Below are 72,089 nucleotides of genomic sequence, written 5' to 3'. Positions count from 1 at the left end.
AGGTGGGCCATGACCTGGCCATCAGGGTTGTGGTACACCTCAAGTCAGAGGCATAGCCTCATGCATCTGGGGGAGGCGGGCTGCGACTTGCCCCCTAGGGCCGCGGCGCGCCCTCTAGTCAGCATGCCTTTCCAGGGCCTTTTGGGCATGCGGGCTGCGGCGCCCTAGAACTGGTGGTATCCACCACACTAGCTAGAAAACCTATACAACCTCCCTATAATAGGTCCCTAGCCCTCAATGCTGATATCATGGGTATGCGGGGTCCATGCACAACACCCACGAAAACAAAGGGATCCTTACCCTCAGGCTCAAAGGTCACCATCTTCTTCCTGAAATCTATAGTAGCACCATATCTGACCAGCCAATCCATCCCCAAAATCATATCAAAATCATCCATGATCAACTCAATCAAATCTACTGATAGTTCCCTACTATCTACCATCACTGGCAGTGCTCTAATCCATCTCCTAGAAACTACCAGTTTCCCTGTTGGCAATATAGTCCCAAACCCCGCTATATAATACTCACTAGATCTACACAATCTATCAATCACCTTACTAGAAACAAACATATGTGTAGCACCAGAGTCAATTAATACAATATATGAAGAGCCAGTGCTAGAAAGTTGACCTGTCACTACCGAAGAACTAGCCTCGACTTCTGCCTGCGTCAAGGTGAACACTTGAGCTGAAGTCAAGCTGTCCACCTTTCCTGGTTCCTCTTTCTTCACTGTTGGGAATTCCTTCTTAAGGTGTCCCACCACCCTGCACAGATAACAAGCCTATGCCCGACATTCGCCCGGATGACACTTTCCACATCTCATGCATTCTGGGTAACTTCTCCATGTCTCACTGCCTCCCTGGCAGCCACCTTGAGCACCCTGACCCCTCCTATCAGGATCAGCAGTGGTCGAAGTGTCAGGGGTCTTCCTCTTTAGATCACTAGGGCCTCTGCCCCTACCAGATCCTGTGGATGGAGGCACTGCCCTGCGAACATCCTGTCTCGCAGCGTTCTCCCTCTGGATCTTATTCTCTGCCTCTTCAGTGGTAAGACCCTTCTCAACAACCTGGGCATAAGTTGTCTACCTAGTTACTGATGTAATCCTCACATCCCGGGCTATCATATCATTAAACCCTTGAACGAACCTGTCTTGTCTGGCTGCATCTATAGGTACTAAGTCTGATGCAAACTTCGTTAGCCTATCAAACTTCAGGGCATACTCTATAACTATCATGCTACCCTGTACCAATCCCATGAATTCGTTCAACTTTGCTGCCCTTATGGAAACGTTGTAATACTTCTGGTTGAACAGATCTCTGAACCCATCCCAACTCAAAGTAGAAACATCCCGAGTCTGCGATACCACCTCCCACCAAATACGAGCATCCTCCATAAGCATATAGGTGGCACATGCCACCCTGTCATTACCTTCCACCCTCATAAAATCCAAGATGGAGGTGATCATACTCATCCACTATTCAGCCTTTAGTGGATCTAGTCCCCCCTCAAAGGTTGGAGGATGCTGTCTCCTGTACCACTCATAAAGTGGCTCCCACCTATCCCCAACCTCAGATGGTTGTACAGCTGGTGCCACAGTAGGTGGCATAATAGGTGCAGCACTCCGTGATGGAGTCTGTTGTCTCAAAAGGCAAATATGTTCTTCTTGACTCTGTAACCAGGCATGCATATCAGCAAGTATTTGCTGCCAGTTCTCAAGGACTGGCGGAGGGTTCTGGCCCTGATTATCATCTCTATCCTCGACCCCTGTGTTAGCTAGTCATATTGAACGCCTTGGACAAATAACTATCCAAGTTTATCTATAATCAACGACTCGACAATCAGGCAATGATGACAGGTTAACAGTCTTTCCATGATCCATCATTGAAACTCGACCAACAATAAGCAATCAAGATGAAAACTAGCATTTAAACATTCATTCACATGCAACAGTAATGCAAATAAGCATGCCTCATCATAATCACACAGTAGTCAAAGGCCAAGCCCTATCAGTATCTCATGCTCCCTATTAATCATACAGATTAAAACATTTACATTTCATTTAAGCATGCAATCACATGTATACAATTACGAAACCCTTAGTCGAGCTTGTCTTTAGCGGCGATAGTACATACCCAGCCAGTCTTCAGGAAGCCTTAAATCTAGACCTCTCTGATACCAAGTTGTAATGCCCTAGATAACAAAGACTGTTACACTGTGTATTTAAAGTAGTGCAAGACTTGTTAATCAAGTCGTTTGAATAATAATGTGATTCTAAGGTCAACAATCAGGTTAGGGTTAAAAGATTTTGATCATAAACGGTTAATTTTCATTACAATAGTTGTTTAACACATGGGATCCCCAAAAGATAGGGTATAAGTGGTAATTTACAATCCCCAAAAGTTAATGCAACTAAAAGCCAATCTCATGGCAAAATACAAGTTTTAGGGCTTTGTCCCTGTACTTTCCCACGGTCGTGGCGGACGAGCAGTTGACTATGTACACCTCACCCCTAGAACTCTCCAACTCATGGTTGATCTAGCTTCTCTTTGACTTTACCTGCACCACGTAGCACCCGTGAGCCAAGGCCCTGCAAGAAAACCATAAATAGCTAGCACGTATAACAATAGTAATATTCAATCCATCTTAACACAACCAATTCAATTATATAATAGAATACAAGAATTAAACTAACCAATGGTACGCGTATAATCTCAAATTCATATCTTAACAAGTTTCATAAGTGTTCAGGGTTGCCACGCTTAGGTCGAGGCCCTTGTTTATCTAACTGACCCCAGCTCACTTTTGCTGACATACGTTCAATACGCTTATCATCATCCCCGACACTCTTAGGTCGTTCATACTCATATGCATAACAGTCATACAATCACATAGTACACATATTCAATTATTGGGAAACTCAGCCCCGTTCATAACCACAAGGGTGCATTTTTCTTACCTCGAATCCCGAGCAGAGAATTAAGAACGGTCCCAAGCACGATCCTCATTCCTGAGCCTTAGCGATAATCCTAGTCATAGTGTCAATGGGTAACCATCAAATTCCTAATCCACATAAATATTTAGGAAACAAAAGCTAGCCGTCGGGTCCTCCAATTCTACTAAACCGGGTAGTAGAATTCATCCCAAGTGCCTAGGTACGAATCCCCGAGCCGAAAAATTATCCTAGGCCAAAGTCCCCTAGGTTGGCCACGACCTGGTTTTGAGGGTCACGATGCACCTCAAGTTAGTGGCATAGCGTCATGCATATGGGGGAGGCAGGCCGTGACTTGCCCCCCTAGGGTCACGACGCGCCCTCTAGTCAGCGTGCCCTCCCAGGGCCTTCTGGGCATGTGGGCCACGGCGCCCAAGAACTGGGTCGCAATGCGCCCCAGCATACCCAGAATTCCCTAGGTTTCCAGCATGCTTCCTCAACCTCCAGCCCAAAAATCCAACTAATTATGCTCCAAACTTCGAATCAAATTTCAGGAGTGAGTCCAGGACTCCTAACCATATATTTTAAGCATATTATATCATAGAAAACTCTACTGAAACTTCCAATCCAACCATCAACAATTCACTACCTAAGAACCTAAACCAATTGATCATAAAACCTGAATTCTTTACAGAAACAAAAAAAAAATCCTTATCTCAATGGTAGCTAAACCCTCAGCTTCAATCCTTGAGCTTAAATTCCCTGGTTCTATCCTTTAATTCATCAAGAATTCTTCAAGCATAAGAAAGGGGTAGAGAAATTGTGTAAGAGGAAAGGGAGAGAGTGTTTGGGACTTCTAGTGTATTCTGATACATTCCCATGTCTTGTCTATGTATATCCTTAACCCATAAAAGACCTTTTTCCCCTTTAAGTTTATTCAGCTGCTAATTGTTTATAAGGGTAAAATGGTCATTTTCACCCGATTCTCGCTAATTCCTCAAGTGCTCCTACTATTAACCAATTAATCTCCTCATGTCCAATTAATTACCAAATAATTATTCATTATTCAATATATCCCAAAATATTCTCTAAATTCCCAAAATACCCATAGGCTCCCCTGAGCCGGATTTTAAACCCCGCTGTGACTATTTTGCTAATCTTGCCGCTAGGACCGTCTCGAGCCATATAATGTAAATATATCCACATAATAATGTGGTCTCAACCATGTATCACACATAATCACATTTATGCCCTCAACGGACCAAAATTACAAATATGCCATTATGAACAGTAAAGGGCCCACATGGATATTTAATACTCATAAACATGCATATAATATACTCACATAATTATATTAATCATGCATGCCACATAGTCACACATTTAACCAACTAAACACATATATAAACCAATTATGCCCTCTTGGCACACTAATCAAGGCGCCAAACCCTATTAGCAATTTTGGTTTGTTACATCGACATGGCTAGGCATTGTTTTAGGTCCCTACTAATTAGGTCATTTTGTCGTTAGGCAAGCTAGATCATGGCCCAACAAAAGAAAATCGTTGCAGGCTATTCTACTCAGAGCAAAAATAAGGGCAAGCAAATCGCTTCCGAAACTACTATTCCCCACTATGGCCCAGTGGTGGATATGGAGATCGTAGTAGATCGTGATGCCTTTTTTGAGGCTAAACACATCGTGTCTTGAATAACAACCCAAGGCAAGGTGAATAAGATTTTTCTGAGCCATGAAATTGAGATGAGACCCGACGACCTCCTTGCAAGACCTCCGCTGGAAGGAGAGCGGAGCTGCGTCCCATTTTAGGATGACTTTGGGGCATGGAGTGATCAGCACCTGAAAGCAGGTGCTTTCCTCCCTCTGGACCAGTACTTTGTAGAATTTTTAAACTATGTCGAACAAGCTCCATTCCAGCTCCCTCCAAACTCGTATCGACTTTTGGTGGGGATGAAGTATTTATTTTTGAAGCATGAGTGGGAGGTCCCCACCCTGGCTGATATTATGTTTGTTTCCCCTGAGCAAGTTGTATAACGGAAGATACTTGTCAGTCAATTTTGAAACAAGCATTTTACGGCCGCCACTATCCCAGTTAAGCTTTGTACTTCTTTACGCAACCTAGGTGAAGGAATTTCTAATAATGACTTGATCTTCTCTGGGTTCGCCTCTATCCCCCATGTGTTGACTATGAAGCCCAAGATTTTTCCCAGGGAAACCCCGAATGTGCACTTATGGGGACTTAACTTCATGTCATATTTTCTTAGCTCGCCAAAACATTCTTCCAGGTCAAATACATGGTTGCTGGCAGTCTTTGATTTAACGAGCATATCATCGAAGCACACTTCCATGTTTTTCCCGATCTGGTTAGTGAACATTTTGTTAACCATTGCACAAGAATTCTTCAGTCCGAATGGCATAACCTTGTAGTAATATACGTTATGCTCAGTCATGTAGTTAGTGTAATCTTGGTTTGCAGGGTTCATCGTGTTCAGGTTATATCCAGAGTATGCATCCATGAAAGATACGATCTTGTGATCGACTGTTGCGTCTACCAACTGATCGATTTGAGGTAGTGGAAAACAATCCTTAGGACATGCCTTTTGAGGTCGGAGAAGTCAATGCAAGTTCTCCACTTTCCATTGGGCTTTGGGATCAAAACAGGGTTAGAAATCCAGGTCGGATATTTTGCTTCCCATATGAATCCAAACTTAAGTAAGTGAGCTACTTCTTCTAAAGCTTCTGATCGTTCCTTCCCCAAAAGTCTTCGTTTATGTACCTTTGCAAGCACATTCGTGTCCAGATTCAGAGTATGCATCATAACATTTGGATTGATTCCCACCATATCTCCATGTGACCAAGCGAAGATGCCCAAGTTATTTATCAAAGACTCGACTAACTCCTTCTTCCTTTTAGTTACAGGATTATTTCCAACCTTTACAACCCTTGAAGGTACTTCTGGGTCGATACTGATTTCCTCGAGCTCCTCCAATGCTTGGAGCTCAAAATTGTCTTCACCTAATCTCAGATCAATGTCATCTTATTGGGCGACCTTGTTATCTCTTTCTTGAGGTTCTTCCATCCCATGGGCAATTTTGATTAACTGAGGCTCCTTATTCCTATCATTGATGACCATCGCTTGCTGTCCAGGTTGTGACTTTCCCTTCTTAGCAATGCTATAGCATTCTCTGGCAGTGAGCTAATCCCCTCTTACAGTACTTATACTTGAGGTCGAGGGGAACTTCATTGCTAAATGTCAAATTGAGGTGATAGCCTCAAAAGTCATCAGCGCGGGTCATCCTAAAATTGCGTTGTACGATACTGAACAATCTATTAGGATTAACTCAAGCATTTTAGCAACAACTCGCATATCATCTTCTAGTGTAACTATGAGCCCAATCGTCCCTATAGCTGTTGTTCCTTCTCTCGAGAATTTGTATAGGGTCATCTAGGTTGCCTTAACATCGGTTATAGATAGCCCCATATTTTCTAGGGTGGACCAGAATAGCACATTTATAGAGCTTCTATTATCAATTATTATTCTCTGTACTCTTTGATTGATGAGCTGAATGATTATCACCAGCGGATCATTATGCGGGAACCTTTGCTCCGAAATGAACTCAGTGCCATTGTGGGTTTTTGGCTCTTTTATGTACCTTTTCTGGGTCCCATTACTCGTGGCTACCAGATGAGGTCATCCAGAAATAGTGGCTTTGTCCCTTCCTTCTATTGGAGGGGGGATGATTTGATTCCCCTGATCCGGTTGAGCCTAGGGATGATTGACCAGATTTTCCTAAGCTGGTTGAATATTTGCCTGGCTGACTGATTGTGAACTACTCTGTTTCGGGCATATTGGGCTAACAGTCCAGCACGGATGAAAGTCTCGATCTCATCTTTTAGCTGACATAAATCATCAGTGTTGTGGCCAATATCATTGTGATATTGGCAAAATTTGGCTGGGTCTCTCTTCTACATCTGGTGCCTCAGGGACTCCAGTTTCTTCCATAGAAGGCGATTAGAATATTCCTAGAAGATATGCTATCGTGTATCTATCAGGTCGGTATAGGCAGTGTAGATGGACTTATACTTTTCACCAGGTTTATTCATTTTAGTGCCATTCTAGTCGCCCTCACTAGTCCTCTTCTGCTTATTACTCTCTGCCTGGTTATTCTGGGTAGCAAGTTGAGTCGTAGCTGCAACATCCGTTACTACTCTAGCGGGCTAGGCAGGGGTCTGGTTTGTTCTTGCGACAACAAATTGTGTCGACTCTAGATTTATCCATTCCTAAGCTTAAGCCAGGAATTCATCTATACTCTTAACTCTTTTCTGCTGGAGTTCTTTCCATAAATCACCTCCGACTGTGATCCCTATCCTCATAGCCATGAGCTTGGAACTGTCATCAGCTACCCTAGCTCATGCTACTGCATTGGTAAACCAGTTCAGATATGCCTTCAGGGATTCATCAGGCTGTTGTTTGATGTTGGCCAACGAATCAACTTCAACTCAAACTTCCTTTGCAGCTTAGAACTGCCTCTTAAATTCGAAAGATAGTTTCTTCCATGAGATGATTGAATGTTTCTTGTACTCATTGAACCACAACCTAGCTGGCCCAGTTAGTGTTGCTGGGAACATGATACATCTTAGGTCGAATTTGACATGGTGGGTCATCATTAACGTATTGAAGGTTCCGAGGTGATTGGACGGGTTAAACTTTCCATCATATGTGGGCATGGTAAGCATCCTAAAGCCAATGGGAGACAAAGATTCCATAATGTTAGAAGCAAAAGGCTCGAGCTTCTCATCAGATTCACAATCGCCGACTCCTTTTCCAGATAGGAGTTTCTTCATCTGTTCTTCCATTAAGGCTAGTCGCTCGAGGGTTGGTGTAACGTCTCAAATTACCTAATAAGACTTAGGGCCTTGATTAGGGGGTCAGGATGGAAAATTATGGAAGTTATGTGATATATGTGTATCAATATGCGACTATGTGAGTTATATTATAATATGACTTGATATGCATGTGTTTGGTGTATTAAATATGCACATGGACCCATTTCTGATTAATAGGGAGATTGTTGTAATTTGGTCCGTCATGGGTATATTTGGCATATGTGTGATATATGTGTGGGACCACATTATTATGTGGATATATTTGGGTTACTCAATACGAGACGATCCCAGGAAGCAAGCTAGTGCGAAAGTCACAACGAGACCCATATTTGATTCGCTGTGAGTCAAGGGGCATTTTGGGTATTTAGTACATTACCAGGATATTGGGTAACAGGAATGAATATTTGATTATATATTGGGAGTTAGTGAGATTAGGAGGGAATTTTGAGAATTATTACTATTTTACCCCGGGGGCATTTTTGGGACCCCGATCATTGGGATTTGCTTGAGGTTACTTAAGTTCGAAGTAACTTGTCAGAAACATAAAAGAACGTTCAGTACGTTCTCTCTCTCTCCCGTTCTCTTTTTGATGCTCGTTCACATTTTCGAAGGAAACTCGAGTTTTAGGACTCGGATTCAAGCAAGGATCGAGTCATAACGATTCTAGGGAAGAATAGAAGCTTATTAGCTAGAGGATTTAGCGAGAAATGACATAATCAGAGGTAATTTAAGCATTGAATTTCCCAGTTTGCGTTTCCTAAAGTTTCTTAATTTTTGAATTTGGATTTTGTGTTTTGAGGAGTTTTTGAGTTTTTTGAAGCTTGGGTTTTGATGGTTTTGGGCCATGGAGATGTTTGGGAACTTTGGTTTTGGGATTTGAAGATGTTAGGATAGGTTTATGGAAGATTTAAAAAGAGAAAATGGAGGTTTTATGGCTGGCTTCGAGGTCGAACTGCGGCCTTATTCTTGGGCATCGCAGCTCAAGCTAGACGAAGAAGATGAAGGCGGCTGCTGGACTATTTGAGCCGCGATGCCTGCTAGGAGCGCTGCGGCGCTAATTCAGGCAGAGAAGGGCTTCGAGCCCCTGACTTGAGCAGGGTTGCGGCTCTAGTGTGTGGGGCCGCGTCTCAAAAGGGGAAAAATAGCCAAAGTGGGTTTTTAGTCATGGGAACTTAAACCTAAGGGCCCAAGATCAATCATACTACCCAGTTTGGTAGGATTCGACATCCTAAAGGCTAGGAATCGGTCCAAAGCCTTTATTTACTTGTTTTTGACGGGATTCTATATTATGGTTGTGACTAGGTTATCGCTAGGGGCTCTGAATTAAGATCGTGCTCGAGGGTTGTTTATTGGTAACCTGTGCTTGGACCAAAGGTAAGAAAACTACACCCATTATGTGATGCATGTGATACATGTGATTATGGCATGGCCTTAATCTTGAATATGGAATTGATCGGAGCTTGAGTCTCTGTAAATGTGCATGATTATGATTATGCTTGTGATTATTGATTAAGCATGCTGAATACTTTGCATCTGGATATTTGACATATGATATATGCCTGTTTGCATTATCTTATTGAGAAAGCATTGACTTATAGTCAAGGTCGGTGATAGCGCACTGAGCACTGGTCGTTATGGTTATACTTAACCAGGAGCGCATCATACGCTTGACCGACTTTATGGTCGGGGAAAACTCAGCGCCAGGCACGCTGGATCGGCTCCAAAGCTGGTTATATAGAGAATAGGGAAATGGGGCCCAGGGTGACTTATTAGTCCCATATCCTAGCAATGACTTATTAGTCAAGAACGAAAATAGTGTTGAGCGCTGGTCATAATGCACTGATTTATTAGTCAGGGACGACAATAGCACTAAGTGCTGGTCGTATTGGTTAGGCTAACTAGAAGCGCCAATTACGCTTATATAGAGGATATGGCTAAGAGACCTGAGGTGACTTAATAGTCACATATCCTAGCATTGGCTTATTAGTGAAGAATAGCCTTAACACGTTGAGTGCTAGTCAGCGCCAAGTATGCTTATACAGAGGATATGGCTAAGGGACCTGAGGTGACTTAATAGTCACATATCCTAGCATTGACTTATCAGTCAAGGACGACATTAGCATGGTGGGTGTTGGTCGTAAGGCACTGACTTATTAGTCAAGGATGACATTAACACACTGAATGCTGGTCATAAGGCATTGACTTATTAAGTCAAGGAGGGCGATAGCGCGCTAAGCGCTGGTCCATATTATCCAACCTAACAAAGAGTGCATCATATGCTTGACCGATCTAATGGTCAGAGACAACTTAGCGCCGAGTCTGCTAGATTAGCTCCAAAGCTGGTTATACAGAGGACATGGCAAAGGGGCCCAGGGTGACTCATTAGTCACATGTCCTAGGGAGTTGAGCCAAAATGATTCCATAATCATTTATTTGTACTTGTATTCATGCATGACTAGGGTTATTACTTCTAGGCATGCTTATTATGATTTGGTAACATGTTATTAACTGCTTATGAGCATGTTTAACTTTTCTTGCTGAGCCTCGGCTCACAAGTGCTATGTGGTGCATGTAAAGGTAAAAGAAAGTTGGACCATCCTTGAGTTGGAGAGCTAAGGTGACAATGTGTACATATGCAGCTTCTCGACCACCACGGCTGAGGGTTTAAAGAGGAACTAGGGTTAAAACCTATTTTGTCGCTTAGGCCAATAGGTTGTAACTCTTTTATTGTAATTAAACTTTTAAATGTATTTTGGGATCCCATGTATACAGTAAACGTTTTAATGAAACATTTGTGTCTTTGACCAAAATTTTTAACCCTAAACCGGGAATCATGTTTAGCTACACAATTATGGCCAAATGACTCGTTTAGCGAGTTTAGCACTATTTGAAATACACAGTGTAATAGTCCTTGGGTAGTAGGGTGTTACAGTTGGATCCTTGGCATCTAGGTTATTCGGGAGCTAATTATCAGCCCCCATCATGTTGTACGCATTAGACAGGTTATTTTCCCTCCAAGCTTGAGCTTGGTTAAGTGGGAAATTCCCATTGTTGCGTACGATAGACGAATCTCCCTTGGCCTAAGTGTAACTCAAATCGTCGTGGAGAGCTAGACGCCTTCTTTGTGATTTTAGATGATCACACATGTCAAAATATGGGTCGCAGTGAAGGCTTTGTGCAGAGCTTAAATGATTCCTCAGGTTGCTCTCATGCCTGCCTCCGCGTCGATTCTCTGTCCAGTAGCTTCCATTCGCGAAGCCTACAACTCATGGTTGGGAAGGTCCTGAATTATTAGCATGAGATTGTGGGATATAAATGTCCTCTGGGGGGTACGATTTCTCCTACTATCTCGTCAGGCTCGAGCATTCCTGTGTGGGCGAGGTGGCGTCAGATGCCGAATTGGTGAAGCTATCCTTGTTCCATCAGGGTGCACTAGATTAGCCAACCCTTGGTCTACTCCAACTTCCCAGGTTGGAGGCAGTGCCGGTTCATTTCTCTGTGTCAGAGGCACTGGCCGTGGCATAGATGGATTTGCTGGGATGTCTCATCTCCTCGAATCGGTCCCAGCTCGCCCTATTTGGTCAAGCTGGTTCCTTGGAGTGTGAGTTGGATGATTGTCCCTGTGAGGGTTGGTAGGTTGAGTATTTTGTGGGATCTGTTCAGATGGTACAGAACTCAGGGTCGCAGCCCAAATAGATCAAATGGCATGAGGTCGATGATTCCTGTGAGGATTAGCATGTTGAGTATTTTGTTGAATCCGCTCAAAAGGTATGGAGCTCAGAGTTGCAATTTCGACAAAGCGACAAGGATTGGGTCGATTATTCTTGTGGGACCTATGGGACGAACTTTGCCTCCTTTCAATGTTAACATCGATTGCAGGAGGGGGTAACCGAGCTAAGATCTCCTCAATCTACTTGTTAGCCTTGGCAAGATGGTTCCTTAACTGGGCATTTTCCATCTCGATGGCTGTCAGGTATCCCAGATGGGGATTTGGTGAGCGTGAGGCTAAGCTCCCACCATCATCTTGGTCCACATGCTGTTTTCCAAGACGACGTTGTGCAGATGAGCCTTCTCTAGTGGGGATGGCCGCACGGTGAGTCTCTCGATCATCATGTTGCTTTGTCTCATTGTCATGCATAGATTGGGTGACCACCTTGGTGACTGTTAGGTGAAACTTGTGTGGGAAATTATGCTTAATTTTCTCAAAATTAAAGCACCAATCTCTTGATGTAGTTTTTCGCCAACAATGGATTAAGGAATCCAAAAATAGAGATATTAGGATTTTGCTAAACCGTAATTGGACAAGTAAAAATTATCAAGAACCTTCACACAGTTTTTACGTGGTTTTGTGGTTAAAATCCCCATAGTCCATGAGTCACTCTTGTTAATCTATTTGTTTCTCACTGTGAAATTTTATGTGACAATTTCACCAAAGTTTCATTGTACAAAAATATCGATCCCCCTTTCTGTCCATTATCCCTTGTATTTATAGGGAATTCTTCTTGGAAAATTTTGGGTAACCGTGCATAAATATGGTAACATACATTTTTTGGTAACATCCAATTTACATAAATACATTAATGCCTATTGATTCTATGCCCACAATATCGGGTAATAAATACACAATAATATCTGAGCATTAATGAGTGTATAAAGAATCTCTGAGTCTTTTGGGATCCTTCACTATGTGTCATGATCAGGCTTCCGTGAGCTGAACACTTCCTTTGAGATAGGTGTCAAAGAACTAACCTAAACTGACACAGGTCACATTCAAAGTTTCACGAAGGTGATCTAGCTCTCGAGCATCTCGAACTAAGTTGTTGGCGCAAGAAACAATCTGCAGACTATCTGGTTGTCATAAGCTATCAAGTTTGACACGAACTTTTCATTCTAGAGCTAGCTAGATGCTTTATCTATATGTTTTCTTCATATGCTTGTCTACCAGGTGTACCCCGTGCTGAGTAATTCAACTCGTATTTTTGGGGTACTATAGTGTATGTACTCTGTGAGGGGACCGAATGAACGATGAAGATCCAAGAACACCGTAGCAGATTATTATTTTATGATATCTATGTTGGGGCATATTTTATTAAGTTGAATGCTTTTATCTTTATTTTGGAAACTCAGATACGAATTATTTATAAAGTTTGATTTTCATTAGCATTTTGAAACTTTATTGAAAAGATATGCCCTAGATAAAATTAGGGTGTTACAAAAGGTGAATTCAAATGAAGAAGAATTAGCGGCAACACTAAGCGAGATTAATGCCATACATGGAAATGTAAAAGGATGGTGGTATGATACCTGTGCCACAATCCATGTTACTAAAGATAGATATCTATTCAAGACCTTTGAGACTTCAAAGGAACAACATGAAATCCAAATGGACAATGAGAAAAGGTCCAAGGTTGAAGGCAAGGGAACTATTGAACAATGGACAATGAGAAAATGTCAATGGTTGAAGGAAAGGGAACTAGTGAACTCTTCTTCACTTCCGGCGAGAAGGTTCTACTTACTAATGTTTTGTATGTACCAGCTATAAGTAAAAACCTTTTGGGTGTAAATTCGCTTGGCAAACCTTGAATCAAGGTTGTGATAGATTCCAGAAGGCTTACTTTGTCAAAGGGAAATGTTTTTGTGGGGAATGGATATACTTGTGATGACATGTTTAAACTTTGTACCTCTATTGACGATTCGAATAATAACAATGAGGCTTCTAGTTCTTTTTTTTTATATGCTTAACTCAAATTATATTATTTTATGGCATGGTAGACTTGCATATATAGGTTTCAGCACAATTAAAAGAAAAATTAAATGTTGATTGATTAATTGTGATAATTTTGAGCATGATAAGTGTGAGCTATGTGTAAAATCTAAAATGGTTAAGAAATATTTTCCTAATGTTCATAAAAATTCTAACTTGTTAGGTTTGATACATACATATTTATGTGAACTAAGTGGTATGTTGACTAGAAGAGAAAATATATTTTACTACTTTCATAATAGATTGCTCTAGGTTTACATATGTTTATTTTCTTAAGAACAAAGATGAAGTATTAAATGTATTTAAAACATATATAGTAGAAGTTGATAATCAATTAGAATGGAAAATAAAAGTACTTAGTGTTAGGATTTATGCCCTAAAAGTATGTACATACATTTGATTGATTTTAATAAAAGTACAATTTTATTATATTTGAATGTTATAATTATTATTTGAATAATTTATATGAATATCAAGAAAATTTCATATTCATTTATGAGGATATGATCTTGTATTAGTACGAGAGAATTAAGATTATACAATGAATAAAATAGTTAGTAACATATTAAAGTAATAAATCTTTAATGAATGATTACTAGTACAGTTTCCTAAGCATACGGAATGCAAGTAGTCAAGATTCAAATTACTGATGTTGATAGAAATCTTACTAAAGGTGTTTTATATAATAGAAATTACATGTGGATACCAAAATTCTGCTTAAAGGAGACCCCCGCCTCGTGGCCCTTGGAGTATATGCTTGGGGTGGTAATAGCCCTCACGACCCACCGTCTCACCCCCACGTGACGTTGCAGGGTCTCGCGGACACCATCTCGCCCACACAGCAGCGTCTCACATGCAAGGTCTTGCGGACACCATCTCACCCACACAGCAGCGTCTCACACGTAGTATCTCGCGGACACCATCTCACCCACACAACACTGTCTCGCATGCCACTTGGCCATGCGACGCTGCCTCGCGAGGCCATCATACCTTGGCCACTCGGGAGGCGCCTCACACACCTACCTTACCCATTTGCCTAGACACAAGGGCCTCGCCTAGTGAGGCCCATCTCGCCTGACCACCGTAATGTCGCTCACGCATAGGGCCAAACGCCATTTACCAAAGCGTCCCTAGCCAGAGGCATGCCTCACCATAGGCCCATAAGCCTCACTATGCGAGACGCCGTGCCTTGTGCTCAAGGGTCTATGCGAGACCCCACATCTTGCTGGGATGAAGACCTACGAAAGGCACCTTGCCTCATCATATATGACCCATGTCTCGCCTAAGAAGCCCTACTTATCCCCCAAGAGTAGGTGCCACCAGCGAGGCACGTCTTTACTGCGACTTCTCAAAAAATGTAAAGTCTAGAGCTTCCCGAGTATACATATGAGGAGAACTAGTAAGGGCCCAACCATCATTTGGTATCAGGATAGAATTGGGGAAGGTGAATAAGTAACCTACTCATGATGGCTTGCAAGCTTTCCCACACTTAGCAAAATACAAGGGGGATTGGAGAAAATATGTGTCTTTGAAATGTAAGAAGGACCATCAGGTACGAGGCATACATATGCGTACGAGATGTACAACACTGAGGAAGACAAAGGCGTGACTCTGACATCCGTATTTGACAAGTAGTGGAAGTAGGAGGAGTGGTGGCATGACCTGCATGTCTCTAACCACAAACAAGCGTCGACAGCGCGATCCTCTACTCCACCACGACCTGTGCCACTACCATGACAGTGTACCCAAGTACCTTCTTGTCCCCTGGGACCCCCTTGTATCGCAGGCCATTAGAGCCAAGCTATAAATAGACCTCCACCCCTCAAACTAAGGGGTTGGAAAATTCTTGTAATGCCAGGCTATTCAAAGAGCAATATACATATTTTCTTTCATTATTCTCCTGCCGTTGTTCTCAGAGTTTCCATAAGTTTTCATAAGTCTATAATTTCCTATTTAAGTCTTTGAATTTTTTGACCTTAATTCGTTTACGAGTTCTCACCATCAACAGTTTGGCGCCATCTGTGGGAAGAACAGGTATCAAGCCACTATTCTTTCTATTGGGAAACTTCTATATAGGATCTTTATTTATTTTCATGTAGATCTCATATTAAACAAATTAATATGAAATAACCTAGAACATGTTTCTAAAATTGAATTCAAAGAGAAACAACATTATGAATACTTACAGTATACGCAGCGGAATGAATGAGTCCTTCCTTCAGTTTCTCTAACCCTTGTATCCTTTCTGTCGCAGAGTATTATCAAGAAATAGAACCATTCTTCTATAATCTTCACAGTCTTCCAAAGTATCCTTAGAATCACCTAGACTAGAGTGGGAAATTCTCAACACATGAGATAGATACAGAGAGAAGAAGAGAAAATAACTAAGAAGAGGCTTAGAAAAGGACTTGTGTTCAGAGAGAATCTAAAACCTATCAGAAAAATTGACTTGTGAACTTGTTAGAACTTGTTAATTGACTTCTCTCTAAGCACTCCTTTTATAGACTCAAATTGGCCATTTAATTTAATTAAAAAATCAATAAAATAATAGCCAATTTGAAGCCCTAGGTCGAAATTATCATGGGCTTTAGGCCCGTGAAATTTCTTATTTGATTATAAGCCCATTGGACTTAAAATCAAGGTCTGTATTATTTTCTATTGATTTAATTAATTAAATAATTATTTAAATCCTTTATCAAATTAATTATTCATAATCTGAACATTGATTTAAACTTATTTATTAATTTAGATACCAATTTATCTTAATTAATAAATCTGCCCTAATTTCACTTTTCTTCTCAAAATTACATAACTCTGTGAAACTATCCAAAATTGATATGGTCAACTTTGATAATTCTAATTGATAATTAAATCAATTAATTGAGACTATCTAGATGATTTTATCCAAGGTACAATGGGGACCATGGGCCTATCACCCCATATAAGGGCACCTCGGACCCCAAATACCACTTGGACGCCTTCAACAATTTGATGAAGTTGAGAGAGATCAATAGCAGAGCAAGGTGTAACTATTTCGCTGTCACGCTGAAAGGGCCTACATACAAGTGGTTCAAGAGGCTGAGGTAGAGGACCATTCGGTCATGGTAAAAAAAATTTGACGAGCTTCTCCAGCAACATCATGTTGTGCGTGATTACACCTTGCCAGGCACCAGCCTCGCTAATGTGAAATAAGGAGAAGAAGAGAGTCTGAAGAGCTATATCCATAGGTTCAATATGGGGGTAGCCAAAGTAGGAAGCCTAACCCATGGGGAGTTAAAAATGGTCGTTACAGCCGGGGTCCACCCGGGTAGTAAGCTATGGGAAAACATGCTAAAGAGGGAGGTCACTGACTTAGACGATTTCTATGAACGGGCACAAAAGTACATTCGTGTTGAAGACGGCCATGAGAACCTAAAGGCATCACTTGTCAAGTCCTCAGCCCCTGAAGGATCGAATGACGCAAAAAATAAAATAGTGTACGAAGGGCTAAGAGATGACCACCAGAGGAAGCACAAACACGGAGGTAATCCTAGGAAAACATCCCACACCTTCTACATTGATGTAACACCTACTAGGGAGCATATCTTCGTAGCGAATGAAAATCAGGCCCCCTTCAGAAGACCCCCACCAATGAAGAGAGATCAGTCAAAGAGAGATCTCAGAAAATACTATCAGTAACATAAAGACATTGGTCACACCACGACGGAATGTACTCATTTAAAGGTGGAAATTGAAGAACTCATATGCAGGGGCACTTGAGTAGATACGTCCGAAGAGAAAATGAAAGACCAGATGATAGACCACCCTCTCCACGAGCATGAGAAGTAGCCCCAGAAGTGTAAGGAGAGGTGAGGAAGATCTTTGGAGGACCAGGATTCAGAGGAGAATCGAGAAAGGGGTGAGATAAATACGCCAAGGAAGCCAGACGAAGTCCACCTCTTGCATGCTAAGCTTAGAACAACGACCCCCGAAAAACTTTAAAGGGGAAAACGACTCAATAACCTTCACCGAAGAAGATGTGTGGGGTATGCATTTTTCGCATAATGACCCGTTGGTATTAAGTGTACAGCTGGCTAACATGAAGGTCCATCGGGTTGTGGTAGACAATGGGAGCTCCGTAGACATCCTATATCGCCAAGCCTTAGAGAAGATGGGACTAGGCATCAAGCACCTAAATCCCTGCAACACCTCCCTGTATGGGTTTACATGAGACTCGATACAACCCCTGGGCACAATCGAGTTAGCCCTCACCATGGGAGAACCGCCCAAATGGACCACTGTAATGACGAACTTTGTCGTAGTAAGTTGTTCCTTAGCCTTCAATACGGTATTAGGGAGACCGTCCTTGAGAGAATTGAAGGTGATAACCTCGGTATACCACTTGGCCATAAAATCCCCAACTCTTGGGGGGGTAGCAAGCATGAAAGGGGAACCAAAAGAAGCAAGGGAATGTTATAACACATCCCTCCGCACAGTCATGAGACTGCTAGAACCTATGGTGATGGTAGTGCATGGGAGCACAAACCCACGTGAGTTCAACTCCAAAATTATTGAGGAGATCAGAATCGATGGTTGTGCATACGCGCCTGAGAGGGAACATCGGGTAAAGCTCCACTTTTAGTATGATAATCAAAAGGGCTACCATAGTTAGCCCCCCAACACAGTTGTGAGTCCTCCCCTTAAAAGCAGCTATGAATTAGAGGGGTAACCTAGATTCGCTGATATGTAGTAAGAACAATGTTGCCATAGATACCTATGTACTCTACTCATTTTTAATGAATATGTTTCTTATTGGCATGTGACACTCCTCATTTACGTGAGCACGTATCTAACTCTCATGTACCTATCACCGATTGGAATTATCAAAGTGCATGAGAAAATGATCAAAGTTCCTGATGAGATAAATTTCGATAACCACTTGGGGGCAGAGTATGCAGCCAAAAAGGGTCCTAAAAGTGGCCCTTATAAAAAAAAAAAGAGAAATAAAGAAGAAAACCTTGCAAAGCATCTCTTGAGTTCTCAAGGGTTAGCTACCCTTATGAACATCAAGAGAGTCAAAAGGTCCTATAGGAAAAACCTCCTAATAAAGGTTGATACCTCCACGAGAGGAAAGACCTAAGGGAGAGCATCCACCAATAAGCATAGAGTGGCCACTAAGCTGTCTAGCCAAAAAGGGTCCAAAAGAGACCCTTGTAAAAATAGTACTATGCAAAATGACGAGAAGGACGCTTTTCGCAAGAAATAACAATCGCACACAAAAATGTATAAAAGGATGGCTAGAACCCAAAGGGTCAACATATCCTTACAAATACAATCAAGGTGCACCAAAGAGACAATCACTACCGGTCGAAATAAAGTATCGACGAGTTATTAGAAAAAAGAGAGACCTGTCAAACCCCTTAAGTGGGCTCAAAAGGACCTCAAGCATAAAGAAAAAAAAGAGACCTATCGAACCCCTTTGAGTGGGCTCAAAAGGACCTTAAGCATAAAGAAACGAAAACAAATGATCATACACACACACATATATATATATATATATAAAAGAAGAAAGTTGCGATAATGTTGCAGGATAAAGTCGGCATCAACCACAGCAGGCTTAGAAAAGTTCCTAAAGAAAAAAAAACCAGGAGAAACCTCTCCGGTATAATAAGGTTCGAATAAGTATACAAAAAAATTGAAGTGAAATATAAAAATTGTAGAAATGAAATCTCAAGGCCTCGCGCCATGAGCATTCCACTCGGCCACCTTGGCAACGGCATGGTCACAAAAGGAGGAGAAGTCGAAGCTAGGATTTTGCCTCCACATTCCATAAAGGGTGCGCTCTACGGACTTATACTCAACCTCTGCCAAATTAGCCTCCAGGAGAGTGACCCTCTCCTGTAACACCTAACCCTTAGCTTCCGCTCTCTTCTTCTTTTTTGACGACAAAGAGGCTTTCACCAGGGCCTTCTCCAACTTGAGGTTGACATCGGCAAGCTGTCCCTCAAGCTCCTGAACTTTGACTACTAGACGATCCCTTTCGGCATTAGATGAAGATAGGCCTTATGATGAGTCTACGAAGCATTGAGCCACCAGAGAAGCCTGCAAAGAAGCAAGAGGTGAGCAAACAAGTATCACAAAACACAAAAAAAACCAATGTAATACGCATGAACTCACCCAAGTTTTGGAGTGCAGAAGGGTCTGCCCAAGCTCCGCCATGGTAAAATTCTCGAGACCTCTCCACTCAGTCTCAGGAATACCCTCGACAACTCGGGCATACCTTTGCACGTAAGGGGCTGATGTGCAACCCACCCAGGACGTTCCCTCCAAATCAGGAGTGCCCGAGGGAGGAGGAGTCGTAGGAACATCAGACAATGGGTACCCCGAATGGCCATGACTAGCAAGAGCATAAGGAAGATTATCAAATTCATCGGAGAAAGGAAGAACGTAGAGCCCTTACATGGTTTGTGGACCGTGGGAATGAGAAGTCGTGTCGTGATCCGTAGGAGCAAAAGAGGGACACCCCCTGGAGGATGGAGATAGCCGAGCTAGACGTTTAGACTCGGGGGAAACATCCTCAGGCACCCATTCAATTGTTATACTATTTTATAATATAATGTAATATTATATTATATTATATTATAATGTTTTAGATTAAATAAATGTGACAAAGAGTGTCACATATTATAACATATAATAGAGGTACAATATTTAGATATATGAGAAACTATTTTACCTAACATTCAAAAGCTTATTCCTTTGTTTGTTTCAATGGAAGGTGAGACTATCAAGATCATGAATCAAGACCTAGTGAGGTTGGATAGGTTTGATGGATCAAATTGAACTAGGTGGTAAGACAAGGTAAGTGTAATTGTATACACTATTTTATATAATAGTAATGAAATTTATTTCATGTATTAGCATGTTTTCAAATGTTGATATATGAATAATTGTGTAAATGTTAACATGTTAGATATGAGATACATTGTAACATAGTTGGCACATCTACTTATGAAAGTTAATGTGTAATCCTTAGAAGTGAACTTTTGAGAAGCTCTACATAATCTAGTGATTGTTAATCTTATGTGTATACTATATGTGAGATAGTAAGACATACATTTGACATGAAAATGATTTTTTGAGAATTTATAAAGCATGATAATTAGGTAGTTTTTGACATGCCTATATATTGATTTTGTGAATCAATAGATATGTGAATTATTGTATGATATTTGTGATATAAGTACAATATAATAATGAGATTCAAAATGCATGCTAATATGATGGATATATGTTGACAAATTATGTGAAATTTCTTTGAGACATAATTATGTTAATATATAAAATTATTTTGATATATACATGAGAATTATCATGATTATTATGGTGTTCCATATAATATGATTATTAAGGTGATAATAATATAAATATGTTTTATCCCATATTATTGCAATGTGATGAGTTACCATTTATTAGGTAAATAAAGAGAATTATTTGAGAAATTAAATTTCTCATCTAAGTGTTGACCATCTCAACTTATGAGATAAGAAAAGATGAACCTAAGGGGGTTACATCTTTTGATAAGTGTCTTGCTATTGCAAGAAAATGGATTAAGGGGATCCAAAATTATGGGATGACACATTGACCTATAGGCTTCGCGTCTAAAAGTGCGGTCAAAAGAGAAAACATTTGAGAATTATTAGTGACAACAATTTTGAAATATTCAATGTCTCAATGAGGTGACATTACAAAATTGGAGAAGAATTTTTTAATATTTATACCAATAGTGAATAAGGTTGAAGAGAATTTTATTCATTCTTGTTAAAGATGGTGATATGTTTTAAATTAATCTCAATGAGGAGATAATGTTAAACCAAAGCATTAGAAATAAAAGTGTTTAAATAAATCATTGAGGGTTTATTTTCTTTGATTTAAGTGTTTAAAAATTGACATCTTCAAATTGATTTTGATGAGAAAATCAATGGATGTCAAAATGATATTTTCAAAAGAATCTCAAAGAGACTCTTAGAAAAACGCACAAAAGTTGTTTAAGTGATTTTGAGATTATTTAGACAACTAAAAGTGAAATTAGTGATCATTTTCTTGAGAAATTTTCACATGGTATTTATATCTCCATATGTGTTATGGAAAGGAAGAAAACCCAACATAGGGTACTTCAAAGTGTGGGGGTGTCTTGCATATTGCAAGAAAAACGAACCTAATAGAACAAAGTTAGGTTCAAGAGCCATAAAGTGTGCTTTTGTTGGTTATGCCAATAATAGTAAAACTTATAGGCTATTAGACTTAGAGTATAATATTGTGATTGAATCTAGAGAAGTTGAATTCATTGAGAACATGTTATGTGACAACAATTCTCAAGCTTCAACATCTGTAAAGGATAATTTGTTACATGAGAACAATTCTCAAGCTTCTACATCAAAAGTTGATTCTCAAGAGGAGAATTCTCAAAAGAATGTAAAGCAACCATTTGAACTTAGAAGAAGTCAATGGCTTAAAAATCATAAAATTCTAGCAGTGGATGAGATAGATTCTCAAGAATTTCATTCTACATGGTAGAAGGAAATAGAGAGGAAGTCATTAGGAAAATTCCTATTGTACTTCTTGTTGAAGATGATCTTAAGACTTATAGAGAAGCTATGCAATCAAGAGATAGTGCATTTTGGAAAGAACCCATCAATGATGAGATGGATTCCATTCTTTCTAACAACACTTGGGAATTGGTAGACCTCCCACCAGGGTCTAAGCCAATTGGGTGTAAGAGGGTATTTAGGAGAAAGAACCACACTGATTGCACTATTCAAACCTTTAAAGCTAGATTAGTAGCTAAAGGGTTTAGGCAAAAAGAGGGTATCGATTATTTCGATACCTATGCGCCTATTGCAAGAACAACTTCTATAAGAATTTTGTTCTCTTTAGCTTCTATACACAACTTGTATGTTCATCAAATGGATGTCCAAACTACATTCCTTAATGGTGACCTCTGTTTAACCAAAATCGGCTGCTGATGACGTGGCAAGGATTTCTCACACGTGGTTGATGCGTGGCAGAGTCAAAATAAGGAGGTGATATTCGATGATCGACCAGCTACACATTGCTTCACCATACTTCACGATTAGATACGACCAATCTGGTCGTATGATTCAGTTTATTTCCTTTAAAGATTGTAATCTTATAATAATTCCGTTGATTATTTCCTCTTTATTAACTTGATACATGGATATTAAGGAAAGTTAAGGCCCATTGGCCCATGTAGCCCCCCTTGAGCCTATAAATATGCATGAAATAGCTCAAGGAAGGGACTTTTTGGCTATTTTTTTTTTTATCTTTTTCCTTAATACTGAGAGAAAGAGCATACAATGCAATTATCCTCAAAATAGTTGTATTTCCCCTAAGGCTTGTGAAACTCAAGAACCCTAGTTCTTTGATCACGACATTGGGATTCAATATTAATAATAGCACTAAGTGGATGTAGGTCATTACCATCCATTGGAGCCGAACCACTATAAATCTTTTGTGTCTATTCTTTACCATTAGATTACATTTTTTATTATTATCACATCTCTTGTCGTATTCTTGACTCCGTGTCATTGGCCAAATCAAGGGTCAATATTCTGGTGCTTTCATTGAGAGTTGAACTCAAGAAGCTATAAGAGAATCTAATGGCGAAGACATCTAAGAAAGTTGGATCGGTCGCTGGCGCTGCATCATCTTAACCTCCTCCTCCAAATGTGGTGGAGAATGAACCACATTTAGAGTTTGAAGAGGAGGAGTTGGATATGGAAACATTGAGGGCAACACTGGGGGTGTTGCAGGATGAGTTGGCCAATCTGAGGGCCAATCAGGAGAACGTAGCGGAGACAATGGCACTGCAGCAGAGAGAAATTGAACGTCAACGCTAGGAGCTGAGTGAGCAGCAGGCGGACATGGACTGTCAGCAAAGGGATGCCATGGCTACTCTCGAAGCAGCCATTCAATTGGCTCGAGGACATGCTATGCCGGCCTCTCAGCTGGATCAGCCACCGAGCGTGCCACCACAGCGGGCTCCCAATCCCAGTCCTCCACTCCAGCCAGCAAGCCCTCATAGGCCGGAGCAGCCACCTGTGGCTCAAGACGATGTCCCAATTCGGGATCCTGAGCAGCAGCCTCCATCTCAAGCTGGTCGAGGCAATCCCCTGCGCCAGAGGCATAATAGGGCTAGGCAGCCGCCCCACAGCCCTAGACGCCTAGGGGACGAAGATTCAAATCCATCGAGTAGGGGACAGCATCCTTCTGCCAACAGAAGGAACGACGAGTCAGGCTCTGCAGTCAAGGCCCCCCCACGACATAATAATGCACGGGGACCGAACGACCACCGCAGGCCTCCCCCTAACGCTCGGGAAATTCCAGCCCTAGGTGGAAATAGTGTGAACAGCCGGTCACGCCGTAGTCGGCCCCAATTTAGAGACGGCTACGATTATAATGAAGCTGATTCTGGCAGAGGGAATGCTGGTCGGAGGAATGAGGAATGAGGTGGAGGCAGAAGCCCCCCACCTAGAGAAAATAGGCCAGCTAGCCATAATGTTGGGGGGCAACCCAGGCAGCATAACGTCTTTGATCGGCTAGGGGTTAGCAAGTAGATACGCAGGGATGATGATTTAAGGGACATACTCAATGACCATCGTGAGAGGCACGATGAGTACGCTCCCCCGGCACCGGTCGCCTCAGCGATCCCAGAAGCGGTTCAGGCTCAGATTGATGCTTTGAACCAGGCAGTACAACAGCTGGTCGGGGGTCGAATGTCTCACATAGAATACAATTGGAGGGGGGCACTCCATTTGTGCAAAGGATTGCTGTGGCTGAAACCCCCAATAAATTCAAGATGCCAACAATGCCAAACTTTGATGGTTATAGAGACCCAATATCTCACGTCAACAAATTTGAGATCCAAATGGATATACAGAAAGTGTCAGAAGATGCCCACTGCAAGATCTTCCCCGCGACACTATCTGACACCACCCAGGAGTGGTTATTTAAGTTCCCTCCTGCTAGTATAGTATACTGGGAGATGTTCGTGTAGGAATTTTATGGACAATTCTATGTGGGTCGCGTACACCCCACAGAGGCCAAGCAGCTAGTTGAGATACGCCAGATGGAGGGAGAGCCCTTGAAGGAGTATGTCCAGTGCTTTATGTGAGTAGCGGCTGGAGCCAAGATAGTGGGTGACGAAGGCAAGATGATGGCCCTAACTGCTGGGGCTAGGCGCCACTCCCCCTTCTGGAGTAGCCTAAGAAAGAATGGGGTAAGAAGTACCCAGGAGTTTTTGGATCGAGCTGATTGATATATCAAGCTCAAGGACGCGATTTCCAATGAGAGGAAATCACCAACGAAGGACAAGGGGCCAAAGGAAGAACCCGCCAAGGCCGCCAACGGGTCAGAGAAGCCCAATGGCAACAACAAGGGCAACGGGAACGGAAATGGCAGGAATGGTGGAAAGCGGATGAGCAATGAGCCCTCAGCTTCTGAGAATAAATGCCCCAAAGGCAATCGATATGAGCCAAGATTCACCAACTACACGGCCCTTGTCGAAAGTCGAGCGGAAGTCTACCAGGCGACCAGCTCTAACGTGCCTTATAAGCGACCCGCGCCTATAAGGAAGGATATCTCTAAGAGAGATACGACGAAATTCTATCGTTTTCACAACGACTACGGGCACAACACTAATGAATGCAACCAGTTGAAAGATGAAATTTAGTTCCTGATTAGGCAGGGACATCTAAGGAGATATGTACGAGCCGCAGGAGGGTCTTAGCGAGAGGCTCAAGGTGGCAACGACCAGGCTCCTGCACGCCAGCGCTCACCACCTTTATAGCCAACTCCTGTGGCAGGCACTTTAATCACCATCTGTGGCGGCCCACACCTTGCAGGAGACAGTGGGAAGGCAAGGGAACGATACGCTCGAACCTTATGCCACGACCAGGACATCGAGATGATGAGTGTGGAGGATCGAGCACCAAAGAAGGCTTAAACAGAGGAGGAATTAATAACCTTCTCTAAAGACGATGCCCAGCATGTACGATTCCCACACTCTGATCCGCTGGTCATGGACGTGCAAATTGCCAACATGATGGTGAAGAGGGTGTTGGTTGACACAGGAAGCTCGATCAACATCCTATACAAGTCTTCGCTGGAGAATATGAAGTTGTCCATCAAGGACCTGGAGCCATGCAACCAAACCATCTATGGTTTTTTCGACGAAGGGCTCGCCCCAACTGGGTCGATTAGGCTTCCAGTTACAGCAGGTACTGCACCTGCTAACAGGACATTACTCACTACTTTCATAGTAGTTGATTGTCCTTCGACATATAATGCTGTAATTGGGAGGCCAATTTTGGTCGACCTGCAAGCCGCCACTTCAATATGGCACCTTGCAATGAAATTCCCAATAGACGCAGGGGTAGGATGCGTGTTGGGAAATCAGCGGGAAGTGAGGGAGTGCTACATTGCCTCGATAACTAAGGCGAAGAAAGGTGTATCAAAGGAAGTTTCCGGACAAGAGTTGCAAATGGCAGTTGATGTACAAACCCAATCAGGTGATAATGTCACCAAATAGGGCGTTGCACAAAGTGAGGATAGAGACTTAGATCCTCGCTTTGGGGATTATGATGAAGAGATAGGACCCATCGAGGACCTTGAAGAGGTCCAACTCGATGAAGAAAATCCAACCAGGGTTGTGAAAGTCGGTAATAGCTTAGAGACAACAAAAAAACAAGCATTGGTGGAATTTTTGAAGGAAAACCAGGAGGACTTTGCCTAGTCGCATAAATACATGGTTGGAATAGACCCTGCAGTCATTAGCCATGTCCTTAATATAGGCAAAAGTTTTCCACCGGTACAACAAAAAAGGAGGCTGCTCGACAAAGATAGATCAAAGGCCTTGAAAGAAGAAGTCGAGAAGCTTAAGGAGAATGGATTCATCAGGGTAGCATTTTATCCATCATGGGTCTCTAATCTCTTGCTAGTTCCCAAGCCGAATGGAAAATGGTGAACATGCGTGGATTTCACAGACCTTAATAAAACCTGCCCTAAGGATTGTTTCCCACTCCCTAGGATCGACCAACTAGTCGATGCCACTACAAGGCACGAGATTCTCTCATTCATGGATGCATACTCCGGGTATAATCAGATTAGTATGCATCCTCCTGATGAGGATCACACTAGCTTTCACACTGACATAGGGCTTTACTGTTACAAAGTAATGCCCTTTGGTTTGAAAAACGCTGGTGTGACTTACCAGCGACTAGTCAACCACATGTTTAGGGAGCTGATCGGCAAAAACATGGAGGTTTATGTTGACGACATGCTGGTTAAGTCAAAGAAGGCATAAGGGCATATAGGGGACTTGCAAGAATGCTTCAACGTCTTGAACAAATATCAGATGAAGCTGAATCCCCTCAAATGCTCCTTCGGAGTAGGATTAGGGAAGTTCTTGGGATTCATAGTGAACTCACGAGGAATCAAGGCCAATCCCAAGAAGATCAAGGCCCTGGTCGATATGAAATCGCCAACAAAGATCAAAGATGTTCAAAGTTTAACCGGGAGGATTGCTGCTCTCAATAGATTCATTTCCAAATCAACGGACAAGTGTGTCCCATTTTTTAATCTACTCAGAGGCAACGAGAAATTTGAATGGATGGAAGAGTGTGAGCAGGCATTTCAAGCCTTGAAGACTCACATGGCGCAACCACCAATTCTATCGAAGCCGTTCGATAAGGAAACTTTGTTCATCTACTTGGCGATCACAGAATATGCTGCTAGCGCTGTCTTAGTAAGAGAAGGAGAAGGCGTGCAGAAGGTTGTTTATTATGTAAGCAAGAGGCTAATTGGAGCGGAGCTACGATAACCGCCTATTGAAACATTAGCCTATTGCCTAATTTAAGCCTCCAGGAAGCTGCGACCCTACTTTCAAGCTCACCCAATCACGATTCTGACTGACCAACCTCTATGGCAAGTTCTTCAAAAGCTAGAAGCCGCAAGAAGATTATTGAAATGGGAGGTCGAACATGGGCAGTTCAATATCGCTTACTTGCCATGAGCAGCAATAAAAGGGCAAGCCCTAGCTGACTTCATCGCAGAGTTCACTAGGCTTTCAGATAACGAGCAGTCAGAAACACCTGAAGAGCCTGAGCCTCAAAACCGAGCTCCCTGATGGAAGTTATTTACAGACGACTCCTCTAATAAACATCATGCAGGAGCAGGTGTGATTCTGATAACGCTTGAGGGGCATCGATTTCACTGCACAATCAGGTTTGACTTCACTGCTTCTAACAACGAGGCTGAGTATGAAGCATTGCTCGCTGGGTTACGATTGGCCAGGGACATGAACATAAAGGCACTTGACATCTACTGTGACTCTCAGCTGGTAGTAAATCAAATAATGGGAGAATACCATGCCTGAGGTTTAAAGATGGTTGCTTACTTAAACAAAACAAAGGATCTATTAGTGCAGTTTGAAAAGTACACCCTTCAGCAAGGACCTCGCGACCAGAATTCAAACGTTGATGCTTTGGCCAAATTAGCAAGTGCAAAGGATGCTGATACTCTGAACATAGTGCCAGTTGAACGGCTGTCTGTGCCAAGCATCAAAATAGAGGAGACTACTTTGGTGATCCAGGTGGCAGATACATGGATGGCACCATACATAGAATATCTGACACAAGGCGTGTTACCAACAGACAGAAACAAAGCCAGGACCCTTCAGCGGCATGTCGCTAGGTATATCCTGGTTGATGGAATCTTTTACCCAAGGGGATACTCGATGCCACTCCTCAGATCTATTTCAAAAGAGAAGGCCAAAGAATTGATGAAAGAGGTACACAAAGGCTTTTGTGGGGACCAGGCTGGGGGGCAAAGCTTATCAAAAAAGATCCTGAAGCAAGGGTACTTCTGGCCAACAATGAATGAAGACTCAGTGGAATTTGTGCGGAGGTGCGACAAGTGCTAGAGGTTCTCCAAAATCCCATGACCAGCCCCTAATGAGCTGAAACAGATGCGAAGTCTGTGGCCGTTCGCAATATGGGGCATAGACTTGATTGGATCTCTACCCACAGAAAAGGGTGGCGTCAAGTATGTTGTGGTTGTGGTCAATTACTTCACTAAATGGGTTGAAGTTAAGCCACTCGCAACCATAACGACCAAGAAAGTGTTGGATTTTGTGGTCAAAAACATCATATGTCGCTATGGATTGCCAAGGAAAATCGTCTTAGACAACGGCACGCAGTTTGATAGTGATCTGTTCACGAATTTTTGCAAACGACATGGAATTATCAGGAGCTTTTCTTCAGTCACTCATCCCCAAGAAAATGGAGAATTCGAAGCAGACAATAAAATGCTAAAGGATACTCTGAAGAAAATACTTGAAGAAGCTAAGGGGGCATGGCCAGAACAATTGCCTGAAGTCCTTTGGTCGTACAGAACTTCCCACCGAGCAGCAACAGGCCATACCCCATTTTCCTTGGCTTATGGGTATGAGGCTATGTTGCTAGTTGAGTTAGATCCACCATCGCATCGCAGAATAACGTACAATCAAGGCTCTAATAACCAACTATTAATGGAATACCTGGACTTAATCGATGAGAAACGTGAGCAAGCCCAACTCCGAGTAGCTGCTTCCCAGCAAAAAGTCACCCGGTATTTCAATTCTAAAGTGTGTGAAAGGAAATTCAATGATGGAGATCTAGTACTTCGAAGAGTTTTCCTAGACACCCACGACCAGGCTGCTGGAGTACTCAGACCTAATTGGGAAGGACCGTACCAAATTGAAGAAGTCCTCCATCCAGGCACCTATAAACTTGCTCGCTTAAATGGAGATCTCATTCCTCGCTATTCGAATGGAGAACACCTGTGCAAGTACTATCAATAAACAATTCTTCTTAAAGAATTGGCTTGTATTAATTTTACTTTTTACAAGTTGTGAAAAAGGGATGGTCATTTTATGTGACTAATCGCTTATAAGTGTAAGATCTTATTGATCACTCATACAGACACGTTTTGTCCAATTATTACGAGAAATATAAGGGACTGTTGATGGAGCCAAAACGGGTATGTTTTAAAAATTTATACTCACAAGCGCACGAATCGTATATGGAATATAGTGTTCGTGTAAGCATGAGATCGAACCCAAAGGAGTTGTCTAAAATAAAAAAGAAAACTATTTTAAATCAAAAGTAATAAATTCTAACCTAGCTCCAAAGATTGATGAGTTTTTAATGTTATGAACATAAAATAAAAGATTGAAAAATAAAACTATTTAAGAGAATAAAAATAAACCAATAATGATTTGAAAATAAGTGTTAAAAGAATATATTATTAAGATACTAGAATCTACAAAATGTAAGTTTAATAATATTTATTAGTATATTGATTCCCAAGTTTTAGTAATAGTAGAAATTAATCAAACCATCACTTATTCAAATTAGATATTCTATTTTAGCACAAGTTTTTATAAAAATATAGGATCTATCTTCACTTTTTAAAATTATAATTTCAAAGCATTTAGTGTAAATCAATCTAATGAAATAACAAATAAATCAATGAACATTATTTATAAGGCAAAACATAATATTTTTGTTCTAAGCATTGGATGTGTACAATTTAATGACACATCTTACACAAAGAATATGATGTTTTTGCACTAGTGAAGAACAAAGTGTAAATATGTGCTAACAATAAAAAATACATGATATTTAAGATGAAAGAAGATATTTGAAGAAGAAAAATCCATAAACTTTGTTGCACAAAATGGGAAATCAACATACAAAATAAATACTATCTAGTTACATATTGTTTCATCATCACCTTAATAATCTTCAAAAGATTAGAAACTCATAACTAAAATAGCAAATACAAACTAAAAATTACAAACATAAATAGGAAAATTTGGAGGAGAAATCCCCAAATTTTTCCTCTAAAAACTCATAGGAAAAATGACCAAAAAGAAGAAAAAGATGAAGAGAATTGAGAGGTTTTGAAAGTGTAGAACTTGTGGTATGGTAACCTCCCTCCAAAACGAGCCTCCTTAAATGGTCTTCAAAACTCCCTATTTATAGCCAAATTGAGTATATTAAAATAATCAATTTAAATTAATTAAATTGATTAAATTAATTAACTTAATAAGATGGTAAATAGGGGTAAATTATAGGGTGTAATGATGATGTTTTGGGGTAAAATGTGTAAAAAAGTTTGGGTAAAAAAATAGTATTTTTGGACAAAGAGGACAAGGAAACAATGTGCTTTAGTTGGGCTCAAAATGGGGAAAATAAGCTATTTGGCAGGTCATGGGGCTGCTTTGGCAGCAGCTGGGCAAGGTAGTGATTGGCCATGGGCCTTTGGATGGGGCGTGGTGTACGGCTGGGCAGGGGTGTTTGGCTGAACAATTGAAGAAACCGTGGGCTGGCGGCGTGATTGCTTCGGGAGGCTGCTACTTGTTGAGGTGATTCAATTGGGCCACGGGAGAAGCAAGCTGCTGGCAGGAAGGAAAGGGCATCAGGCGAGTTGGGCCTCGGCTGGAAGATGCTTGGGAAGGCCCAGTCGGGCTGGGAAACAAGGTTGGCGTTGGGCTTCGGCGCTGGGCCTGGGAAGGGGCAGCTGGGCCATGAGCTGCTGTTTGGAGCAGGAGGTGAAGGTGCTTTTGAAAAATGCCACATTCTCCATATTTTTTCACCTTTAATTCTTGTCTTTCCTCTTTTTTCCAAAGTACCAAAATGCAACATTATTTTCTACAAAATAAATATAAAAGAAATCATAACAAAATATTTTCAACTATAAAATAAATCAATTTAATTCTTTGAAAATATTAATTATAACTTAATTTATATTTAACATTTAAGTTCAATAATACCACTTTTTTTTTACCTCAAATTAAACAACAATAATTCAAATAATTAACTACAACATTTTACAACAAAATAACTATAAAAACACACAAAAATATATAAAATCAAAATAAAGCCAATAAATTCAAAATTACTTTAAAACTTAATAAATCAATTAAAAACTCAAGAATTAAGCAACAATTAGCACATAAAAAGTGGTAAAATAACTCTATTTTGTAGAGTTATCAACTGTGCCCAGCCAGTCATTCTTGCCAATTATTGTATCTATTACAAGTATTTGCTCATTACGTGTGTTGTTTTGCTGTATTATCGTTTTAATTCCCTTGCTCCGAGCAGTAATGTTCGAACAGGTTTTGGTTAAGGCAATTGACCAAGGACCTAAAGCTCCTCAATCACTTGGGGGGCATATAAGACATCTAGTAAGCAAAGCATATCGAAAGGTATGTAAACACATGAGCAAAATAAGTGAAAGCATGCTAAGGAACTTAGAGTATTTTTCAAAATTTTGTATTTTGTTAAATCAAACCAAAGTACTATGCTAGGTTCGGTCATGCGAACAGATGATTATGATCAAATGCAAATATTATAATATCTAGAGGAATTCCTTTACACCACGAGCAGTCGCTGCTTGGATGTAATTGTTTGTTAGAAGTAAAAGTTGCCCATGCAGCAATAAAATTTTATAATTAAAAAAGTAATTGTCTTTACATCACGACCTGTAGGTCGTGTAGTCAAAAGATAGAAAGAAAAAAGAAAAAAGACTACAAAGCTGGAGGGTCTTGAGGAGCGTCCTGGTCGACAGCAGCGCCAGCTTCATTGTCTGCACCATTTATCCCCATTGCTATGGAAATCTCTAGGGAAGCAGGAATTCTAGCCCTTTCTTCTTCCTCCAGGCGAATGGCGCACTGGGACATTAGAGTCCTTCTCAAGCGCTCAGACACGTAGCTGAAGTTGGCCTTCCAGTTGTACTTCCAAAACTCGTAAAAGTAAAGGAGGGTGGCTTCCTTGTACTTCTCCAAGTTTTTGGCTTCAGTTTCCTCAACCTCCTTCTCGCGCCTTTCCAGCTCCTCCATCTCCTGCCTGCTCGCAATCAGATTGAGCTCAAGCTGTTTGGATTGTTGGTAATTGAGTTTAGTGCTTTCCCTGAATTTTTATTTATCTTCTTTGGCTTTCTTCAGGGCGTCCCGACTTTCCAACAACTCCTCGGTCAGCGTGGATTTTTTCTCGAGCAGTTCATCATTCAACTTGGTCAGCTCTGCATTTTTCTCGAGCAATTCACCGTTCTGCTTGTTCAACACAGTGTTCTTCTCGAGCAGGTCAGCATTTTTCCTCTCGAGCGCTTTCATGGCCTCAATGAGCCTGGTGTCAAAGTTTTTGGTTTGGGATACCATTGCACCCACACGGCGCCAGTCGGCAGTCATGGTCAACAATCCCTGCAACCAGATGAAAAGAATAAGGCGATGGCAGAAAATCAAAAGAAAATTACTCAGCAACAAAAAGCAACTTACGCTGACTATCTCATTTAGCCCTCGATTTAGTATTTGGTCGGTCTCCATGGATATGGCATCGTCGATGGCCTCTTGACTATGTTTGTGTTTGGAGAGCTTGTATATTATCTCCCTGGCTGAACTGACCACGGTGTTGGACAGGGAGCCTTCGGGCTGAGTGCGGTGTGTGTGGTTAGAAGGCGTCGGAGGAGTGGGAAGCTGATCGACCGGTGCTGGAGGAGTGGAATGCTGGTCGGTCGGTGGCGTTGAGTCTAGCTGGTCGAGTGGATATGGAGGTGGCGTGTTTTCCTTCGAAGGAACAGCTTCTGAAGGACCCTTAGTCCGAGCCTTCTTTGAGGGGGTTTTGCTGGTCTCTCCCCGAGTCCTCTTACTGTCTTTCTTCCTGCCTGAGGAAGCAGCAGTGGCCTTGTAATGTTCGAATACGTTGTCAGACGACATATCTACACAAAAGGAAACAATACGAGCAATGTGACAATATATATAGATGGAACTAAAAAAGAAAGTAAGGAGATTATAAGTAAAGTACCTGTGCTACAACTACTGGTCACTACATTACTTACTAAACTACTTACTGCCTGAAAGAAATCTGAATTTAAGTTTGGAGTATACTTAAAGTTGTCGTCCCCGTCAAATAAGTGACAGGGAATTGGCAAACTATCTAAGAATGAGAAAACAGTACCATTCTCATCTGAGGACTCGTCGATGGGGGCAGAGGGTTCGGTAGCTTTCTTTTTTCCCTTTCCTAGTGGAGCTGGGGGAGCAGCAGCTTGCCGGGTACGGGAGGGTTCCCTGATTGTCACTCCAGTCGTCCTCCTCCTTTGAGGTTGCGACACGTCTTGGTGCTGCTCGGGAATCTCCTCGCCAGTGGTACTCCCCGTTGTTGACTTCCTCACATCCTGGTGAGGTGCCAAAAGCCCGACCAGCCTCAGGTTAGCCTCTGTGACCAGATGTTTGACGCTCTTCTCTACGTCAGTCATGCTGGCCAAAAGTGCTGATCGGACTTCCATGTCTCGAGTGGGAGCCGATCGCAGCCATGGGCCTGAAAGGCACTAAAAATCTAAGGGAAATACCAGAAGAATTAAAGAAAAATAAACGACCAGGGGAGTTGAAATATTACCTCCTTGGGTGAAGACCAAGTTGTTGGCAACCATGTCCATGGTCAGAAAGTACTCCAGATGGTACTTCCCCACATTGGATATAAAGGTTGTATCACTCAGGAAAGTGTGGGACATTTCCTGGTGACAGAAGTGGAAGAACCCCGTGTTTTCTTGATTGGGGTTGGATTTTAGGTCGAACGGATAGTTGACCTCGTGTGGTGTGGGGACAGGCCATTTTTTATGGCTATAAAGGATATAGAGTGTAGAGAGCATTCTATACCCGTTTGGGGTTATTTGGAGAGGAGCGACCCCAAAGTAGTTGGCCACTCCTTGGAAAAAAGGATGGAGAGGCAGGATCGCTCCTGCCTCGATGTGATATCTCGACCAGGCACTATAGACGCCTCCAGGCATATTCGCCCGTTGGTCTCTGGTAGGTTGGACTAGGGTCACCCCAGGAAGTCCGTATTTTTTAATGTAATTGGCAATCATCCTAACCGTTACTCAGCTAGGAGGGGCAACATACCACTCAACATCTGGTTGAATGGCATTTCGAAGTTGGGCTTGAGTTTGGATAGCAGGGTCAGGGGTGTTTTCTTCCCAACCACTAGTCAAAGGAGTTTTAGACCGAAGAGCAGGCTGATTTAAAGGGGAAGCGGATAGTTTCCTTTTATGGGCTTTGGATTTTACTCAACCCATATTTTGAGGTGGGGTCGATGGAGTGTTTGGGGTGACGTGAGAAAAGGGAATTTCTGGTATCAACAGTGATGATTGCTCCTCGTCTTCAAGTAATTAGGCCAGCAAGTCGTCGTCGATAGGCCTCTCACCTCCCCACGGTACTTGCATGAAAAGTTGCGAACAAAAAATGGGGAGATGATAATTTAAGGCTTAAAACCTTGTGTTTAAAAGTTGGAATAACACTGCTCATGTATAAAAGCTAAGCTTTTATACAACCAGCAACATTCTGATAAAAACACTGTATTTCAAGTGGACAGTTTGGAAAATAGATTAAAAAGCAGAAGTGAAATTTTTTCCAGGAAAAACTCTTCGACTCTGAAAGGGCGGGAAAAACCCAGTTTTTCAGCTAGCTTAAAAATCTAATTTTTACTTCGATTTTACACCCTAAATCTACAATCTTAACTACCAAACTAACTCCTATCACCTATACACATTATTTCACTACCCTATCAAATATCAATCAATATACCCACTTACCCCAAAACAAATTCAACCAAGAACATTCAAAAGCTTAGAGATAAAACAGATATAAGAAGGTTTTGCATGGCATCCCAAACGACAGAAAGATTCGGGGAACTTACTTGGATGAAAGTTAGAGTATAAACACGAACTTTTTGAACGTCTGAGCGAAAGTTCCTTATATCAGCGATGAAAGCTTCTGGGTTTTCTAGGCTCTGAAGGTTGAAGTTCTTTAAAGTTCTTGAAGAGAAGGCAAGTGAAAGGTAAAAAGTAAAAATGTGATTTTGGGGTATTATTTATAGTGATCGTGGCGTCGTAGAAGAGGTAATCATGGAATTACTTCTTTCAAAGTATGGGGAAGTGCAATATTCGTCAGACAATTTTTTGGGAAACCGAAAAGACTTGATTGGACATGATTGGTTACCTTTTTTCGAGAAGTCATGGGCGGCTCTGACATATTTGGTGGGGTAAGCGAAGGGTCAGTTTCCTAAGTTTACTTTATGCTGGTCGCAGTAAAGTAAACTTGGGGGAAAATGTTTACCCAAAAATGGTTGTTGATGACATGGCAAGGATTTCTCACACGTGGTTGACGCGTGGCAAAGTCAAAATAAGGAGGTGCTGTTCAATGATCGACCAGCTACACATTGCTTCACCATACTTCACGATTAGATACGAACAATCTGGTCATATGATTCGATTTATTTTTTTTAAAGATTGTAATATTATAATAATTACGTTGATTATTTCCTCTTTATTACCTTGATACACGAATATTAAGGAAAGTTAAGGCCCATTAGCCCATGTAGCCCCCCTTGAGCCTATAAATATGCATGAAATAGCTCAAGGAAGGGACTTTTTGGCTTTTTTATCTTTTTCCTGAATACTGAGAGAAAGAGCATACAGTGCAATTATCCTCAAAATAGTTGTATTTCCCCTAAGGCTTGTGAAACTCAAGAACCCTAGTTCTTTGATCACGACATTGGGATTCAATATTAATAATAACACTAAGTGGACGTAGGTCATTACCATCCATTGGGGTCGAACCACTATAAATCTTTTGTGTCTATTCTTTACCATTAGATTACATTTTTTATTATTATCATATCTCTTGTCGTATTCTTGACTCCGTGTCGTTGGCCAAATCAAGGGTCAACAACCTCAATGAGGAGGTCTATATGGAACAACAAAAAGGGTTTATCCTACCAAAATATGAACATAAAGTATGTAGACTTGTAATCCTTATATGGATTGAAACAAGATCCTAAGCAATGGCATGAGAGATTTGATCAAACCATCATGTCTAATGGGTTTAGACATAATAATGGAGACAAGTGTTTGTATTCCAAAACCTGTAAATGATATGTGATCATGGTTTGCTTATATGTGGATGACATACTTATTCTGAGTGATAGCATGAAAGGGATAGAAAAAACAAAGAGGTTTCTATCATCAACCTTCAAGATGAAAGATCTTGGAGAAGTTGACACCATACTTGGTATCAAAGTAAAGAAACATAGTGGGGGTTTTGCGTTGGGTCAATCCCACTATGTTGAGAAAGTATTGAACAAATTTAACCATCTCAAGGTTAAAGATGCCAATACTCCATTCGATCATAGTGTAAAACTAGAGAAGAATGAAGGAAGAGCGGTGGCTTAATTGGAGTACGCTAGTGCTATAGGGAGTCTAAAGTACGCTGCCCAATGTACTAAACCTAATATAGCATTTGCGGTAAGTAAACTTAGTAGGCTTACAAGTAATCCAAGTGTGGATCACTAGAAGGAGATTGGAAGAGTCCTAGGTTATCTCAAGAAAACCAAAGGACTAAGCCTTCACTACTCCAAATTTTCTTCAATCTTAGAAGGATATACAGATGCAAGTTGGATATCCAATCTTGGGGACAACTTGTCCACAACTGGTTGGGTATTTACACTTAGTGGAGGTGCAAATTCTTAGGGTTCCAAGAAACAAACCTGTATATCTCATTCCACTATGGAAGCAGAGTTTATAGCTTTAGCTTCTACTGGAAAAGAGGTCGAATGGTTAAGGGATCTGTTGATAGAGATACCCCTAATCAAAGAGAATGTATCCACTATATCGATACATTGTGATAGCCAAGCAACATTGGCTAGAGCATACAGCGGAGTGGATAATGGGAAGTCTAGACATATTAGTCTAAGACATTGATATGTAAGAGAGTTGATTCAAAGATGAGTCATCTCAATATCCTATGTGAGAACAAGTAAAAATCTGGCGGATCCTTTCACTAAGCCACTAACGAGGGATTTAGTGGCTACATCATCTCGAGGGATGGGACTTAAACTCCCTAAAGAGATTCATGATTGATGGTAACCTATCTTAACACTATTTATTCAACTAGTGTTAGGTTCAATAGGTAACAACAAGTCAATCAAGTGAATATTAGTTGTACTCAAAACAAGTCCTATCTGAGATATTGAGTACTTGTGAGTTACCAAGTTGAGGGTTAAAACCGAATGGTTTTTTTAATAGAATTCAGTCTTGTGAAGACAAGTATTTTTGGTAACAAAATACTGTAAGAATTCTACCTATATGGACCTAGGGGTGGTGCCGCCTCTCATGAGAATTGGGAGTGTTCTCAAGAACGTCCATGAATGGAAAGTGCACATGGTCATTAACGGTGCAAAGCGAGACATAGAGGTCTCAAGTGAACATCGCAAAGTTGTGTGTTATCACTGATTTGTTATCATGAAAAGATGGTTCAATGCCTAGTGCAACCAAATTTTCGACAAATTTTGTGATAATTACACTATAGTAAAGTTCAAGTTGAAAAACACTTTGCTTTATGCACTAATGCAATGACTCCTATAATAGATAGTTCTTATTTAATAAAGTGGGGGATATGTTATATTTTAAAATATAATGATTGATTAAATTTACAATAGATAACTATTTAATCTAGTGGGGGAATGTTATATTATTTTATAATATAATGTAATATTATATTATATTATAATATAATGTTTTAGATTAAATAAATGTGACAAAGAGTGTCACATATTGTAACATATAATAGAGAGTTACAATATTTAGATATATGAGATATATCCAAATATGTAACATATTTGGTGTTACAAATTTGTAACCTCCAAATATTACCCTTTATTGTGTAAATTTGGTGTTACACAATATTGTGATGAATTTCATAAAGTCATATGTGAAATGGTTCTTAGAGATATGATTTTAACCCCAATAATGTGTTTTGGGGGTTACAAAATCAATTGGGAGGGTTTAGAACCGTTTGGAAAAACATAACAAATTGGTGTGCAGAAACTAGGCTGTGGCCGCGACCACTGAATGATTGTGGCCGTGGCCTGGGAGACAGAGAGCAGTGGCCGCGGCCACTGATGGCCACAGGTGCATTTCAAGCCAAATTTTCAGTTTTTCCAAATGTGTTGAACGGTTCCAAAAACCCAAATAACTCCCGAATCTCATTTTTAATTCCATAATAATCCAATTAATCATGGGTAACAGCCATGGGGGTTGGTGGAATTTGAAATTCAAAGGGTGTCTCCAAACTCTATAAATAGGAGCCTATAGCTCACTTGAAATACACAACATTTCTATCCATTAGAGCACTTGGCTAGAAACACCTTGAGGCTTGATAATTCCATAAAGCATTTCAAATATCTGAGAGAGATCCCTTCGTGCTTGAGTTAGGGGGAAATAAGCTTTTGGACAAAGGTTTTAAACCTTGTTCAAGTTGGTGATCCCCAACACTCTTCTCTTAGGTTGTGTGAGTAAGAGTTTACTTTTGTTTCTGTTCTTACATTTTATACTATTACTTTTCTTCTTATTCTCTTGTTCTATTTACTTGTAACCTTTGTTTAGAGTTGTAATCTCCTTTTCTTTTGTTTCAAACACTTGTACTTTACTTGTAATCTTTTGCTTAGACTTGTATTATTCACTATTCTCTTCTTCTTCTTCTTTTCCTTGTTTATTTGTATTTTTTAGTTATAGAGTTGTAACTCTTTTTAACCAATCATTATTTAGTTGTAATATTATTGCATAGAGTTGTATTATCTTACCATTTCCATTGAGGCAAATATATATTTTCCTAACATCAACATCACCCTTGTCCGAGTGAGTTGCCTTCTTCTTTCGCTCGAAAATGTGCCATAGCAGGTCAGGCTCCGAAACCCTGGATAGACCATAGTGATTGAGGTTGGCCACAGTAAAGAGATAGACTGCCATTTCCATTGCAGGGTATGCGTCAAGGAAGACATCTACCGGCGCCGCTTCTGACTCAAGAACGTCAGGGATACTGAAGCTCTCTGAACAATCAACTCAGTTATCAATTTGAGTATAAGTTCCACAATAGAAAACTCAATATAAAAGGAAATACTTGAAGTACTTACTTGGGGATGAGCGAAAATGTTCACGAATAGAAATGGGACCTTTCACAAAGAAAAAGTCATGCTTCCAAGAACCTGGGTTAGAAACAGAACCCTCTATCAAAGAGACCTAAGAGTTGGCTTTCTGTAAAAAGTGTGAGCCTTTAGATTTAGGATTAGGCATGAGATTGTACATAAAATTCACCTCCTGGGTCATGGGAGCGTGACCGTTAAGCTTCACGAATGCCATATACAGGCAGCTTAAGGTGAACGAGCTGTTAGGTGCTAGCTGAAGCGGAGCAAGGTTGAAGTGATTCAGGACCATGACGAAGAACGGGTGTAAGGGAATGGTCCCACCCGCCTTCAAAATATATTCGCTCATAGCGACATAGCCCTGGGGGGGATTATCAGCCCGACACTTGTTGAAGGGTACATATAGCTTGTACTCTTTACTAATGTGGTATTTCTCAGACAACTCTAACATCCTGTTTTCTAACACGTGGGAAATGATGGTGGTCGCCAATAAAGGATCGGAGTTCGGCTTCTCGGGAGCGACCTGTCGTCTCATTCTCTTTGACATGTCTACAAAACCAAGGGAAAAAGGTGAGGTTAAAACAAAACACTTTACCCTCCATTTTCTTCTTCTTGCGTAAGTTTTCCACCGAGACATTGGGTGTGGACGCATCAAACACAGGTGGATTAAGGACAAAGGTTGAGGGGAACCAGGGGTGACCTCGGGGCTACTATATGGAGGACATGGGGTGGAGGGTTTTGGAGGGAGGTTTCCCTCCATGAACTCTAGCTCCATTTGTAGGTCAAGGAGGTTCACTCTAAGGCTTGCAATGTGATCATTAAGATCAAAGGTGAAAGGGACTCCATCACCCCTCAAAGCTGAATCTATCTCACTCTCCACCACCCAGATTTTATGCCTAAGCTCGGCCATGCATTCAAGGTGACACATACGGGCCCTCCTCAAGGTGTCGTAGTTTTGGTAAAGGTTGTTTTCAGGGGACCCCGAGTCTGAGGACAAGTCTACAAACTCGACCCCCGGAGGAACGCTAGACGACTCCTCACATACCATGAAGTTGCATCTCGTTGGTGATATAGGTGCAAGTGTATGTGGAAAGTGTACTACAAAACACAAAGGTAATAAGCTCAAAACCTCCAGACACAAGTGCTCGAAATAACCAACTACGGGGTGCAAAGGAGGGTATATGTGCAAACGAGTGCATATACATAAATTAGCTCATGAGGAGCTCCAGCCGAGACAACCCTTCCCAAGTAACACTAATTTAGACCCATCAAGCACAAAAAAGGGTGAAGGCGTACCTTGAGTGGGTAAAGTTGCATACCGTCGCAGCTGCAAAAATACCAAGGGTCCAAAGTACATGCCTACAAAAAGAAAGGAGATAGATGTCTTAGTCTCCTAACCACGATCCTCTGCTCCACCATGACCTGTGCCACTACCATGACAGTGTACCCAAGTACCTTCTTGCCCCCTAGGACCACCTTGTATCGAAGGCCATTATAGCCAAGCTATAAATAGACCTTCACCCCTCAAACTAAGGGGTTGAAAAATTCTTGTAGTGCCAGGCTATTCAAAGAGCAATATACATATTTTCTTTCATTACTCTCCTGCCGTTGTTCTCTAAGTTTCCATAAGTTTTCCTAAGTCTATAAGTTCCTGGTTAAGTCTTTGAATTTTCCGACCTTAATTCGTTGACGAGTTCTCACCGTCAAAATTATATATAATAGGACCGATAAGAATTAATTATCTTTACAAACTTACCGTTTGCCATAAAGATTTAATTCTTATCATAATAGATGATCATTTGTAGTCCAGTATAAATCCTGAATATTTATGAACTCCTGTTTGTGTTTATTGGATATTTTGATTCACTTCTTAAGGTTTCTTAGTATAATGAGGCTAATAACTTTTGTTTTGGAGATTCAATATCATGAATGACGAGGAACATGATTTAAAAAAAATGGAATCCATACTTTGCTAACAGATCGAATATTGATTCCCTTAAGGGTTAATTCTGGAACTGAGTAGTTATTGAGATCAAATCTATAATTTGCTTATAGATTAATTATTTGCTAGTGAATTAATGGTACTTGAGGAACAAGAAGTAATTATAAGGGTAAAACAGTAATTTGACCAGCTCTAATTAATGAACCAATAGTTTGAGGACAAAACAACATTTATTGACTATATCAATGAACTCCAAAGAAAACTCTATAAATACAATTCTATAAATACTTAGAGTACAATTCAATTTTTATAGTGGAGAAATCATGGAATTAATAAATAAGATTATTAGATTAATAAGTTTAATTAATAATCTGGTTTATTGGAGTCTCGTATTATAGTTCCATGGTCCCCAGGTCAACTCTGTCCTACACTGCAAGGGTGAGGATGTCATAAGGAAGATTTGTAGAGAGAATGACTTAATTGCAAAGGAATTATTTTTTTGGGGCAAGGATATAATTATGTGATAGTTATGGGTAATTAATTAATTATTTAACTATATATTTTTATTTTGAAATACTTTATGTTAAAATATCATGTTTTGATTAATATACAAAGAGAATAATAATTATCTTATTATAAGATATTTATAATAAAATATTTATTTATTTATTTAAAACTGATATTTTAAGATAAAATCAATTTTGAATTAACTGATATTTATTTTTGGATATATATGTTGTCTTAAATATTAATCAAACAAAGAAAATTAGGAAAATCCCTAATGTGGCGTGGCGCCACCCAGAGATATTTTCTATTCGTGGGATTTGAATTTTAAATTTCAAATAATTTGTTTATTTAATTATTCTTTTTAAATATGATTTAAATTAAATAATTAAATAAGTTGTAACTGATCATTTTTATTTTCAATAAAATAAAGATTAATTAAATTAGTTAATTATCTTTATAAATTTGAAAGAAGCAATACTTTCATTAAAAGTTTGATGAAGTTGTTTTGACTGTCAGACTCTCTCTCAAGAAAATGATAGAATTTCCTAAACCTCAAATTCTAGAAATTTCTATAACCTCTCTCTTCTCAAACCTCTCTAGATCTCATATGTTGACTACGTCTAGAAAGTTCTAAATCAACATTTTGAATCCTACGTGCCCACACACATCCATGCGTGTTTGAGGATTGGTCTAGAAGATCCAGGTATGAGCTTTCAGATTAAGTTGTAACGACCTAAATTTCTTAACTTAAAGTGTTGCAATATGTAGGAAAATTGTACTTGAAAATTTCTTAAAATACAAGTTCTAAAATAACGTTTGGACAGGATGCCGAGTTTTGAAAACAAAATACACTTTGGAAAATAAATTAAACCGTATGAAACAAATTACAACCCTATTGAATAATACAAAGCTGAAAACTGAAAACATAAAAACTATGGCGTTCCAGAATCCTTTCTTCGGTAGAATAGTCCCTCATAGTAGTACACACTTTCACAATGGGTTAGTCCCGCCACATCATGCTCCACATATAAAATCAAATATTACTAAGTAGATACCTACAAGAGAAAAGTAAGAGGGTGAGCTAAAAAGTCCAGTAAGGACATACAACAAATAGTATAACATATAAGATCAAAGAGTTCCCACGTACATAGCTCATCTATAACATACATATACATTCATAACAGGCATATCATAACATATCATAAACATAATCTAAACAAGAGAAAACACAACTCATTCTAATCATTTACTTCCATACGTTGACAATCAAATCGACATATACGACAACATTTGTACCTGCCAATCAAAAGAGCCCGGGACATATATATATATAATCATAACATAAGCATAAACATGTGTAGTTGTTTACCATAGCCTTATCATTGTCACCACTTCACATATAATCAATATCATAAACAGAAAATTCCATATATATTATTCATAATTATCACAACATTATCATAACTCATACATATCATTTAGAGAACATTCATAACATTTGTGGGACTTGTACCCTTTGGTTCATGCAACTTTTAGACTAGTGGAACTTGTCCCTTTTTCAATCTTGTGGCACTCGTGTTTTTTAATCTTGTGGGACTCGTCCCTTTTTAATCTTGCGGGACTCGCCCCTTTTTGAATCTTGTGGAACTTATGATAAGAGCCCATTTCTCTAACATAATCATAATAAATAAGTTGCAAACATAATACATAATAACTATAGGACTTGTCCCCTATTGCCATTCCCTCAGGCAACATCTGTGGGCACATCTGCCCTAGTGTTATGTCATACCTTAGTAACACTTCTATTTATAGTGCTACATCATACCTTAGTAGCACAAATGTTACGTCATACCTTAGTATCATTTCTGTTTTAACTCTACGTCACACCTTAGTAGCATGCAAATACACAACATAGTCACAAATCATAAACTTATCATAACACATAAACCTATGTTTTAGCATTCATATTAAGAACACATATAAAATACTGTAGCGTTTAAATTCAGGAGCCTAGTCCAGAAATAAAATTGTTCAATCATGTAGCATCAGATTAGTAGAATTTTTTCCAAAACCAATTATCAGTAAATTCTGTAGCATTCTGGCAGCAACATGAAACCAATAAATATCAAATAGTGAATGTTGTAGGATTCTGGCAGCAACATATAATTCAAAAATAACAAATATTGAATGTTGTAGCATTCTTGTAGCATCATATAACTCAGAAATAATAACCATAATGTTGTAGCATTTTTTGATTATAAACAACAAGCATAAAACTCAAGGAAAGGCTAATCATAACATCCACGTAATGAAAGAAAATATATCTAACTTCCTTACCTCAAGTCAAAGCACATAAATATCAACACTGCTTCACAAAGAGGCTAGAATTGAAAATAGACAACTTGTCTCAATTTCACATAATTCATACATAATTACACAAAACTACATTTACATTTACATGGGCCATGAAAACGTGTCATTCATTCAAAAGTACCTTTCTTAGCATTGTTGAACATGTTATAGAAAACACATGGTTTTCCAAACTATTTCAAAGCATTATGAACTATTTAATATTCTTAATAGTACCACTAGGTTGAAAACTCTAACTCCCCCCAACAAGTTTATAAAGCATGATTACAAACATTCAAACACCTTAGTATCAAACAAAATTACTTGGATCTCATTACCAATACCAAAAGAAATTTTAAACTTAGAAATTTTTTTTGACGGAAACCTTGTAGGCCCTTTAAAATTCTCACTTTAAATCATAAAATGGAACTAAATATTTTTCCACATGTTTTTTTTTATAAAAATTCATTTTTTTCACTATTATAAAAAAACTTTAAACAAACTTCAATCTAAAAAAAAAATAAGTGTAGGACGAAACACATGGCATACTAACAACATGAAATTTTCTCCCACGAAATAATAACTCAGTTTCCTAAACCACATATATCATTAGCATGCTTTAACATTTATCACTTAGACGCAAATAAACAATCAGACCTAGCATGTTACTATATTCATTACTTGCATAGAATATACACCACTTAAAATAATACTTGAAAACGTAAGACAATACATGATCTAATATGAATAAAGACTCATAAAATTATAAGACAAAGCTAAGATATTGGCTTGATTCATATTTGCTAACAGAACGAATTGAAATATTCGGCATGCTTCTATTTTTCTTGCACACTTAGTCACATAAAATCATGAACTATATATTAAAGCCCTAACCATTCTTTCTACTCATTTTTATTACACAAATTCATCACAAATCATATAAATCTGAAATCAACAACCTAACATTCTCCTTAAAGAAAATAATAATAATAATAATTTTCGTATTCATAGATTTATAAAGCACATGTCATAAGTTATTATAATAGGCCCAAGCTGATCCTATCATGCTTCTAAATAAATTCCTTATATAAATTATCACAAACTCTAGCTCATATATACATAGAACATATAGCCTATTATGTTTTCTATGACACATATATTCATCATGCTTATAACATAAAAAAAAAAAAGCAACAACAAAAGACCTTAATTTTATAAGTGTTAGTCTGAATACCCTTTATCCAAAAATTTAAAGGTAACAATCATATTAACACCAAGACAATATACATATACATAAATCTTAGCATGTTTCACACAATTTATTAGAAATTAAGAAAATATCCATACATAAGATCCAAACAACTTCTCATTTCACAAGTGTACCAAAAAATCAAGAATAGAAAAACATATCAACATAATTTCAAGTTAGTTCCTCAAAGCCAAAAACTATCACACCTAAAAATGATTGCTCGTTTAAATAATGGGTTTTCAAACCCCATAGCCAAAACCTCATGCCAAAATCAAAGTCTCAAATATTTTACAACAAACCCTAATATGTACCTAGAGGAAAAGAAAAACAACCAAGAAAACTCCACTTACCTCTTTGATAGTGTAGACGAAACCTTGGCACTAGGAATATGCTTCTTGATACTCTAGTTAGCACCACAATGACCTAGTCTCCTCAACCACCCAAACATCAAGATTTTAGGAATACGAAGAAGAAGGAAAACATGATTCAATAGGAGGAAAACTTACCAATCCCCTTAGAATAGAGAAGAAGAAAAAGAAAAATTGAACTTTGAGATTTCATGTACACATTACCTCAAATCTTGAAGACTTGGAGACAAGGAAAACTTGGAACTTGCTACACCCTCTACAGGCTGCGATTTAGGGTTGTAAAAACTGATAGAGAGAGAGAGAGAGAAGGGGGGGGGGGGGGGGGGGTTAAGGATATATTTATAGGTGATTATTAGGTTAAGGAAAATAAAATGGAAGAAGCTAGATTAATTTTCGTAACTATTAGGTCCTGTATCTTCAGGCCTAATTTTGACTGTGATAAATCGTGAAGTAGGCCATGAACTCTGATACAAAGTTATAGGTATTTAAATTAGCATTCCAACGATATATAATTTGCTCAAATCGGAGGTGTACAACTCCTGTTATGGCCAATTTACTGGGTCTAGGGGCTGCGTACACAGTTATGAGATTTCTAAACATGACAACTATGGAAACTTGCTCCACACTCTCTCATTCACTCTTTCCGTAGTATGCCGAGTATCACCAGGCAAAAAGAGGAAAAATCTCTTTATTTTCATTAAAAGCATAAATACCCAAGATATACCAATAATAGGAATTTCATAAATCTTGTTTTTAGTATCAAAAGAGATTACATTCATGCATACTCATATTTCCTTTTCTTTATTCTAAAGTAATACAAGTTAAATAAAATAAAACACCCAAACATAACTATCATCACATATTCTTTCATTTTTCTTAAATCGTAGCCAACGCAAATTATCTTACTTGCTATTGCCTTGCACCACACGCTCAATTTCAATTACAATCAATTTTCAAATAAACACAAAAAATGAAATAGTTTTGAGAAGGAAAACAATTTTCACAAAATAAAATAAAATTATTACATGAACACTTAAATCAATTAAATAAATTAATAAATAAATATCTTTGGTCGCTACAATATACCCCCTTAAAATGAATTGCGTCCTCGAAATTATTCTTACAAAATTACTTCGAGGTATTACACTATTGTTCTTTTCTTTTCAAACATTTTCTTTGTTTTTTTCTTCTTCATAATTTTACTCTTTGTCCCAATGTCACGTACTCACACAATACAACACATTAATATACTTACTATAGAAAATCATGTACTGTAAAGTTTATACCAAACAAAATTTTCATTGGGTATTACATAAGGATTGGAAGATCATTGATTTATACAAAAAGATTCGTGAACTCTTGATATGCTACTAGAGGTAATCTCTAATCTATTTGTGTTTGATTAAATATATCTATATATGTATGATCCTGACTTATATTAATAATTTTTTTAAAAGATCCATTTCGCTGCGTATCCTGATTTATCATATTTAATACCAACACTTAGAAGTGATAGGGGTGGTGAATATTTTTCAAATGATTTCAACTTATTTTATGAAGAGCATGGAATAATACATGAATGCACAACCCCATATACTCCACAACAAAATGGTATAGCGGAAAGCAAAAATAGAATTTTTTTAAAATGATTAATGCTATGCTATTATATTCAAAATTAAGTTTTAATTTGTGGGTGAAGCCTTGTTATCCGCATGTCATATTTTGAATCATATTCCTACGAAGAAAAATAATAATTCTCCATATGAGTTATGGAAAGGAAAGAAACCAAGCATCGATTATCTTAAAGTGTTGGGGTGTCTTGTTTATTGCTAGAGCACTGACTCTCAATCGACCAAGTTGGGTCCAAGGGCTGTAAGATGTGCATTTGTAAGCGATGCCTTAAATAACAAAGATTATAGATTGTTAGACTTGGATTCTAATGTGATAATTTAATCAAGAGAGGTTGAGTTCTTTGAGAACATGTCATGCGATGCTAACAAATCAAAATAACATATTCAAATTAGAGAGCCTCAAGAGAAGACTACGAAAATGTTTGATGAGCAACCTTTATTACCTAGATAAAATGAAGGGATTAAATACATGGGATCATGTGAAAATTTCTCTCAAGTAGAGACACTATATCTAGTAGAAGGAAATAATGAAGAAGTTACATGGAAATGTCAAATAGTACTTAAAATAGAAGATAATCCCAAACTTTCAAAGAAGTTATATCCTCAAGAGAATCCGCCTTTTGGAAGGAGGTAAAAAATGATGAAATTGATTCAATTATGTCTAACCACACTTGGGAATTGGTTGACCTTCAACAAGGGTCTAAACCAATTGGGTGAAAATGAGTAGTTAAAAGAAAGTGCCTTACTTATTCTACCATACAAACCTTTAAAGCTAGAATAATAGGCAAGAGATTCAAACAAAAGGAAGGAATAGATTACTTTGACACATATGAACCAATAGCAAGGATAACTTTTATTAGATTGTTATTTGCCTTATCATCTATGTTGACGCGATTTTTCGACAACAGTGAATTAATAAATTTGAGAAATAGAATTTAGGCTTTATCTTAAACCGTATAATAATAATAACAACAATAATAATAATAATAAAAACACCAAGAATTTTACGTGGTTCAGTGGTTAAAATCTACCTAGTCCACAAGCCTTTGTCATAGCTTTTTGTCTCCGAGAAAATTGTTTATGATAATTTCTGTAGAGTTTTGGCATAAAAGAATTCGATCCCTTCATCTGTCCATTCTCCCTCTATTTATAGGGGTTCATTGGATAGATTTGAGAGCCGTTTGACATATTTGTAATGTACAAGTTTGAGTTGATTCTTCAAACGTATAATTAAGTACACTTAAAGACATAAATTGCCTAGCATTATACGTTCCCCAGGTAGGGGTTACAAGACAATAATTAATAATGTCTCCGAGTATTTAGGAATTCAATTATGCGCATTCCAAAGGTCGGCAGCGAGTTGAATGTGTGCTACGCGATCTAGGGCTTTCTAGACTTTCAGTGACTCAAACATTAAGATGCCCAAGCTACTCATTATGCAACCTGAAGATCCTCTGGGCGATCTCCTTATTATCTAATTGGATAGATCTTGACTCGAGCTACTTGCATTAGGGAACCTGTTTCACATTATCAGAGCTATGAGTTACTTCATTAAATGCTTGAAACCTATACCACGAACATGATACGTCAGCTCATGTTTTTCAAGTACAAAATTTTACCCCCAAGCATGTGCTCGTGTATGGCATCACCCCTACTTCTGACAGTTACAGAAGAGGCTTTTCCACTTCTACTACTATGAGAAACATGCCTACCTACCATCTCGAGTACTAGACACGTGACTTATTTCTATAGGCGTCTATTTAGGTGCCTGAGTACAGTGATAGTTGTCATGTCACCTTTTTACTACCGTTTTATCTATTATATTTTGGCCATTCAATCTAAAATTTTCTAGATGAAACAGCCCCAGATCTCCCTCAGGCTTTCCCTATATATATGCCTTTTCTCCAGCCGCATTATCACCTTTTTCAATTTTCCTTTGCCAACTTCCTCTCTCATTATCTTTCACTCTTCAGAAGCTCTCAAGAAGCCATTCAATGGATTTAGCATCTTGGATCCTTCGATTCTTCAAGTCTCAATCTCAACCACAACCTTCAACAACTGTAAGTGCTCACGATTCGTTAAATTTTTTTATATCGACTATTTTCTTAATGCTTCTGAATTTTGAGCTTTTCACGTGCTTTTTCCCCTTAGAGTATGGTTTAGACTCGTAATACTTAAGGATATTTTTTTGGGTATGGTAGCATAGGTGATTTTGAGAAAATATTTAGGTTAGATTTTGAGGCCTTTTCTAGGTTTTTAGGTTGTGATCTGGGAAAACATGAGTGACTCTTGGGTAAAATTCTGGGTTTGGAACCCAGAAAATAGATAGCTTAGATGTTACGCTAAATGAGCACTTTGGCATTAAAATCGCTTTCCAAAATCGAGTTTCTAACATGCGATTTCTGAGGTGATAGTACCTTTCCGAGGACATGGTGCGTGGATTAGGGGCACACATGGATTCGCATAAGATATTTAGCCTGTAGGATTCAGCTAGGTTCGTAGGAGTTTTATAGCTCGTGGATTTTAGATTTCCATCTCAAGTATTCAGGTCGAGTTGTCAGTAATGTATTCATGGTTATCACGACCAAATTACTTGACACTTTAAACCTTATCCCAGAACCATATCCTTGGGTCATCCAATAATAGTTAGCGCTGATCTATACCTAGGCTAGCTAAAGTGTTCAATCTTCACAATGAGTTAACCCAAGAAAATAGTTGGTTCTTCATCTCAAAGCCAAAAAGCTGCAGAGATCCCTATTCCCTACTTTGGGACAGTGGTGGTAAAGGAGGACGAGGTTTCTAACGACAAAATTTACGAAGCTGGGCAAATTGTGTCTCAGAGTACATCTATGCCACAAGTCAATGTCATAATGAAAGGCCATGGCATTCATACGGACCCAAAATTTTATGCTCGCCCAGCATTTGAAGGTGAGCGGAGCTGCACTCCCTTGGAGGACAAATTTGGTGCGTGGAGAGACAAGCACCTAAAGGCAAGGGCCTTCTTACAACTAATCTCGCTTTTTTTTTCTGACTTTCTAAATTTTGTAAAGCTAGCTCCGTTCCAGCTCTCCCGAAATGTGTGTCGCCTCCTCGCGGGGTTAAAATATTTGTTTCTTAAAAACAAACGGGAAGATCCCGCCCTAGAAGATATTCTTTATTTTTTCTATTTAAAGGGCAACCTCAACACCAAGACTTGAGGTGATGATTTCATTATCTCACTCAATTTCCCAAGACCGCTATCATCATCGAGCTCCCTAGACATCCAAGCGATTGTAATGACCTATTTTCAATGTTGAAAAGGTTCGCGACCTACGAACACATATACTACAACCGACCTCGTAAGTTTATCTTCAACTTGCTGGTTTTATAAGTATTATTGTCTACTTTCTAGCGTTTAGCATCGTGATCATCTTAATTACTTATGCAGCTATCTATGCAAGGTCTACAACTTCTTAAGCTGGGAAGGGCCAATACCAAATGATCATTTCTACTTCCACCAAAGAAAAAGACTGTCGAGTAATACTAACGGATGCCAACATGATGGCCTGCAAGCTGATCAAAGATGACCAATCACTTGCATTCCAACCTCGGGGTCAAACCAAAAAGAGGACACTCGCCATTGTAGAGGAGGTCGAAGAAGAAGAGGACACACCCTTGGTGCGCAGACTCTATGCTCAGAGCAGTCTGAATGATGATCCATCTTGGGCTCAATTGGGGGTAGTAGCTAGCACCTCTGGCCAAGGTAATGATGGACATGATATTAACCGGACTGTTGTTAGCTTCATGTTAGATTGTCATGATGCGAGGACGATCGTGACCATGCATCCTGAGGATCCAGACAAAAATGTCACCACAGTGTATCGATCTATTAGTTCCCCATTCTAACCCTATTAAGACAATAATTGTAGATAATACCCTACACATTAAGAGCGTCGGTTTTGAACAATATGGCACCTTTATCCGTCCTGGAAAAATTTTAGGCCATGTGTCACTTTTTCCTATCTCCACGCACTTAGAGTATGATCCGAGCTCAGAGGATGAGCTCGAGATCCTATCCGATGTCGTGCCTTTGATTATTCTTATTGATTCTCCCCGAGATCTATTCATCCAAGAACTAGCTAACCCTCCCTTAATTAGCCTCGTCCCCTTTCCAGATTCAATTATTATAGTCTCCTCCTCTAGCTCGGAGGGTAGGATTTTCTTATTTACTTGTTATTTCTCAAGTTTGACTAAAGTTTATTTGACCCACTCTTTGCATTTTTCAAAGGAAAACATGAATAACCTGACAACCGCCATCACCTGCTTCAGCCTGACCATAAAAGGCTGAGACTGCTAAAGAAGAGCGTAACTGGGGCTGAAGGTTCTTCTACAGGGGCTAGACCAAAAGAAAAAAGCTGCCCTCTTCCCAACCCCGACCATAAAAAGAAACCATGGTCACGGTTCAAAAAGTTCCTCTTATAGCTCCCCAAGGTGATCCTCCAACTCCTCCAGTTGACCCTCCAGCTCCTTGTGTTAACCCTCCACCTGTTCCTCCAAGCCATATCCCATCTCCTCACGTGGCTGTGGGAAAATTCCTTGCTCCCCTCCAAGGCTCAATACAGATTTTAGCCAATGACGTGATGGGCAATGTCAACTAGTACACCGTGTGTGAAGTGGAGAAAATAGAGGATTCATCTCTTCACGATGTGATGGAGTCAGCCCTGGGGATGCAGCTGACTGTAAGTTTTTGCCTCCAGACAATTTTTCTTTTCTTATTCCTTACTTCACATGACCTTTGATTGATCCTATTGACAGGCATTCTTGGCCAAGATCCGAGCAAGGTCCAAGATCAAGGACAAATGAAAGAGGCCCGAGGACGTTAATTCACAACTGGTGGAGGCTAGGAGAAGTTCAAGTAGCTTAAGGACATTAACTCCTAACTAGCGAAGGTCAAGGAAAAGTGTAAGCAGATCGAGGATGCTAACTCCCAGCTTGGAGAGGTGTGCACCAAACTTTAGGTGGAGCTTGAAACAACTCGAGCCAATGAGAAGAGCACAAAGGAGCAAGCCCTCAAAGTGCTCAAAGCTCGGGACTAGCTCCAGGACAGAGTTGACTATCTGTAGACTAAATTTTATGGCCACGAGGCCCAGATGAACTCAACTGTAGAAGACTTATTCGACAAAGGTTTTTTCTTCAACCAGGAAGGTGACTTCTCGTTCTTGGGGGCAAAGCTGTGGGATCGCTACCATACCAAATTCCAAGATCGCTTGGCGAAATAACCTTCAGAGACGGTGGATACTACCTCCGAAGCAAGTGGAGATGGTGGGGAGGATGAAGTTTCGTCTCAAGGGTGATCAGCCAAAGCTCAGGGCTGGGGAGTCTCTTGGTCGTTGTTTTGCTGGGGAGATTTTAGAATCCCTTGTAATTAGGCCCTGCAGACCGAGATAATTAACCTTTTTGGTTATTTTCAAGGTTAATATCGTCGTTCTAATTTTACTCCTTCTGCGTCTTTATATAATTCCCTTCCATCATATCGTGCCTTTGAATTCTACACACGTATTTATAGGAATTATTTTAGATCGAAGTATGCTTAATAACTAACATGATTAGTTCGTAGGTCGTGTACCTAGTTAGATCCAGGATTTTAATAGCTCAATAGCATACATACTAGTATTCAGGCCTCGTACCTGGTTCAGTCTACAATTTTATTGCTTTGATTTGGGTAGGCTAACTTAGTTAAATTTGGAATTATTACGAAAAAAACTCGGGCTTTTTCAATCTACCAAAATTTTTCCTTTCCAAATTCTAAGTTAAACAGAAATTTTCAAAGACTTAATATTTAACAAAATTACAGCCATAGGTAGCTGCCCCCTAATTAATAAGAATTTATGCATATTCTAGGCCACTTTTAGAGGCTTACAATATAAAAATTTAGAGAAATGCGGTACCATGATCAAACTACACAACAACCATTGTATTTATTTTTCTTAATAAAAATAAACAAAGAAAATAAATTTTATAAATAAGCCACACAAATAAACATAAAAAACAAATTCTGATCAAGTAGTAATTGATAATACTTCTTCAAATGCAGTACATTCCACGTTTCCGAAACTCGTTCTCCGTTCAAGCGAACTAATTTGAATGGGGCTTCTCGTAGAACTTCTACGAACTAGTAAGGACTTTCCCTGTTTGGCACTAATACATCATCTTTAGGATCTTTGCTTGCCAAAAACACCATTCTCAATACCAAATCTCCCAACTCGAACTTCATTTCTTTGACCATTCAATTAAAATACCGAGTTACTTTTTGTTGATACTGAGCAAGCTAAATCTGTGATTCTTCGCAGCGTTCTTTGATCAAATCTAGAGATGCTTGTAGTTGTTGGTTTGTTGGTTTTTGATCATGTGATTGATAGTGCAACGGAAGCATGAGATTAGTATTTCAATGGGATAATAACAATTATTAAAGTATAAAAACGAATCAATCTAGGAACCATAACTAGAATGAGATCTTTCTCATGTGACATGAAAATGAATAAAATAGAAAATTACAAATACCTTTTCTAGATGTAGAACAAATGTAGATTGAATAGTGTCTTAGCCTCTTAGCCCACCATCTTCCATACTATGGCTCGCACAAAGAGAAGGCGACAGGTAGATGTCTATGTTATTTTGTAGAATACACAAGAACACACTTTTGAATCTCAACACATGACAGAATGTTCTTCTCACAATATAGAGAGAACAAAGTTCTCTATTTTTCTCTCTTGGCAAATAACGTGAAATGCATCTGTTGTCTCTTTTTTCTCTCTTGATGTTATGTTCTACTTATAAAATAATCTACAGAAGACCTAGCCCTAATCTCATTGGGCTTATGTGCAGGCCACATTCCATTTGGATTGTGGTTGGCACCAACTACAGGGCTTTAGACCTTGTGATATTTTATCACTACAAAGTACTATTTGTTGGGGCTTTATCATATTATTTTATGTAGTATACAATTATACCACAAAATTAAATATGATTAAATTAATTTCAAAAAATTATTGAGATAATTTTATTTTCCATTAAATATTATTTCACAAATAATATTAATTTGCGAGATTAAAAATAATACATTATTATTTTTAATTATTTCCTTTTAAAACCAAAATCCTACCTCTCTGTTATCGAGCTAGTACGGGGACAATATGGACCTATATTCTAAGCTCCAATAATTTAATTAATTTCACTAAATCTTAGTTCAATTGATTAATTTATTAATTATGAATTATTCCACTATAAATTGATAGTTGAACTCTCAAAACTAGAGTCTAATATTATTAGAAGCTATAACTATAAAGTCGTCCATTGATTTAGTCATTGCATGAGTTATGACCCTCTGCTAGTTGTTCATAATTAGATCTAGGTATTAATGTCCATTAACCTCTCTAATTATGTCTTTATCAATTAGTTCCATTGATCCTCTGATGAAAATTATTCTATAAATTTCATTATAGAATTAAATTTCTGTTCTCTAACAGAAATTAAGTGCTCTATATGTTCAAGCCCCAAATTAACATTGAAAATGACAATTAATCTGCTTTAATTGAAGTAGGAACGAATTCCATATCTGTGATGTATGTTCCTAGCCACTTGCAATTCTTAGACTCCAAGAAAACAGGAATTTGGTCGTAGGAATATTGAGCCACCACAAAAAAATAGGGATTTGATGGTTACATGTGGAAGACATTGTAGACATTCAATGTCTCTCCTTGTGGAAGACATTGTTTCAGAAGCCATCTTAGGTGCCCCTACGATGACTTGCAGGGGGAGACTTTGAATACATTCAACGTCTCCCCCTGGGAGACGTCATAGGGTGTAAAAATGTACCCTATGATGTCTCCCAGGGAGAGACATTGAATGTATTCAATGTCCCCCACTGCGAGTCATCGTAGGGTTATCTAATTAAAAATAAATAAAAAATTAATTAATTAATAAAATTGAATTGAATTATTTTTTTTACAATAAATTAAATTATTAATTATTAATAAAATTATTATATTATCAATATTTATTATATATTAATATTATTGTTTTGACAAAATATTAATACTAATAAATTTGAAATATATTTGATTAAATAATATCATAAATATAAATAAAATTAATAAATGCTTGAATATACTAATTACTAATTACTCGATTTTAAATTGAATATACCAATAAAATATATATTGTATAAGATACATCTATCTCTTTGTGTCGCTACACTTAACAATCTGGATAAATTGTTGTGTCTTAAACAGAAGATAGGTCGTACTCATAATCTTTATTAATTAAAGCTCCCACTTTATTTAGCAATTACATAGAATTTAAATATTATTAGCTTGAATTAAATCATCTTGTATATATATCATTATACATATACTTCATTCAAGACCACATCAATAATATTGGATCTTCATGATAAATGGCATGTATAGTTAAATACTAATACGAGTGCAAAGTATTAACATTATTTAATTTACAGTAATCGTTCATACATAAATACGCTTAATGGTACCTATCTCAAGAATCTCCCACTTGCCCTTAACTAGAGAAGAAAAGTACTTGTGGGAGCTGTTTAGGCCACACACCTTTAGTGTCCTCCAACAGTTTCTTTAAGCTCGCCTTTAAAGTGTTATTTACCGCTTCCACCTATCCGCTGGCCTGTCGATACACCACTGACAAAAAATTGTTGATCACTCCATACTTTTCACAGAAGTTCGTGAAGAGCTCATTGTCAAAATGAGTCCTATTATGTGATACAATTTTCTTGGGAAGCCCGAAGCGGCAGATTATGTTCTTTATCACGAAATTAAGCACTCTCTTTGAGGTTATTGTCGCTAATGGCTCAGTCTTAACCCACTCTGAAAAAGTAGTCTGCAATAACCACATCATAGCGAACTCCTCCTTTTCCAGTTGGCAGTTATCCAATCAAGTTTATTCCCCAGACAACGAATGACCAATACGAAGAGATCATTATTAGCTTGATAGGTGTAGCCCGAGCAATTGTTGAGAATCGATACCACTTATCACACTTCTATGCATATAAGGTCTAGTATTTTTTCATGGTTGGAAAGTAATAACCTTAGTTAAGGACCTTCATTGATAGACTTTTCCCCCCAACATGATCTCCGCAAAATCCTTCATGGGTTTCTTTTAGAATGGCTTGGGCTTCCTCTGGAGAAACACACCTGAGCAAAGGCATAAAATGACCTCATCGATACAGGACTCCTTCAATCAGGACGTATCTTGGAATATGATATTGCAGTCTTCGTGCGTCCTTACGATCCTCAAGTAGCCTTCTGGAAGTGAGTTAGTTTGTGATTGGAGTCATCCAAGTCATCCCAACATTAATGAGCTTGATATTTTCTGATACTTCTTCAATGTTTGTCTTTTCAAGGAACTTAATTGGGACTACATTCAACGTGTCTGCTTCCTTGGTCATGGAAAGTCATGCCAACGCATATGCATTGGTGTTCTGTTTGTGGGGCAGTTGCTCAATAGAGTAAAATATGAATTTCTATAGTTCATGCTTTACCTTGGCTAAGTATGCAGCCATCATGATTCTGCGAGTTGGGTATTCTCTTAGTACTTGGTTTATCACGAATCGCGAATCACTAAAGCATTGTATATATTTTTATTTCAATTCCTTAGTTACTCGAACTCCAGCCGGCAAAGTTTTATACTCAGCTTCATTATTCGAGGCTTTGAATCCAATCCTTAGAGCACTATGGGAGCAATGTCCTTCTGGAGTAATCAAGATGACTCTAGCTTAGTATGGAAGCAAAGTCCTTCTGGAGTAATCAAAATTATTCCAGCTCCTGACCCGTGCTCATTGGAAAACCCATCCATGAACAGTTTCCACAATTCTTGCACCGACTCCCTTATATGTTCATCCTAAAAACCATTGCATTCTACCACAAAATCAGCTAGGGACTTACCCTTGGTGGATGATCGAGGTTTATAAAAACTTTCAAACTAACTGAGTTTGATGGCACACTTTAACAATCGTCCCGATGTCTCAGGTGTTTGCAATGCCGACCTTAAAGGTTAATTGGTTATGACATGTATTGTGTGGGACTGGAAGTAAGGCCACAACTTTCTCGAGGCTAAGACTAGGCAGAACTGGAGTTTCTCCATCATCGGGTATTGAGTTTCAACTCCCAGAACCCTCTTACTAGGGTAATAGACCAGCTTATAAGTTTGATCTTATTCTCAAACTATAACTACACTGGTTATGTTTTCTATCACATGCAAATAAAGATACAAAGCATCTCCTTGACATGCATCGATAGAATAGGGGGCTCAGCCAGATGTTTCTTCAGATCCTGGAATGCCAGCTCACACTCGTCGGTCTACTCAAATTTTTTGCTCCCTCTTAATAAGTTATAGAAAGGAAGACACTTATCAGTGGATTTTTACATGAAGTGATTTAGAGCGACAATTCTCCCTATCAAGCTCTAGACATCCTTCCGTGACCTAGGACAAGGCATCTTTAGCAAGGATCTGATCTTTTTTGGGTTGGCCTCAATCCCCCTTGAATTTACGATGAAGCCTAAGAACTTCTCCGATGAGACACCAAAGGTACATTTCTGTGGATTCAGCCTCACATTGTACTTTCTCAGCATGCTGAAACTTTCTTCCAGATCAGGCACATGGTTATTGGCAGTATTTGACTTAACTAGCATGTCATTGACATACACCTGGTTAGCGAACATTTTGTTCACCAGCCTCTAATAAGCAGCTTCTGTGTTCTTCAGCTCAAAATGTATGACGTTGTAGCACTATACGTCATGCTTGTTCCCATCATCACACCTCATAGGAGGGTTTTCCCTTAAGTAATTATAACTCAACTTGTTGTCCCAACTTGGTTTTCTCTGCTGTGAGTTTAAGCGCTCACGCAAGTCGGGCTGACAGTTTCTACGAAAACTATGATAAGAATTGAGATGCTCTCTCAGATGAGGTTCTTGCCTTCGATAGTGAGTGGTATGAACATTATCTGACCTGTATACATGATGGATCTCTCGCTAGTTTCTATCATCAGCAACTCACCATTCGTTGATGAATTTGCTAATCAAAGTGCACCGCCACCTCCGGTTGACAACACCGCAGAAGTTGTCAGGCTACGACAACAAGTGGAGGAATTGCTGCAGCAATAGCGACAACAGGCCCAGCCACCGCCACAGAATCAGCCTCAGCCTCAGCCTCAGCCGCAACTGCAGCCTCAGCAAATGGCTCAAGCACCCCAACAAGTAGGTCCTTATAGGGGATGGCCAATGCAAACTATTCGCCTTACCCAGCTCAGTACATGGAGCCAATCTACGAACAGTTTCGTAAGCAACACGCTCCAAACTTTGAAGGGACAACCGACCCCTTCGAGGAGGAAGAATGGCTCACAAATGTAGAGTCGATCCTAGCGCACATGAACCTCGGCAACATGGATCGCATATCTTGTGTTTCATCTCTTTTAAAGAAAGATGCTAGAATATGGTGGGACCTAGTTCAGCAGACTCATGATGTCGCCACCATGACATGGACAATATTTGTGGAGTTGTTCCATAAGGAGTACTACAACTTGGCAGTCATTGCTACAAGGGTTGAGGAGTTCACCAGTCTAAAATAGGTTAACTTATCAGTAGCAGAGTATGCTCAATAGTTTGATCGACTAGCCAAGTTTGCTCCAGAGCTGGTCCCAACCGATTTTTTGAGGGTTACCAGGTTTGTAAGAGGACTTAGACCAAAGATTGAGCTAGGGGTTAAGCAAGAAAACCCTGGAACTATTACTTGTACCGATGCTCTAGAAATTGCTATAGAAGTAGAAAGGCTTCAGGAAAATGTTAGTAAGGAGGAGGCCAGTAAGCCTGAGCCTAAACAGCAGAGTCAACCTCAGAATGGTCGGAACAACCACCACAACAACAGCAGTCCTTACAATAAGCAGTCCGACAACGATAAAAGAGCACAGACAAACAATGGACGTAGTGGCTCGGGTTATGTAGAATACTCGTAGTGCTCTAAGTGCCAAAAGAAACATCCAAGTGAGTGTCATGCAAACACCAAAGGATGCTACAATTGTGGTCAGGAAGGTCACCGAAAGAAAGAATGTCCCCAGCTCAAGCAAGAAGAGAAAAAGGACAACAAGATGGTTCATGCCAGAGTCTTTGCCTTGACCCAGGGAGAAGCTGAAGCTAGTAATAAAGTGGTCACAGGTTAGATTCCTATCCTCAACAATATATGTTCAGTATTATTTGAATCAAGAGCCACACACTCGTATATATCATTAGGAATAATAGAGAAATTAGACAAACCTTGTGAAAGATTTAGAACTAGGTTTGTGACAGAATTGCCTTCGAGAAAAGTAGTCCTATCATTACGGATAGTACGAGGCGTACCGATCAAAATTGAGGACGTAGAACTAGAAGGAGACATGATAGAATTAGAAATCAAAGACTTCAACATAATACTAGGAATGGATTGGCTGGCAGGCATGGCACAACCATCGACTGCAGATGTAAGCAAGTGACGTTCGAGACTCCTGATGGTTAGAGACTATGCTTTATGGGAAAAGTTTCAAGACTACGAACACCACTTATTTCACCTCTCAAAGCTCAGAGGATGACAGAAAAAGGATGTCACGAATTCTTAGCCAGCATCACGATTGGGAAACACCACTAAAGGTTGGAGACGTCCGCATTATAAAGGAATTCCCATAAGTATTTCCTGATGACTTACCAGGGTTGCCGCCAACTTGGGAAATTGACTTCACAATCGAGCTAGTACCAGGCACCGAGCCTACTCAAAGGCACCATTCCAGATGGCACCTACCGAACTCAAAGAGTTAAAGACGTAGCTACAAGAACTCTTAGACTTGGGTTTCTTTAGACCAAGCCATTCTCCATGGGCAACACCGATTCTATTTGTGAAGAAGAAGGACAGAAGTATGCGGATGTGTATAGATTACCGTGAGCTGAATAAGGTGACGATTATGAATAAGTACCTGCTACCTTGGATTGACGACTTGTTTAATCAACTTCGAGGAGCGACCGTATTTTCAAAGATTGATCTACGGTCTGGATATCACCAGCTCAAAGTACGGGAAGAGGATATTCCCAAGACAGCTTTTAGAACTCGTTATGGACATTACGAGTTTCTAGCTATGTCTTTTGGTCTTACCAACGCTTCAGCCGCATTTATGGATTTAATGAATAGGGTCTTTAAGGATTACTTGGACAAATTCATCGTAGTATTCATCGACGATATTTTGGTGTACTCCAAGGAAGAGTCGAGCACGAGGAACATTTAAGGATGACCATGTTACGACTGAAAGAGCATCAACTTTACTCCAAGTTCAAGAAGTGCGAATTTTGCCTTTCACAAGTAGCGTTCCTCGGCCACATAGTATCCAAGGACGGAGTTGCTGTAGACCCAACTAAGGTAGAGGCTGTGAAGGATTGGCCAAGACCTAAGAACGCGTCAGAGGTAAGAAGTTTTCTGGGGCTAGCAGATTATTATCAAAGGTTTGTAGAGGGATTTTCTAAGATAGCCACTCTACTTACCAACCTGACTTAGAAACAGCAAAGGTTCAACTGGACGGATAAGTGTGAAGAAATTTTCCAGTTGCTTAAGGATAAGCTATGCTCAGCACCAGTACTTTGTGTACCGACACCCAACGACAAGTTTGTAGTCTACTGTGATGCGTCAAAGCAAGGTTTGGGTTGTGTGCTGATGCAGAATGACAATGTGATAGCCAACGCCTCAAGGCAGCTGAAGGAACATGAGCAACATAGTCCAACGCACGATATGGAGTTGGCAACGGTGGTCTTTGCATTGAAAATTTGATGTCATTATCTTTATGAAGAACAGTGTGAGATTTATACGGATCACAAAAGCTTAAAGTATTTCTTCAAACAAAAAGGAGTTCACCATGAGGTAGCGCAGGTGGTTAGAATTAGTAAAGGATTATGACTGCGAAACCCTATACCACCTGGGAAAAGCAAACGTAGTTGCTGATGGGCTAAGTAGGAAGAGTTATGGAAGTCTAGTAGCGTTAGCTGGAATAGAAAAGTTGCTACAACATTAGCTAATCAATGCCGGAATAGAAGTAGTCATTGGTCAACTGGCTAACTTGTCCATCCAATCAAGTCTATTAGAAGATATATGGATCGGGCAAGGGCATGATGACAGATTAGTATCTCACATAGCTGCAGTTAAAGAAGGCAAGGCCACATATTTCTCAGTATCAAGGTAGGGGTTCTTGAGATATAAGGATCAGGTATGCGTGCCGAGTGATAAAGGGATTAAGATGAAGATTTTAAAAGAAGCGCACAATACCCCATACTCAGTTCACCAAGGATCGACAAAGATGACTCACGACCTTAAGGCGCTGTATTGGTGGCCAGGAATGAAGAAAGATGTAGCGGAGTATGTGTCTAAATGCTTAGTATGCCAGCAAGTGAAAGTAGAACATCAGCGACCTGTAGGCTTAGTGCAACCACTTAGTATTCCAGAATGGAAGTGGGAAGACATAGCCATGGATTTCATGACATGACTACCATGAAAAAATAAGCAGCACGACTCGGCTTGGGTAGTAGTAGATAGACTAACCAAGTTAGCTCACTTTCTGTCTGTCAAGACTACGTACACAGCAGATCAGTATGTAGACATTTATGTCCGAGAAATAGTAAGACTGCATGGAATCCCTAAGACCATAGTATCTGATAGAGGATCGGTGTTTACATTGAGATTTTGGGGAAGCTTGCAGCAAGCTATGGGTACCAAGTTAAGTCTTAGTACAGAATTTCATCCTTAGACCGATGGTCAGTCCGAGCGTACCATACAGATTTTAGAGGATATGTTGCGCGCTTGTGTACTTGATTTCGGAGGATCATGGAGTAAGTATTTGTCGCTGATAGAATTCTCCTACAACAATAGCTACCAGTCAACAATCAGGATGGCACCCTATGAGTCACTTTATGGAAGAAGGTGTCGATCACCATTACATTGGGTCGAGGTAGGAGAAAGGAAACTTCTTGGACCCGAAGCTGTTAGAGAAGCTCGGGATGCAGTAGTACTGATTAGAAATCGTATACTCACTACTCAGAGTCGACAAAAAAGTTATGCAGATGCCAAGCAACATGATGTGGAATTTAAAGTCGGAGATCAAGTCTTCTTAAAGATATCTCCTATTAAAGGTGTGACGCGTTTTGGGAAGAAAGGCAAGCTTAGTCCCTGGTTTTTAGGTCCTTTTGAGATATTGGACAAGGTGGGAACAGTTGCATATAGATTAGCCCTATCGCCAGCCCTAGCAGATAGCCACACTATGTTCCACATCTCGATGTTGCGTAGATATGTGTCAAACCCATCTCACGTCCTCAAGTACGATAGGATAGCACTCCAGAAAGACTTGAGTTACAAGGAACGACCGGTTAACATCCTAGATAAGGGGATGAAGGAATTATGGTCTAAGAGTATTCCGATAGTCAACGTCCTATGGAGTAATAGTTCTGAACGGGAGGCAACGTGGGAGTTGGAGCAGGACATGTTAGCACGGTATCTGGAATTATTTGGTAAGTAAATTTTGGGGATGAAATTCTTTTAAGTAGGGGAGAATTGTAGTGTCCCAAAATATTTACTTAGCTAGCTAGATAGTAATAATAGTTAGTAGTAGTTTGTAGTATGATAGATTATGTGGATTTTGGTTCAAACCGAGACTTAGTTGGACACTCGTAGCAACCGTTATGGGTTTTATAAGTTTAACCTATAGTTTAAGAATATTAATTATAACATAAGGAATGATTAATATTGCTGGTCATAGAAATATATTTATTATTACCTAAGGTTTAGATAGAACCATTAAGAGCATGACACTTGTCATGATCATGTTTATTAAGGAATTAACATAAGCCCCTGGTGATGTATTTTTTAATTTTTAGGATTTTTGAATATTAAAATACCCTTAACCACTTGGACCTGCCTTTGAACGATTTTGACCGAGTTATGGGCGTCTGTTGAACAAAAATTAAAATCTTTTTCATTTTATATTCATTTGTTTATTCAAATTAAAAGGGGTTAGTTTCACTCCTTGAACTCTATAAATAGGACCTAGTACTCATCAATTTTCTTCATTCTTCAAGCAGTCTTCAGAGCCTCCAAGTTGCTAGAGAGAAACACTTGGGTTTTGGGTTAAAGCTTTATCATTCTAAGCTTTTCTAAACACTTGGGAAGTGAGATATAGTGTGATTTTGGTATTGAGATTTAGATCAATCCATAAGATCATTCAAGGTATTCTTATCCCTAAGTTCAGTTCTTTATGGTTCTTTAGTTTTCTTTTATTCAGATCCTAACTCTTGTTTATGTTTCTTGATTAGGTATTTAAGTTTCTTGAAACTTAAGGTTCTTCTTGATGGTTTAGTTTTCTTTCCATCTTTATTCTTTAGAGATACTCACCATTTTTACTGTTGGTTTATAGGCGTGTTCTAATTCCATTCTTGTTCTCAAATATCTCAGTTTTTGGTAAGGAAAATAGGATAGATTTTATGTGCTTATATGTTTATGTTATGATATGATTATGCTATTATATGTTTTATGTTATGATATGTATATATATCTATAAATATGTCTTGTAGTCATTTGGGGCTTATAGTTGTTTAGATAGCAAACCCCAATCTTTTATGTTGCTTGGGGCTTATAGTTGCTTAGAAAGCAAACCCCAAGATTATTTATCATTTTCATGGTTTAGAGTTATGATTTACCCTACCTCAACTAGTAGAGGACCTAGATGGGCTATCATATACTACCATGTGATCTAACCTACCTCGATTAGTAGACAGAGGACCTAGATGGTTTATCACATGCCATGTTAATGAGTTAATGGCCATTAATATTGTAGTCCTATATGATATATATTTTTATAGTCATATGTGTTATAGTGTATGTTTATATTATAGTCTTATGTTTATGTTTTATGATGTATGTTGTTAGTAGATTTTCCTTGCTGGGCATTAGGCTCATTCCTTTATTTTTAGCTTGATGCAGGAAAATGATTATGGAAGGCGGAAGGATTTTTGGCAGCTTGGCTTGTGTGTTAAGGATGAATGGATTCAATGGACTGCGTGTTGATCGAGGATGACGTTAATTTTTAGTCTTTTGAATTATGTTTTTGATGTAATTCCGCAATTAGTATTTAAAGTTATGTTTTATGTTTTATAAACAATGGGATCCCCATACCATATCACATTTTATTTTATATTTTTACCTTATTTTGTATTGGTACAATATTTTTGGTTTTAAATAAAGTTAAGTTCTTTCTTATGTATGTTTCCCAAAATAGTAGCCATGTCTAGTAGTTTAATGGTCCAAGGTCTTAGACATAGTTGGGTCATTACACTTGGAGTCGTCGGCCTAGTGAGAAGGAGAGAGAGAGAGTGGAATTTTTGTAGAGAGAGAAGGAGATAAAGAAGAAGAAGAAGAAGAAGAAGAAGAAGAAGAAGAAGAAGAAGAGGAAGAATGGAGAGAGGATCGAATCTCTCTATAGGTAAGGATTTTCTTGGTTAAATTGATTCTAGAGTTTGGGAACCTCTTCTTAATTTCTTAATGTTTGATTTCTTTCCCCATGTTCTTGTTGTGTTCGAATCCCTAGGGTTGGGCGAGGTGGTGACCATAGTTGGTTATTGTGTTTGCTCAAGGAAGGTATTGGATTCCTCCCTCAACCTTTGTGTTGATTTTGCTTTCTTGGGGAGATTAAAGATTTATGAATTGCAATGATATTTTGTTTTGTTTTTCCCTTTTATTTGTTGGTGGCATGTTATTTTGATCATGGGATGAAGGGTTTTGTGGTTAAATGCATGATAGGATTTGGTTTTGATTTGCTAAGTATGATAATCTTGGTATTTATGTTTATGTACATGTAGTGTACGGCCAAGGTCTATGTAAGGATTCCGTGTTGGTTTTGTTTATGTTTCTATTGGTTTTATATGAACTTGGTCATTGTTTTGAGGTAGAAATATGTTAGGGTTCATGTAGATGTAAATGGAGGTTTTGGTTTTATATTATGTTTAGGTCATGTAAATTTCTCCCAAGGGTTCTTGTGCCATGTATATGTATGATTGATCTTTGATTATGCCTATGATTTGAATGTATATGTGATGATAGGGATTTTTCATAGAATAACAATATAATAATAGTTACATGCTAGGGTTTGTGATCTATTTGTATAGATTTAAACATGTATGGTTATGGTGTAAATGTTTGTGAAGCATGATGTAAAAGATGGATTCTTCATGAATATGCTTGCTTATTTTGTGTTTAAGTGATGAGAAATATAGCGAAATTAATGATTTTGCATGAATAAATGATTTTGCAAATGTTATGATGTTTTTAAGAAATTAAAGGGAATTTTAATAAATATTAAAATGGTGTTTTTACTCAAATTAATACCTACAGTTTTTTTTTTATTTTATGAAGAAAATATAAGTTTTATTTTCAAGTTTATGATTTTTGAGTCTTTAATATGTTGCTGAAGGTTTTGAGTAAAATGAAAAGTTGTATTTTAAATGAAGGGAATTTTGTGTGTATGTTGAAATAAAATTAATACCCTAAACTATGTAAATATTAAAAATTGTATATTTAATTGTAACCATGAGTGTTCAATGTGAATACGGGAATTCTTCCCTTGTGAATTCCATTCAAAGGAACCTCTATGTTACGAGGCACCTTAAAGATTACGAGACACATGTTAGTGGGACGAAGGGGCATGGGCCTTACTTGGCATCGAAGGCGTTAGGCTAGGGAAACCACCCTCGCTATGAGAGGGCCATTGGCAAGCAACCCATGCGCACGCCACCCTCGATATGAGAGGGTCCTCGGATGGCCTCCCATACGCGCACCACCCTCGATGTAAGAGGGTCCTTGGCTGCCCCCCCCCCCCCCCGTGCGCGCGCCGTGTCCATGCAAGGTGTTGTGCCTCGCCCCCATGTGATCACACATGGAAGCCTCGCCCCGTCACGCCTCCAAAGCAACCTCTCTATGCGAGGCACCCTCTAGGAGTAGGATTAGGTGCCATCTTGTATTGCCTCAAACACCCTGTGCCTCACTGAAGAGGCCCTAGTTCCCTTCTAGGATTAGGTGCCACCAGTGAGGCACCCCCAAGCCTCGTCTTTTCACGACATGTAAAGTGTGGAACCTCCTCAATGTGCTTACGAGGGACTCTTGGAGATACTAACTAGAAGTACCATGTGATCATAGGGTGCCAAACATGAATTGATGGGGACGACTAGGTACAAGATATGCGTACTAATATGGGATGTACGACTATGACGAGGATAGAGGCGTGGCCCTGTCATCCGCGTCTGACGAGTAGTGGCAGTACGAATTTGTACGGAGAGTGGAGGCACTACCTGGGCACCCCCGACCATATGTCAGTGTCGACAGTACGATTTCCTGCACCAATACTCTGGCAATGTCAGGGTAGACACCACTATGTCCCAAGCCACTACCCTGGCCATGCACCGGCTTACGACCTTATTCCCTGGGACCTACTTGTATTAGGGGGCCAATAGAGCCCACCTATAAATAGGATCTGACCCCTCAGGCTAGGGGGTTGGATTATTCTTTGTATGAAAAATGATTAAGAAATATATGGTCTTGGCTTCATTGTTGTTATGTAGTTTCTTTCAAGTTCTTTCCATGTTATTTTCAGCTATCTTTCACAATATAATTTGAGTTTTCTAACCTTGTATCGTTGACGAGTTCTTACCGTCAATAGTTTGGCGCCGTTTGTGGGAAGGATAAGTGTCAAGTCACTTTTCTTCCATTAGTTCCGGCAGGAAGAAATGCCAAGACGTTCTAAATGACTGAGAGAGCCACAAGAGGTGGAGGTCCACCTTGATGGAGATTAGCTGAAGGCCTCCATGAAGAACCCTCCTTTGCCCAGAGATGTGGAGGCCCCAAAGGAACCCGAGGTTCACGAAGTTGAGAGGGAGGCCTCATCCCCGGCTATCCCTCCAGATGAGAATCATTCGAGGTCAACAGCTACCCCTGCAAGAGATGCCGACGAGTTCCCGCCCCCAAGGCCGTCGCAGGTGCCAAACTTCGACTGGCAGGATCTGGACCCATCGATGCACAGACCTGAGATGCATCCCCGGGTCCATTCCGTGAGCTCGAGTTCTAGATCACAATTCTATGAAGAGGAGATACATGAACTGCACCGCAAGAACCAAAGGCTTGAAACCACCTTAAAGAACATGCAAGAGGCGTTAAATGGCCTAAGTGAAAAGAGAGAGGTCAAGAGGGGGTAGAAACCACCGTCCCAGTAGACGATGGGAGGACTTGACTTGCCACCAGTAATACCCCCCGGGCGAAGCAGCACGAACATCCCGGACCACCGAAGCTGTCCCCGAGGCCAGAGCAGAAGAACAACGCTGGTTCTCATAACAACGTCGAAGTCACCTCAAGGAGAACACCCTCAGATCTACGAGATGAACTCAACAAGAAAAGGGCTGATAAAAGGACTACACCTCCTATGGCACCCCAGGAAGGCAAAGGAAAGGGAGATGCTAACCCATCGACGTTGAGAGACTCCTTGAAAAAGAGGAGACAATACCTAGACACAGAACTGAGGAGCCTACGGAGCAAGATCGTCACCACATCTAGAGGACAAGCCAGTGAGGACGAGTTCAACCACGAATTTCCCTTCATTAAGGAGATCCAAGCCATTTGGCTCCCAGCCAACTTCAAGGAGCCTCATATGACCCCATATGAAGGAAACATAGATCCTAAGTACCATCTGGACACATTTAATGACCTGATGAAGTTAAGGGGGATTAGTAGTAGACCCAGGTGCCATTGCTTTGCTGACACGTTGAAAGGACCTGCGTATAAATGGTTCAAGAGACTTCGACTAGGGTCCATCTGGTCTTGGCAGCAGTTTTTTGATGAATTTCTCCAACAGCATCACACCGTGCATGATTACACAATGCCGGGCACCAGCCTCGCCAATGTGAAGCAGGGAGAAAATGAGAGTCTAAAGAGCTACATCCAAAGGTTTAACATGGAGGCAGTCAAAGTAGGGAGCTTGACCCGCAGGGGGTTGAAAATGGCCATCACAGCCGGAGTGTGTCCGGGAAGCAAGTTGTGGGATAATATGCTCAAAAGGGAAGTCACTGACCTAGATGAATTCTACGAGAGGGCACAAAAGTACATTCATATGGAGGATGGCCATGCGAACTTAAAGGAAGGAAAAAGCGAGTCCCATGTAAAGCCCTCAGTCAATTAAGGGTCGAAGGGGGCGAGGAAGAAGAGGGCGTATGAAGGGCCGAGAGATGATCAACAGAGAAGGTCCAAACGCGGAAGCGACCATAGGCAAACGTCTTACACCTTCTATACAAGCCTGACGGACAACAGAGAGCATATCTACCTCATAAATGAGGATCGGGTTCCCTTCAAAAGGCCCCCACCAATGAGAAAAGATCGGTCCAAGAGGGACCCTAGCAAATACTGTCAGTACCACAAGGATATCGGCCATACCACGGCAAACTGTACCCATTTGAAGGAAGAAATTGAAGAGCTCATCCATAGGGGGCACCTTGGTCGATATGTCAGAAGGGAAAAGTAGAAATCGGAGGACATGCCGGTGATACCTCGGGCACAAGGAGGAGCCCCGGAGATACAAGGAGAAGTGAGAACGATCTTCGGAGGTCTGGGGTTAGGGGGAGAGTCCAGGAAGGGTCGAGACAGGTACGCTAGAGAAGCCAGACGAAGTCCACCACCATGTGTCATGAGTTTGGAGCAGCAACCCCCAAAAAGCTTTAAGGGAGAAAATGACTCAATCACTTTCACAGAGGACGATGCATGAAGGGTGCACTTTCCCCATAATGATCCTTTGGTGCTGACAGTTCAGTTGGCCAACATGCGAGTGCATCGGGTCCTCGTAGATAACGGAAGTTCCGTAGATATCTTATATCGCCCCGCCTTGGAGAAGATGGATTTGGGCGTCAGACACTTGAAACCCTATCAATCCTCCTTATATGGATTCACGGGGGACTCGATACAACTCTTAGGGGTGATCGAATTGGCACTCACCATGGGAGAACAACCCAGACAAACCACAGTCATGGAAAACTTCGTCGTGTTAGATTGTGCTTCAGCTTTCAATGCAGTATTGGGGAGACCATCCCTAAGAGAATTGAAAGCGATAACTTCAATATATCACCTCGCTGTCAAGTTCCCAACTCCTGGTGGAGTAGCGAGTATGAAAGGAGAACAAAGAGAGGTAAGGGAGTGTTATAACACCTCCCTTCGCACGTCTGTGAAACCGCGAGAACCGATGGTGATGGTGGTACATGGGGGCGCAAACCCGCAGGAACTAGACCCTAGAATCATGGAGGAGCCAGGGGCAGAAGCAGTGGAGGAGGTAGAGGAAATCGTGGTGATAGAAGAGCCATTGCGAAAGTTGAAGGTGGGAAAAAGCCTTCAGAGCGACGCGAAGGAGAAGTTGGTAAGGTTTTTGAAGGACAATCTGGATGTATTTGCTTGGAGTCATGAAGACATGGTGGGAATAGATCCAGCTATCATGTGCCACCATTTGAATATCACCTCCGAGGCGAGGCCTATTAGGCAGAATAGATGAACGCTTGACCCAAAGAGGTACGCAGCCTTAAAGGAGGAAGTTGACAAGTTGGAGGCCAATGGGTTCATCTGCGAATCATTCTATCCTATGTGGGTGTCAAACCCAGTGCTAGTCCCGAAATCGAATGGAAAATGGAGGACTTGCATTGACTTTTAAAACCTCAATAAGGCTTGTCCTAAGGACAATTTTTCGCTTCCAAGGATAGATCAGTTGGTGGATGCAACGGCCGGGCACGAGTTACTTAGCTTTATAGATGCCTACTCTGGATACAACCAGATACCTATGAACCCAGTTGACGAAGAGCATACATCATTTATAACAGATAAATGACTCTACTGTTATAAGGTGATGCCTTTTGGATTAAAGAATGTGGGTGCCACCTATCAAAGATTGGTGAACAAAATGTTCGCTAACTAGATAGGGAGGAACATGGAGGTATACGTTGACGATATGCTGGTGAAGACCAAAAATGTCGCAGAACTCAACAACGACCTAGGAAAGATGTTTGACAGACTCAGGAAGTACCGAATGAAGCGAAATCCACTCAAGTGCACTTTCGGTCTATCCTCGAGAAATTTCTTAGGTTTCGTGTTCAACTCCAGAGGCATCGAAGCTAATCCTGATAAGATAAAGGTCCTAATAGAAATGAGCCCACCCAAAAACAAGAAGGAGGTGCAATGTCTAATGGGATGGGTGGCAGCCCTTAATAGATTCATCTCGAGGTCTACGGACAAGTGCCTCCCCTTCTTCAACATCCTAAAAAGGAGCAAAAAGTTCGCTTTGGATGAAGAATGTGAGGATGCTTTTATCAAGTTGAAGGAACACTTAGGGAAGCCACCCTTTTTGGCAAAACCTGAAAGGGGCGAAAGGCTATACTTATACTTGGCAGTATCCGAGCAAGCCATAAGTGTTGCCCTGGTTAAAGGAGAGAAGAAGCACCAGCAACCCGTGTACTATGTTAGTAAATGATTAGTAGACGTGGAGAACCAATACCCGGAGACAGAGAAGTTGGCATACGCGTTAGTTGTGGCTTCAAGGAAGTTGAGGCCCTATTTCCATGCCCATTCAATCGAAGTACTCACTGATAGCCCTTTAAGACAGGTCTTGCATAAACCTGAAACCTCGGGGAGACTGATGAAGTGGTCGATCGATTTGAGTCAATTCGACATCACTTATACCCCAAGGACCTCCATCAATGGACAAGTGCTTGCAGACTTCATAGTGGAGTTCACCTATCGACCAAATGGAGGAGGAGATGAAGAAGAGGGACAGTCAGTCGTAGAAGGAGAGCCAAGGAGTTCTGAAGAATGGAGCCTGCATGTGGATGGAGCATCCAATGAAGGAGGATCTGGATCAGGTATCATGATGACTGGACTCGAAGGACACAGGATATACTGTTTGATACGGTTTGGGTTCGAAGCCTCGAATAATGAGGTAGAGTATGAAGCGCTTCTAGAAGGGTTGCGGTTGGCCCAGGGGCTATAGGAAACGCATCTACACATTTTTAGTGACTCACAGTTGGTAGTATTCTAGGTGAAGGGTGAGTATCAAGCGAGGGGTCCCAAGATGGCTGCATACTTGGAAAGAGTAAGAGGCTATTTGGGGCAGTTGGTGGAGTATAGCATAGAGAAAATCCCAAGAGAAAGGAATACCCATGCTGATGCCCTCGCAAAGCTGGCTTCCACTAAAGATGGGGATATCCTTGAATCAGTACCTGTGGAATACTTACCGAGGCCAAGCATCGTT

This window comes from Humulus lupulus, chromosome 2, assembly GCF_963169125.1.
Source record: "Humulus lupulus chromosome 2, drHumLupu1.1, whole genome shotgun sequence".
NCBI classification, from domain to species: Eukaryota; Viridiplantae; Streptophyta; class Magnoliopsida; order Rosales; family Cannabaceae; genus Humulus; species Humulus lupulus.
Note: the sequence above shows the minus strand (reverse complement) of the source record.